This window comes from Apium graveolens, chromosome 2, assembly GCF_009905375.1.
Source record: "Apium graveolens cultivar Ventura chromosome 2, ASM990537v1, whole genome shotgun sequence".
Classification (NCBI taxonomy): Eukaryota; Viridiplantae; Streptophyta; class Magnoliopsida; order Apiales; family Apiaceae; genus Apium; species Apium graveolens.
Window position 1 is genome coordinate 72,857,682 of NC_133648.1, and position 72,089 is coordinate 72,929,770.

Consider the following 72,089-nt stretch of genomic DNA (forward strand, 5'->3'; position numbering starts at 1 on the left):
CCTTGTGCTTTAGCCAGTTGCATGAGAAGATTTGTCTGAGTCTGTTGATTTTGAAGAAGTAGAGCCACTGAATTCTGAATAACTTGAACTCTGGTCTCCAGCTTGGCTATCTTCTTGTCAGAATCTGATTCTCTTCTCAACCTTAGTAATAGATCATGCATGGTACCATATGGCATTATTGAATCCAGCTTCTCAGAGTTGTATGTCTTTAAGTCAGCTATCTCCTTTTTCAATTCATCCACACTGATATTCTGTCTTGAGTGTTGGATCTTCATTAAATGCAAAGAGTCTAGATGAGCTTTAAGAACAACCTTGGTACCAGCATCTGAAGCTTCCTGAAGGGCTTGCTGAATAGCTGTTACTTGTTTTACCAAAGACACCTCAAATTGTCCTGATGTAAATTCCTTTGCCTATGCCCATTCAGGTAAACTTAAAGTAGAACTTGGGCCTTCAGCTCCCCCTAAGTTCATGCTACCATTCAAAGAACTAGAGTCATCATCATCAGAATTTACTCCAAATTCTTCAGATGGCTCTCCAGCTTGAGGAGGCATCCTGTTTACAGCAGCTTTATCTCTTTGAAGAGATTCTGTGGTGTGCACTAAGTGCAAAGTCTGCTCTGCCTCCACATTTCCCTGAGTAGCCTACAGTTGATAGGCTGAAACAGGGTGAGTAAAAGTGTCAGCATCCAAGGAAATGTTATCAATTACAGCTTTGTAATGTTGCTGAAATTGTCTTTCCTTTTCAGCATCATCGACAATCATTGACTCACTAGCAATGGCTGGTTCCATCCTTATTTCTCCAATACCTGCTTTTCTCTCATGTTCTCTCTTTTATTGCATCAGCGTCTCACCCTGGCTCCCCACCCTCACACCCTCACCTTCACCTACTAAGGTGGGACTCCTCTCACTCACTTTTGCCAATCCTGAATGAATGGATTGCTAAGATTCACTCTTTTCCTCTCCTTTTGCCTGGGAGCAACCCAGCCTCTCACTCAATGCACTCTCCTCTCTCAGTCCTAAGAGTGATTGTATTACCACCAAATCTTCTGCACTTGAAATTATTGAAGTTTGAAGTTGTGCAGAGACACTCGACGAATAAGTGATATCCGTCGGGTGAGTGGTAAAGCTATCCGACGGATAACTGCTGTTAAGCTTATCCGTCGGGATACAATCACTACTCGACGGATGAGCAATATCCATCAAGAGAGTGGAAATAAATGAGGTGGGAAGAGAAACTATTGTTGACTCTGTGTTGATTGAAGTTATTTGAGGCACAGATGTCACAATAGAATCAGAAAGAACTGGCAAGTGAGCCAACAAATCATCTAAAAGATGATGCTCACTTGAACTGGATTTTGGCTTCCCCAACAGAGTTAAAGAAGGGGAATCGGGAATTGAAGTGTTTATCATGTCCACTTCCAGTGAGTTGGTTGGTGAGTATTGTGTTTCAGTGGCTTCTATAATGAGAGATTTTGGTTGTGACTCCACATTTATTGGAGCCACATCAATCTGAATTTGAGAAGGTGCAGGGACTGTGTCTTTAGCACCAGTTTGCACTAATTGTGTGCCCTGTGCATCCCCAGTTGTTTTGGATTTCTTCTTTCTAGTGTAAGTTTGGTGTGAGCTTGTGTCCCTAACCCTCCTGGCCTGTGCTCTTGGATGAGAGCTTTGTTCAATAGCCACATCCTTTTGGGAGGATGCAGCTAGAAGTGAGCTTCTGTCCTTTTTAAGCACTGTAGTTTGTTGGGAAACTGCAGTGTGGCTAGGCTGGGATTTACTCATCTCTCCAACCTTATCCTTGGGGTTTCTTTGATGTTCACCCCTTCCCTCACCTATCTTACCCTCCTTCACACTCCCCTCTTTGGCTTTGGTAAATTTTTCAACTGGTACCTTTTGAGAGATACCAGAGGGGGTTTTCTTTGATTTGGATTTGGGAATTGCAGTTGTTTTGGCAGCTCTGGCAGGCAACTGTTTGGTCATTTTCACAGTTGCCATAACTATGCCTGAAGTCAAAGAAATAGAAGAGATTGGAATAGTTGAGGGTATGTATAAACTTACCTTACTTACCTGAGGTGTCAGCATTACAGGAAAATAGAACATTGGCACATCCTTGTGATGGTTGGCTCTGTTCAAGTCTGCAACGATTCTTCTCTCTTGAACCCAAAAGCTAATTTGTTGTTTGGGTTCTCAAGTTCAATCTCTTGACAAAGATGGTTAGCCAAAAGCATAAAAAATCTAGCATAGTAAATATTCTTTCCTCTTTTGGCTAAGTCACCTAATTTAAAACCTAACTCATACACAACAAGGTCACTGAAATTATAATATTTGTCTGTAACTAGCATATATAGCATGTTAAGCATGGAAATGTTCACAGAATCAAAATTACTGATTTTTCCAGAAAAGACTTTATTTACTACATCACACAAGTAACTACATTCCTTCCTAAGACCTAGTCTTCTAATTTCACTTAGTTTTGCAGTAGGAAGTGCATAATGAATGGAATTAAGCATATTGACAATATCAGTGTTAGTGTGTGGTGTAATTACATTATCATCAGGAATCTTGAAACATGCTTTTATTACATCACTATTGATACAGAATCATTACCTTTGATGGTCAGAGTGATGGTTTTGTCAGTAGAGTTGTAGATTGCTGTTGTCCACATTTCCTCAACAACTTCACAATAGATTGTGGGTGATTCCAGCATAGCAAAACTTAACTTGCAGTTCTTCACGAAGTCCATTATCTTATGATAGTCTTCAGATTGCTGAATCCCCTTATTGACCAAGGCAGTGAAGTTGTTCTTCTCATAGATGAACCCAGTCTGTGACATGATCTTTACTACGGGTGCCATTGTTAGAGAAGAAAAGCTTGAAGAGAAAGAGGATTTTTGCTTGAGAGAGAATAAAATAACACAGTTGAATTTGAGAATGATAAAAGAAAATGATTAGAATGAAATAGGCTTTTATACTTTGCTCAGACTCAACGGATGAAAATAATAAAGAGAAGTAAATTACCCAATAGAAATTGCCTAAAACGACCATTTTAAAATAAGCTTTAAAAATTCCACCCATTATCCGTCGTGTAATGCTTATAAACTGTAAGTATACTCGATGGATAATGTTCAGGGAATTAACGGTTCAGATTTAGATACTTCGACGGATGAGGATAAAATGTTATCCGTCGAGCTTTAAAATATTCCAGAAAAGAAATTGATTTTTATTTACAATTTGTATATCGACGGATGACTCAACCCGATGGATAATGGTCATCCGTCGAGATACAAATTTTGACTTAGCAAAAATTTCATCCAAGACTAAAAATCAACTAAATTTCTGGCTTCTTTTCAAATTGCAAGAATAATACAGATAAATTCAAGAGTAATTAAGCATACCTAACTCACTTACTAACCTAGAAAAGGTGGATTCATCCAGTGGCTTGGTAAAAATATCTGCAAGTTGCTTCTCACTTGGAACAAAATGTAACTCTACAGTACCATTCATTACATGTTCCCTTATGAAATGGTACTTGATGTCTATATGCTTTGTCCTTGAATGTTGCACTGGATTTTTAGTGATGGCAATTGCACTTGTGTTGTCACAGAAAATAGGAATCCTTTCAACTTACAAACCATAGTCTAGAAATTGATTTTTCATCCATAAAATCTGTGCACAGCAACTGCCAGCAGCAATATATTCAGCTTCAGCTGTGGAAGTAGAAACTGAATTTTGCTTTTTACTGAACCAGGACACAAGCTTGTCTCCTAAAAATTGACAGGTTCCTGTTGTGCTTTTTCTATCAATTCTGCAACCTGTATAATCTGCATCTGAATAACCAGTTAGATCAAAACCAGAATCTCTAGGATACCAAATGTCAAGGTTTGGTGTTCCTTTGAGATATCTGAAAATTCTTTTAATAGCTATCAAATGAGACTCTCTAGGATCAGCCTGAAATCTAGCACACAAACATGTAGCAAACATTATATCTGGCCTACTGGCTGTTAAGTACAGAAGTGAGCCAACCATGCCTCTATAACTTGAAATGTCCACAGACTTTTCAGTAGTGTTTAGTTCAAGCTTAGTTGCAGTGGCTATGGGAGTTTTTGCAGATGTGCAATCCATTAGATCAAACTTCTTTAAAAGATCAAAAATATATTTAGTTTGACTAATGAATATTCCATCACTAACTTGCTTAACTTGTAAACCAAGAAAGTAAGTTAGTTCTCCCATCATACTCATTTCATACTTGCTTTACATCAGTTTGACAAACTTTTTACAAAGTTTCTCATCTGTAAAGCCAAAAATAATATCATCTACATAAATTTGAACAAGTATGTTAGAGCCATTCACATTTCTGAAAAATAAAGTTTTATCTACAGTACCTCTTGTGAAGTGACTTTCCAAAAGGAACTTTGATAAAGTGTCATACCAGGCTCTAGGTGCTTGCTTCAGTCCATAAAGTGCTTTCAGTAGATAATAGACATACTCTGGGAAATTTGGATCTTCAAAGCCAGGAGGTTGACTTACATACACTTCTTCCTCCAAATCTCCATTCAGAAAGGAACTTTTGACATCCATTTGATAGACTTTGAAATTGGCATGGGCTGCATAGGCTAAGAAGATTCTGATGGCTTCAAGTCTTGCAACAGGAGCAAATGTTTCATCAAAATCTATCCCTTCTTGCTGACAATAGCCTTTAGCAACCAATCTTGCTTTGTTCCTTACTACTATGCCATTTTTATCCATCTTGTTTTTGAATACCCATTTGGTGTCTATTGGATTCTTTCCTTTAGGCTTGGGTACCAGCTTCCATACTTTATTCCTTTCAAATTGGTTTAGCTCCTCTTGCATAGCTAAAATCTAATCAGGATCTAATAAGGCTTCTTCTACCTTCTTTGGTTCTTCCTTAGACAGGAAGCTGCTGTATAGAGATTCTTCTTGAGTTGCTCTCCTGGTTTGAACTCTGGAAGAAACATCACCAATAATCAGTTCAAAGGGGTGATCTTTTGTCCATTTTCTTGGTTGAGGTATATTAGCCCTAGATGAAGAGACCTCAATGTTGTCTTGATGTGTGATTGAGTTTTGATTGCTAGAAATTTGTGGATCTTTGATTTGAGATTGGGGTGCTTTCTATGGGTGATCTGCCTTGACTTCCTGCTCCTTTTGATAACCCGACGGATGGTGAATTTTGAGTACCGACGGATGAGGCAGGTTGTCTTCCGACGGATAATGTAGATTGCCTTCCGACGGATGAAGCATTATGTAACTCGACGGATGTTGAGTTTTGTGCTTCATTTGTAGTAGATTTGTCTGCATTATCCTTAGACACTTTTTCTTGATCACTCTCATCATCACTTTCATCACTGACCATCTCAACATTGTCGAATTTGAGGCTCTCATGGTAATCTCCATCTTTTAGTCCTTCAATATTTTTATCATCAAACACAACATATATAGATTCAAAAACAATGTTGGTTCCTAGATTGTAGACTCTATATGCTTTACCAACAGCATATCCAACAAAAATTCCTTCATCTGCTTTAGCATCAAACTTCCCATTTTGATCAGTTTGATTTCTCAGAATATAGCATTTACAGCCAAAGACATGAAGAAAGTTCAGAGTTGGCTTCTTGTTTTTGAACAATTGATAAGGTGTCTTGCATTTTGCTTGATTAATCAGAGAGATGTTCTGAGTGTAGCATGCAGTATTGACAGCTTCAGCCCAGAAATATGTTGGTAATTTTGATTCTTCAAGCATTGTCCTTGCAGCTTCAATAAGAGATCTATTCTTTCTTTCCACTACTCCATTCTGTTGTGGAGTCCTTGCTGCTGAAAACTCATGCAAGATCCCATTTTCCTCACAGAATGCTCTCATGACATAGTTCTTGAACTCAGTTCCATTATCACTCCTGATTCTTCTAACTTTGAAATCAGGATGATTGTTAACTTGCCTTATGTGATTGATGATGATTTCACTAGCTTCATCTTTGGACTTTAGGAAATAGGTCCATGAGAACTTTGAGAAATCATCTACAATTACTAGGCAAAATCTTTTCTTTGAGATTGACAATACATTGACTGGTCCAAACAAATCCATGTGAAGCAGTTGCAGAGATTCTTCAATTGCTGAATCAAGTTTCTTCCTGAAAGATGCTTTAATTTGCTTCCCTTTTTGGCAGGCATCACACAGTCCATCCTTTGTAAACTCCACCAGAGGAATGCTTCTAACCAGCTCTTTCTTTACCAGCTCATTCATGGTCTTAAAGTTCAAATGGGATAGCTTCTTGTGCCATAGCCAACTTTCATCTTGACTTGCTTTACTGAGAAGACAAGTTACAGATTCTGCTTTAGTTGAGTTGAAGTCAGCTAGATACACATTTCCTCTTCTCACACCAATGAGAACCACTTTGTTGTTTTGATTATTAATCACAACACAGGTTTCTTTGTTGAAGGTTACTGAGTTGCCTTTATCACAAAGCTGGCTGATACTCAACAGATTGTGTTTGAGACCATCCACTAAGGCAACCTCTTCAATGATGACATTATCCTTTGAAATCAAGCCATATCCCACAGTATAACCTTTGCTGTCATCTCCAAAAGTGATACTTGGGCCAGCTCTCTCTTCAAACTCTGTGAGCAGGGTAGAATCACCAGTCATGTGTCTTGAACAACCACTATCCAAGTACCAAAGATTCTTTCTGTTTCCCTGCACACATCAAAATCAAATCAAGTTGATTTTGGTACCCAAGTTTCCTTGGGTCCTGCCTTGTTAGCTTTCTTCTTTTGTTTCTTAGGTCTTAACTCATTTGACTTAGGAATTTCAGATTCTTCCTTAGTCATTTGGGTTGGGCCTTTGAAACCACTAGATGCAACAGAATTATTATGCATGTTATGGCTAACAGGAAATGGCATGATTGGTGCAAACATGTTATTCCAGTAAGGCATGCTAAATGGCATTTAAGGCATATTGTATGCAGCATAATATGGATTAGGTGCAAATGGCATGTTAGCAAACTGTGCATTCATGTTCTGTGTAGGCATAGCATTAACAGGCATAGGAGGCATGGCATTCATGTTAGAGAATTGAGGCTGAACAGACATGGGAGTAGGCATGGCAGATTTGCAATTATCAGACAAATGATTTACACTACCACATTTGACACAGATTTTTCTAGGTGCATATTTGTCAGGTGTGTAGTTGTTATGTTTGTTAATCCCTACTTTACCATTCCTATTGTTTTTCCTTTTAGTCTCTGTTTTTACCTCTATCTTCTCAAGTCTGTCACTCAACTGTTTGACAATCATGTGACCAACATTAGCCTTCTTCCCTTTCTTGGCTTGACTTGACTCCCCTGAAACAAAGTTCTTGGAAACAGACCCATACTTTTCATTTAGCTTGGTTAATTTGGCTTTGCTAATGGGTTTGCTCACAGCCGACGGATTAGAATTTTTATCATTCGACGGATAACACATTTTGTTATCCGACGGATAGTCCTCATCATCCGTCGAGACATCTGTCAGCAATCCATCTACCAAAATAGGTTCTAGTTTCTCCTTATTCTTTTTCCAGGCTTCATCACAAAAGGACTCAATTCCTTGAACCTTGGTGATTTGAGCATGAACATCTCTGTATGTTTTCCATGCTTTAATCACCTCCTGTTCACGATCAAGCTGCTTCTTTAAAATTTCTTCCTTTTTCAAGGACTCAGTTAATTCCTCCTTAGCAATTCTACACTCAATTTTTAGTTTCTGAAACTCAACAAACTGAGACTCAAGCACATTATTCCTCTCACTCAAAAACAAGTTGTTTTCTTTGATTTTAGCATTTTCTTTAGTGAGGGACTTAAGTGTAACACGCAAATGATACAATTCTGTAGACATGTCATTTATTGCATCATTACACTCAGCTTTAGATAAATGTGCAAGGTTTGTAGTAATTACCTGATTGCTTGAGGAACTTGTCTCTGTTTCATCAGATTTGGCCATAAGGGCTAGATTGACATAGCTGACATCCTCATCTTCATCCAAACCATCAGCTGCCCAGTCATTCTCTTGTGTAATAAAAGCCCTTTCCTTTTGTTTGAGTAGATCAAAGTATTTTTGCTTATAATCCACAGACTCAAATCTCTTCTTACTGGAATCTGACTTTCTACACTCATTTGCAAAATGCCCTGCCAAGCCATATTTGAAACACTTGAATTTTGACTTATCCACCATGTTTCTATTTGCCTTGGCAGCTCCAAAGTTCTTCTTGAACTTGAGCTTGGAAAATCTTCTTGAAAGGAATGCTAGGTGCTCATCAATGTCCTCCATGTCATCTTGACTCAAAGAATCTTCACTTTCTGCAGCTAGCCCTTTACCCTTGCTTTCACAGGCCTTTGAAGTTGATTCCACAGCTTCCATCTTCACTTCCTTCTCCTTTTCCAGTTCAGCCACTAGTGCAATTGATCCTCCTTTCTTCTTTCCTCTCTCCATTCTTTCATCCTGCTCTATTTCAAGCTCATAGGTCTTCAGAATGCCATACAGTCTCTCCAAAGTAAACTCCTTATAATCTTGAGAGTTTCTCAATGAGACTGTCATTGGTTTCCATTCCTTTGGAAGAGATCTGAGAAATTTCAGATTGGAATCTTTAGTCTGATAGACTCTTCCATGCAATTTAAGAGCATTTAGTAGCTTTTGGAATCTACTAAAAATGTCAGTGAGTGACTCACTTTCTTCATTGTGAAAATGCTCATATTGCTGAATCAGGAGCTGCATTTTATTTTCTCTTACTTGCTCAGTACCATCACAGATTATTTTGTATTGTGTCCCAAACTTCCTTGGCAGTCTTGCAGTTTATGATGTTATCAAACATATCTACATCAACACCATTGAACCAAATGTTCATGGCCTTTTTATCTTTCCTGACTTGTTCAAGATCAGGTTCAGACCATTCATGCCTTGGCTTTGGAACAGATGGTTCATTTCCTGTTGCAGCTCTCATTGGAACATGAGGGCCTCTTTCTATGCAGTCCACATAGGCCTCATCTTGAGAAAACATATGAAGATGCATCTTTACCTTCCAATGATGGTAATTATCTTTATCAAGAAAAGGAATCTTGACTCCAACATCTTTCTTGTTCATCTTGATGTATTGTTTTGATCTTTAAACTCTTTGTAGATTAAGAGCCTGCTCTGATACCAATTGTTAGTCCCTTAACAATATAGCAAGAATTACAGAAGGGGGGTTGAATGGAATTCTTGAACTTTTTCTTGAAATAAAAATGTTCAACTCGATTATAGATATATTTGTTTTGATTAGCACAATGCGGAATATAAACTTTAATGAATCAAAACAAGAGTAATTAAAAACAAGAGTCTTTAAAAACTTTCTGGTGGATTTAAACAATTCCACCAAAGATATATTTAATATATCGAGAGGACTCTGTGTGCAGAAATGCTCACAGCTGCTTATACAAAATAGAACTACTAAGAACACAGGAAATGCTAAAGATAGTGCTTACAAAGATTTCTCTGTGTTTGTTTCTTAGTTCTCTTAGTTATTTTTCTATTTGCTACTCTCTTGGTTTATATATTACCAAGATTACAAAGTCAAAAGAACTGAATAAATATAAAATCTAACAGTCTTGATCTTTGCTGCTTTTCATCCTCTATTACCCAGTTAATGGGCTTCCACAGTGTGTTTGTATCCAACTCGACGGCTGTGTGTCAGCTTTCACTGTTCAACTGATGTTTGAATCTTGATATGATCATCCGTCGACTTTCAGATCATCCGTCGATGACTTACTTGATCATCCATCGACTGCTATTTTAAACATTCGTTGAAAGTCATTTGATCATCCGTCGAAGCTTTGTTAAGCATCCGTTGATAGCTATTTTGGCACTTGACTTCATTTCACTTATACAGAATTACAAGACATTGCTTATGTACAGTTAATCAACCTATTCTGCATATCTAGTTAAAGTCAACATGACTTATATACTACTACAGATTATATACAAAGGTGCATACAACACTGTGCTACAAACTTATTATTACATAAGCTACTCACTCGATGGATAATAAGTTACTCATCCGTCGGGACTAAAATGAGTTATCCGTCGGGACTATAATTCTTATCCGTCGAGTGCTACATTATTTCACTAAGTAAAATTTACTTAGATGTTTTGTTTAGGTAATCATCAAGTACACAACATATTCATAACAGATATATATTGTCTTCACTCTTTGAAAGATATACAAGAATGTTAAACGAATTAAAGCTACAAGGAAAAGTTTATCCTATACGAGAGTCTAACAGAAAGTTTATGCTGACGCTCCCAGTTCACCTGGAACAAAAGAACACATCAATCAGGGAAATAGCTGATTTTATTACCATGTCTCTGGATGTGATCTATGGAAAGCTAAGAACCCATGAACTGGAGCAAGTGCAGAGAGCCATTATCTATGGACCTGGTTCTATTGACAGTAAGAGTACGGAACTTGCAAAAACCACTGCATTTATAGTTCATGAACCTGAAACCCAAGAAGTCAAGGTTGCACCCTCCTCGACAATCAAGGAAATTGTTGTAGTTGAAATTGCTCACGGTAAGCCAGAAGATGAAAGTGAGTTTTACACTCAGGAAGAACTTGAACAGTTGGAGGACACATTTATGGCATACATGGCTGCAAAATTCAGTCATGTTAGATTCAGAAGGAAACCCAACTATAAACCAAGAGGCTCATCAAGGAGATTTCAGAAAGGAAGCTACTCATCAGGGTCAAGTTCCAGAGGAGGCTACAAGTCAAGTTGGGTAGACAAGAGCAAAACAAGATGTTATAACTACAATGAGTTAGGGCACTTGCATCTGATTGCAGAAAGACCAATGCAGTAAAAGGAAAAGATTCCTATAAAAAGAAGGAAACTTATGAAGATTTGAAGAGGTAGAATGAGAAGCTGAAACAGAAGCTGAACGTTTATGTGGTTAAGGAAAAGGGAAGAGCGTATATTGATTAAGGAAAAAACTAGGATGATACTGATTCGGATGAAGAGGAAGAGTATGTGAATCTAGCTCTTATGGCAGACTCAGCAGAGTAATCACCACAATCATCTCAGGTTCCTGAACTTACCACTATTGATATGTCTGTGTCTGAATACAAATCTACTATGCATGAACTTACTTTAGAATTGTATAATATTCATACAAGCATGCTTCCATATAAACTTGAAAATGATAAGTTAGTTCTTAAAGCTGAGAGTTTAACCTCTAGAAATGAAGAACTAGAATTGCTTGTAGTTGGCTTAGAAGACCTTAAACAAAAGAATGAATATAGAGAATAAGGTTAAGTGCAACGCAGACACATAAGCCATTCTTAGAACCCAAATTGCTGATTTAGAAAAGAAGTTACAAGCGTTTAAGAATGCAGCTTTGACTCAGAAGGAGATAATAGATAGTCAAAGATTTAAATCTAAGACTTTAATAGGACTTGACTATTCTAAGATGAACAGTAAGAAGCATATTGGTGCATCTGAGATAAACATGTTTGTCTCAGAAAAGGTACCATGTGTTATTAAGGATGCTTTATCTCCGTTGTTCACTGAGTCTGTTTCAGAACCTTTGGATGAAGTAAGTTTGCTAATCAGTGAGGAATTGATTGCTGAGGACAGAAGGAAAGCAAAGGTAGAGGAATCCCCTAAGACTCCTAAGGATCCAGCTAGTAAAGCTAAATCTAAAGCTAACCTAGGTAACAAGGTGGATAGGAAAGAACCTGATACACTTAAGAAATCAGACCTAATAGAAAACTCTAAGACTTGTGAGAGTGCTAAATTTAAGGCTAAGAGGAACATAAATGGCAAGGTAGGTGTAAATAAGAAATCTGATTTTGCATCTTCCTTATCTGTATCTAGAAAGTTATGTAATAATTGCAATTCTGCTGCACACCTTACACATGCATGCACAAAAGCTAAAGTAGAATCTGTTGCAACTTCTAGTGTGTCTTCCATGCCTAACATGCCTAGTTTTCATGAGCCCTGTGGCGTTGTATGCCATGTGCATTTTTTATCATGTCTGAATATTTCAAAGTTTTTCATACAACTGCTAACACTTGCACTGACACTAATACAAGCATAAATAATGAGCACACACAGGCCAAGACTGTAGTACCTCATATCTCTAAGTCTGACAACTCTGTTGAGACTAGCACTGAGAAGGAGCCAGTCAAAGTGAAAGCTAATCCTATTAAGGTTTCATTTGTTGATTCTGTTTTTACCCCTAAACCTTCAGGACCCAAGAAAGCTTGGGGTACCAAAGTCTTCTTAATCAATCTGTGTTGGAAGGGTAAGGTAAGAAAGGAAAAGATCATGTAGATTCTGGACAGTAGTTGTTCTAGGAACATGATAGGAAAAAAGTCCCTGCTCACAGGTGTGGTTAAGAAAGCTGGCCCTACAGTTACCTTTGGAGATGACAATAAAGGATTTACTAACGGATATGGCAATTTGGAAATTGGGAATGTCATCATTGAAAACATCTCTCTTGTGGAAGGGTTGAAGCATAATTAATCTTCTGAGCGTCAGTCAGTTTTGTGACAAAGGATACACTATTTATTTTAGGCCAGAAAGATTCTTGATCACTCACGGGAAAAATGAGAAGCTTATTTTACAGGGAGTAAGGAAAGGTAATCTATTCATAGTTGACTTGAATTCTATCTGTGATGGAGTAATGAGATGCTTCTATAGCAAAGCTTCATCATAACAAAGTTGGCTATGGCACAAGAAGCTCTCACACTTGAACTTCAAGACAATGAACTCTCTGGTTAAGAGAGAATTGGTGAGAGGACTACCACAGATGGAATTCTGTCAAGAAGAACTCTGTGAAGCATGTGAAAAAGGGAAATCAAAGATAGCTTCACACAGAAGCAAGGAAATGACAAGTATAACTGAACCTCTTCAGTTAATTCACATGGATCTATTTGGTCCAGTGAATGCGTTGTCACTATCAAGGAAAAGATATGCTTTATTGATAGTCGATGATTACTTCAAGTACACATGGGTGTTGTTCTTGTAATCTAAGGATGAAGCACCACAGTTGATAGTTGATCATATAAAGAAGATTGAGATGGAAGCAAAATAACCTATCAGAAAGTTCAGATCAGACAATGGGACAAAATTAAAGAATGCATTTCTAAATGAATTCTGTACAGAGAAAGGTATTTCGAGATAGTACTTAGCCCAAAGAACTCCACAATAAAATGGAGTAGTAGAAAGGAAGAATCGAACCTTGGTTGAAGCAGCAAGGACTATGCTAAGTGAATCAAGGCTCCCTACCTACTTCTGGGTTGAAGCTGTCAACACAGCGTGTTACACTCAAATCGTACCCTGATTAATAAAAATCATGACAAGACTCCTTATAAGATTATGGCTGAGAAGAAATCAACACTGAAATACTTTCATGTGTTTGGAGCTAAATGTTTTGTGCTGAAAGAAGGAAATGAGCATCTGGGAAAGTTTGATGCTAAAGCGGAAGAAGGCATATTTCTTGGCTATTCTTTGGAATTTAAAGCTTACAGGGTTTATATGATTACTGATCAAAAGGTGATTGAAAGCCTTAATGTAACATTCGACGACACCAAGTTGGAAAGCCTACAAAGAGAAAAGGATTCTGAATCTCTGGAATTTGAAAATCTGTCAGATGATCCTTTAGATATAGTAGAACCTGAGATTGCTAGTGCTATACCTATAGATCATGACAATGTTGATCCTATATCAAGTGGTGTTAATGGTGGAATCGATGATTATGATAATCATGCAAGAACTACTACTCAAAGATCACAATCATCAAGTCATGGTAGCAGCAACTCAGGGGAGCAGGAAGAGGATCTAAAGTTCACACTCAACATCATGCTGAACAAGGGGAAACATCAAGATCTTATCTGCCTCGACAAAAAGTTTGGAACAAAGACCATCCCTTTGAACTTATCATTGGTGATCCTGACACATGAGTGAGAACTAGACATGCCACACATAATGAATGTCACTTTTCAGGATTTCTTACAGAAATGGAACCTAAAAAAGTGGATGAGGCACTTGAAGATCCAGATTGGGTTATTGCTATGCAAGAAGAATTCAATCAGTTGAGAGGAAGAAGGTGTGGAAGCTGGTACCCCGACCAAAGGACAAATCAGTGATAGGCATTAAATGGGTATTCAGAAATAAGTTAGATGAAGATGGCATTGTAACGAGAAACTAGGCCAAACTGGTAGTTAAAGGTTACTCTCAAGAAGAGGGTATAGATTATGATGAAACCTATACACCAGTAGCTAGACTTGAGGCAATCGGGATATTTCTGGCATTCATAGCACATTCAGATTTCAAGGTTTATCAAATGGATGTGAAGAGTGCATTCCTGAATGGGGAGCTAGTAGAAGAAGTGTATGTGGAACAACCTCCAGGTTTTGAAGATCCAAATCTAGATGATTTTGTATACTTTCTATTCAAAGCCCTCTATGGTCTTAAGCAAGCTCCGAGGACATGGTATGATACTCTCTCTGAATTTTTACTTGAAAATGGTTTTACTAGAGGTGTTATAAAACTCTATTTCACAAAATGCATAAATCTGATATGATATTAGTTCAAGTATATGTTGACGATGTTATATTTGGTTCTACTAATAATGTTCTTTGCAAGAGATTTTCTAAACTAATGCAGAGTAAAAATGAAATGAGCATAATGGGAGAGTTGAACTATTTTCTTGGATTAAAAGTGAGTCAAAGGAAATATGGTATATTCATCTGTCAATCCAAGTACATAAGAGAACTTCTCAAGAAGTACAATCTGGTAGATTTAACTCCGGCAAAGACTCCAATGCCAACAGTCACTAAGCTTGATCAGGACAAAACTGGTAAGAAAGTTGACATCACAAGTTACAGAGGTATGATAGGCTCATAAGTTTATCTCATAGCAAGTAGGCCAGATATTGTGTTTGCAACATGCTTATGTGCTAGATTTCAAGCTGACCCTAAAGAGTCTCATCTTATAGATGTTAAAAGGATTTTTAGGTATCTTAAGAGGACTCCAAATCTTGGTATTTGGTACCCTAAAGGTACAGGTTTTAACCTAGTTGGATATACAGATTCAGATTTTGCAGGTTGTAAGATTGACCGAAAAAGTACTTCAGGAAGCTGTCACTTTCTTGGAAGAAGGTTGGTATCCTGGCATAACAAGAAACAACACTTAGTATCCACATCAACTACTGAAGCTGAATATATAGCTGCTAGAAGCTGTTGTGCTCAAATCTTGTGGATGAGGAACCAACTCCGGGATTATGGTCTATTGGTATCTAAGATTCCAATATTCCATGACAATACAAGTGCAATAGCAATCTCAAACAACCCAGTTCAGCAGTCAAGAACAAAGCATATTGATATCAAGTATCACTTCATCAGAGAGCATGTCACTAATGACACTGTGGAATTATATTTTATACCCAATGAGGATCAAATTGTAGACATCTTCACCAAACCACTTGATGAAAACACTTTCTCTAAGTTGGTTATTGAACTTGGGATGTTAAATTTTTCTAATTAATAAATTAGAAGTCAATAACTGTAATTTGTCTTAAATAAATTCACTTGTTATTTAATGTCTATATTTTAAGGATATGTGAATTTATATGCCATTATTTAATTCTCTTAATTCAAATATTTGTGTGCTTGCATCTAGCAGATATATGTTTTGGCACACTTATATTGATAAAAAGTTTGAAAATAAATTAATCATAATTGGTTAAGTTATGAGTAAAACAAAGTAGCATAATTTTATTTTAATTTAATTGAGACTTTATCAATTTAATGATATAAGCTTCAATTTTAATAATCAAAGTTGTGATTTATTAATTTTATTGGACTTTAAATAATTTATTATTTAAAGGGGTTCATTGAAATTAATTTTAAGAAGAGCAGCATAATTTATTTTATAAAGATATAATTTTTATTAAATCAATGATATTAATTACTTAATTATGAACCAAATGTGTATTATCAACAAAATGAATTTTAAATAATTCAATATTTAAAGAATTCATTTTATTGATATTTTAATTTGCAGCACAATATTTGTTCTCTAATTATTAATTACTTTTTGAGAAAAGGGTATTTAATAAATCATTTAACAAATTACTTGTGAAAATCAATACAATTCAAAAACATATTAATAAGCTAGGTTTTAGAAGTTAAAATTATTTCTAACTTATAACTGGCGACCACAAAGGTTACCCTGTAGTCACTAGTTGTGACTTGGAAATTTTCTAAGTACTAACCAGCGACCAGAAGGGACACCCTGTAGTCACTAGTTATAACTTAGATTTATTTTAATTCCTAACCGGCGACCATTAGGCAAGCCCTGTAGTCGCGGGTTATGACTTAAATTTTTTTTTATTTTGTTTGTGACTGTGTGTATAAGTATATATACATGTTTAATTTCACTTCTTTTTCCTTATATACTTACAACAGTCGGGAGAGAAAAAGAGACCTTGAAATTTTAATCGATTGCTACTGTACCAAAACTCTGCCAAAATTAACATTGCTTATATCAAATTGTTACCCACACTGAGATATTTAATTTGACTGTAAAATCTTTGATTTTCACCGGTTGACAAAGGAGATCCAAGATTGTGGTTCAATTCGATTAAAGGAGTCTTTGGCTAATTGGTTAATTTATTATCTTTAGTGCTTGAATTACTAAAGGGTTTTTTAGTATAAATTTTATTCCTCAAATATTTTGAATATTCTTCATTAGTAATTTTCCTTAATTGTTGTGCACATTAAATTTGTTTGTTGATCGAAATTTTATTCTCATTTTTAAAATGGAGAATAATATTCAGATACTTCCAACAAATTATGTCTCGTTATAAAACATGATCCTGCTCAATTTGATGATTTTGAGAAATGGATTTGTTTTCTAAATGAGCACTCAATAGTGCACTATGCTTTAGTTACTAATGTTCCATTAAATGTTGAGCTCCTCGGATATATTCATAGCACAGCTGAAGACATTTCGGATGATAACAAGCTAGGGTTTTCATTTTTCATTGGTAACGAACTAATTCAAATCACTGAAGATGATCTCAATGAATATCTACATCTTCCTCGCAATAATCTTGATCCATTACCACAAAAATGGGAACTGTACAGCTTCTTTAGAGCCATCAAGAGCACCATGTCCAATGACACTCTTCCAAAGCACTTCAACAAGAGTCATCTACCTAAACCCCGGAACTTATTCTTTACTATTCCATCCTTACACCATATTAGCATCAAATCAATGTGAATTCACCTGAATCCTGGATTTATGCCTGAAATGCAAAAATACTAGAAAACACATTACAACCCCAACAACTTGAGTACAAATATACCAATTCAAAGCTTAATGGAGCGTTATAAAGTGTCATAAATGCAACTCAACATACCCCCAAACTTGAATCAATGCTTGTCCTCAAGCATAAACAAACTCAGAGAACAAGAAAAAAATGTGTGACAACTAAATGAATGCAATGATCCCCATAGAATAATTAAACCAATCAACAAGCAACATCTCCACAAATACAGTTATTCGCATAAAGATCAATCAAACCCCACAAATCAACCTACAAACCGGAGACGTGCGTGTGTGCAGCTGCTTACAGATATACTATCGCGACTAGATCAATAATCATGACTCACTACTTATCAAACCAATCACAAGGTTATAGATAAAATAAAATCTAGACTCAAAATAAATTGTTATTCCCAGTGGACTAACAATGAGATTTACAGAAGGGGGGTTGAATGTAAATCTCAAAACTTTTTCAAGTTTTGAGTAGTTTCTAAGGCTAAGTGTTTTAGTGAGCAAATGTGTGTGAATGGCTTGAAGCTAATACATACAGATATATATTCAAACACAAATGTAAAGAACACAAAGAACTTAAAAACTTTTCCGGTGGATTTGTTGTTCCACCAAAGATGTGTTATTTCAGAAAATTTGTAATTCAAAGAATTAAATCACAGCTGCTTCCTAGTACAAACTAGATGATTTTCTCTCTGGATTTTTCTAAACAGCTCTGGAAAAATTCACATCTAATTACTAGCTGCTACTTGGTTTATATATCACAAAGTTTACAAGTGAAGACAAAACTGTAAAATACAATTAAAAAGGCTCTTCACATGTTTCTTCTTCATTTCTCTATCCAATGCAATTTAGGCTTAGCTGTTAATCTTTGAATACTTCCTTGTTTGCACCAGAATGGAAATGCTGCATTTTCTTGATTCCTCCTAGAGGCTTCCACATTCCAGTTTGTCTCTGTCAACCCATGTGCCTCTGTCAGCTTATGAATTATCACTATCAACTGCTAATGAACTAAGCATCCGTTGAAGCTTTCATCCGTTGATGCCTTATCCGTTGAGGCTTTATCCGTTGAAGCTTTATTCGTTGATGCATTATCAGTTGAAGTCTTTATCCGTTGAAGCACTTATCCGTTGATGGATATTATCCGTTGAAGCTTTAGAGACATCCGGTTAAGCTTTGTTTCTTATCCGTTGAAGGTCTTCAATATCAGTTGATACTTCTTCACTTATACAAAATTACAAGGCATGAAATATTTACAATTAGCCCTCTTATTTGAATATCCACTAGTAGTCAACATGACTGATAATTTCCTACAACATCTAAGAATTACAACTTGAATCCAGAGAATGAAATGTGCTATAATACTAAACTTATTGCTAAGTAAAGCTACTCCTTCAATGGATAGCCAAGATGGTCTTATCCGTTGAGGCTACAAATACTAGATTTCTACTTAAGTGTTTTGTTTAACTTATCATCAAACTAATACACATATTCCTAACAATCTCCCCCTATTTATGTCTACTAGAACTGTAGGCATAAATTTGGGTTTAGCTTGATGATAACAAAATACTTGACAAATATATTAACTGTAATAAAGCAGAAATTCAAAAGTGCTGCAAAAATATGTATGCTGAGATGGAATTGAAGAATTACATTGTTTCCAAGGGTGCTCCTTTAGCCTGAGCAGATTAATTTCTTTTCCTTTGATCCCTTGCTTTCTTTCCTAGCCTCCTGTCATTCTCCTCTATTTGAAGTTGAAGTTGTCTGTAGAACTCAGCTTCATCTTCTTCATTGATGTCCAACTTAGATTGCATATCCTTGAGAGTTTCATTACTGGCAATCTTGAGCTGATCTTCAAGTCTGAAAAATCTTCTGACTCCTTTGTTGTCTCTGAACTCCATCAACCAATGAGGTGATTTGTGAACTGTAATTCCTCTTTCTTGAATGAGTAATGTTCTAGGCAAGGCATTGGGCTCCCACCAAGTTTTCCTTATGTTGGCAATCTTGTTGAGAATCTCAGTCTTGGCAGTCCTGGTAAAGCCAGAATCCCTTTGTATGGCTGAGTAGACTCTAACCAAGGTAGAGTAGCCTTCATTCAGAATCCTGTAGAGAGGCCAAGTTCTTTCCCCACTTCCTTTGTATTTGAACACTAGTCTTTCTGGTAGCTGTCTGTAGGCAGATATTCCCCTTACTTCCTCCAGCTCATCCAGATAGAGTTCAATGTCTGAAAATTCTTTTATGTCACAAATGTGAACATAATTATCCTTAGAGGCTTGTGGCTTAGGCTTAGGCTTCTGAGTGAATTTGATTGAGGTTTTAGAAGGTGTTGATTTGATTCTTCTTTTCTGCTTCTTTGATGGTGGAGAAGAGGTTAAGAAGGTGGGCAATTTGATGGTGTCCCAATCAATTGGTTCCTCCTTAGGAATGATTATTTCACCATGAATGTTTATGAAGGGGTCAGGCACAATGGGTTCAGGAATAGAAGGTAGTGGTTTGGATTTTGATTGGGTTTCTTCAGTCTCATCTACCATCTTTCTCTTTGCATTGGCCTTCTTTCTGTTCCCTTTCTGCCATTACTCTCTTTCCTTACTTCTTTCTTCCATATCATTATCAACCATGTCCCCCATACCTTCATCTTCACTTTTGTCTTCAATTTCTTTCTTTTCTTCAGCTTGACTTGACTTTAGCTATTTTTTAAGCTTTGCTTGTGCTCTTTTGTCAGCCTTTAGCTTTTTGGCTTCTTCCTTCAACCTTCTGGCTTCTTCCCTCTTGGCTATTGGGAATTTGGGATGTCCTTGCATCACAAAAATGCTCTTTCCCTCTCTAAAGATAATAGCCATGTTCCTCCTTTCAGCCACATCCATGGTCTCTTTGTGCTTTATGATACTTCCACCCAAAACCTTGTCTTCATCAGGCTTTGGAAGAGGAAAATCTACTTCTTTCATCTGAGCAAGGCTTAGAGGATTCTTTGTAAAGTCCTTATTAGATCTGTTGTTGGGCTTGAGAACCATAGGTTTCAGATTCTTGGAAGAAGTCTCTCCAACCTTATTCCTCCTTACTGGCTTGAGCTCCATAATAATTGGTTCCACCTTTGTGCTATGCTTCACAGATTGTGATTTAGAAGTTGTAGAACCAAAAATTTGTTGCATCTTTTCATCAATTTTCCTCCTTTGCTCTTTGACTTACAATTCAGCTGTTGCTATCTGGATTAGATCAATTCCATCAAGTTTTCCTTTGATTTGAATAGTTGGAGAAGTGGTGATGGCAGGAACTAGCACTTGAGATATTTGAACTGTTGTTGATGGCTCTCCTTCCCCTTCCCCTTTATTCTCCCCCTTTTTGTTATCATCAAGGGTAGGGGTCAAGCCTTGTGCTTTTGCCAGCTGCATTAGTAGATTTGTCTGAGTTTGTTGATTCTGAAGAATGGTGACCATAGAGTCTTCAATGATCTGAACTCTGTCTTCCAACCTGGCCAGCCTCTTGTCAGTATCAGATGCTTTCCTCAGTCTCCCCAACAAATCTTGCATAGTACCATAAGGCATGACTGAATCCAACTTCTCAGCATTGTAGGATTTCAGATCAGCAATGTCCTGCTAGAGTTCATCCACACTTAGATTCTGTTTGAAATGCTGCAACTGCAAGAGATGCAAAGAGTCCAGATGAGCTTGAAGAATTGCCTTGGTACCAGCATCTGTAGTCTCCTGAAGGGCCTTCTGAATAGTCATTACTTGCCTGACCAAAGTTACACCAAACTCTCCTGGTGTAGATGCCTTTGCCTATGCCCAATCAGGGAGATCTGGAACAGAACTTGGGCCTGCTTCTCCCCCTAAGTTCATGCTCTCATCCAAAGAATTAGAGTCATCATCATTAGAATTTACTCCAAATTCTTCAGATGGCTCACCAGCTTGAGAAGGCAGCCTGTTAACAGCAGCTTTGTCTCTGAGAAGAGATTCTGAAGTGTGTACAATGTTTAAAATCTGTTCTTCCTCCACATTGCCCTGAGCAGCCAATAATTGATAGGCTGGAACAGGGTGAGTAAAAGTGTCAGCATCCAAGGAAATGTTATCAATTACAGCTTTGTAATGTTGCTGAAATTGTCTTCCCTTGTCTGCATCATCCACAATCATTGACTCACTAGCAATGGCTGGATCCACCCTTATAGCTTCTGTACCTGCCTTTCTCTCATTTTCTCTATTTTCTTGCATCAGGGGCTCCCCCTGGCTCACACACACCCTCACACCCTCACCCTCACCTTCTAAGGTGGCACTCCCCTCACTCACTTTTGCCATGCTGGAAGAAATAGCATGCATATGGTGACTCTCAACCTCTCCTTTTGCCTGGGAGCAACCCAGCCTCTCACTCAAATTATCACTCCCTTCCCTCAAACCTAAAAGTGATTGTACAGTAACCATGTCCTCTACAGTTGGAATTGTTTCTGTTATATATGTAGAGACCATCAACGGATAGGGAGTATCTGTTGAAGTGGAAACTGATGGTATCAACGGATAACTGCTGTTAAGCTTATCCGTCGAAGAACAACCACTTGTCAATGGATCAGAGATATCCGTTGAAGAAGGAAAAGATGTAGATATAGAAAGTGACATAATTGTTGAATCTGTGTGAATTGATTTTAAGTGAGGTGACACAGATTCTTCAACTATATCTGAAAGAATTGGCTGATGATCCAACAAATCATCTAAAAGATGATGATCATCAGGTTTTGAGTGGGGCTCCTCCCTGAGTTTTAATGAGGGAGAATCAGGAAGTGATGTGAATATCATATCCACATCCAGAGAGGGTGATGGAGAGTTTGATGATGGATGTGTTTCTATTATGAGAGAATGGGGCTGTGACTCCACATTTGCTGGAGTCACATCAAGCTGAATTTGACCTTGAAAAGGCTTTGATTGGTGAATTTGTGGCTTCAGTGTCCCTCCCTCTTTTGTTCTGTGTGCCTGGTTGGGGACTATTTTCAATAGTTGCACCCATTTGGGAGGATGCAACTAGGGATGTGTTTGACTCCTTTTGAACCACCATAGTCTTTTGAGGGACTGTGGCTTGGCTGGCTGGGGTACCACTCACCTCTCCCACCTTATCCTGGGGGGTTTCTTGATGTTCACCCCTCCCCTCACCACTCACACCCTGTTCACTCCCTTCAGGGTTTATGGTAGTTGTTACAACTGTCGTCTTTTGAGAGACAACAGAGGTGGTTTTCTTTGGCTTGTGTTTTGAAATTTTAGTTTTGGTGGCTTTGGTAGGAACCTGTTTGGACAAAGACACAGATTCCATTTCCACACTGGAAGGCAAAGAAACAATGGGGTTGGAAACAGTAGGAGTTATAGAAGTGTTTACCTCACTTACCTGTGGTGCATTCATGATTGGCAAATATACCAATGGCACCTGGCTGTTGAGGTTCATTCTCAAAAGGTCTGCAAGGACCTTTTTCTCTTATGCCCAGCATTTGAGTTTATTATTCTCATTAGATATAACCAATCCTTCAGCAATATGGTTAGCCAATAACATAAAGAATCTAGCATAGTAGATGTTATGTGGTCTATTAGCTTTGTTACCTAATCTGGAACCTAATTCTAGCATGACACAGTTGCTAAAATTAAAGTACCTATCAGAAACTAGCATATAGAGCTTATTAACTAGAGATGAAGTTATGGCATCAAAATTGCTAATCTTCCCAGAGAAAACCTTGATAAAGGCATCTCCAAGAAAACTCCATTCTTTCCTAAGGCCCTCCCTTCTAATACTACCTAAACTAGTAGAATCAAAAGCATAGCCTATGGAATCTAACATAGCAGATACATCTTTATCAGTGTGTGGTGTCATGGCATTATTCTCAGGCAACTTAAAGCAAGACTGTATATCATCACAGTTAATGCAATAATCCTTACCTTTGAGAGAGAAGGCAATAGTCATATCTGTGGAGTTGAACTCTGCAGTTGTCCAAATCTCCTCAATCACCTCACAGTAGATGGTTGGGGCTTCCAGCATTGCATAGCTTCGTTTGCAGTTTTTGATGAAGTCCATCATCTTGTGATAATCAGAATGGGCTTCATTCTTTTCAACCAAGGCTACGAAATTATTCTTTTCATAAACAAATCCAGATTGAGACATAATTTTGACTACTGGTGCCATTGTTGTGAGTAGAGGTTGCAGAGAAAAACTTGAGAGTTTTGGGAGAGAAGAAGAATAAAAATTGCAAGAAAGCGTAAAGTGAAAATAAGAATTCAATGGGCTTTTATACTTTCTTGAATTAAAACGTAAATAAAATGATTAAATGATACTTTTAAACAAATTACAGCCATTTAAGAATAAAGAAAACTGTAGAAATTCTGAAAACTGCCTTTAATACAAATACATACAACAGTGTATATCTGTATCAACGGTTAAGGAAAAAAATCAACGGCTGTGACTCACTTAAAGTAACTGATGTGACACTTCAACGGATAAGATAAATAGTTATCCGTTGATGATCAACACTATTTTATCCGTTGAGGGATAAAATTACCAGAAATAAATTTGTCTTTCGACGGATAATGAACATCTGTTGATAGAACAATTTTGGCTTTCAACGGATAGGGAATATCCGTTGATAGAATAAGTCTTACTTAAAGCCAACTTTGTTCTTGCAGCAAATTCATTTCAGGCTTAAAGGCAGATTATATAGAGGATATAAATTTATGAATAATTAAGCATACCTAGCTCACTTACTAATCTTGTGAATGTTGATTCATCAAGTGGCTTGGTAAATATGTCTGCAATCTGCTTTTCACTTGGAACAAAATGAAGTTCCACTGTACCTTTCATCATATGTTCCCTAATGAAGTGGTACTTGATGTCAATGTGCTTGGTTCTTGAGTGCTGCACTGGATTTTCAGTAATGGCAATGGCACTTGTGTTGTCACAGAATATAGGAATTTTGTCAACAGTTAGTCCATAGTCAAATAGTTGATTCCTCATCCATAGTATCTGTGCACAGTAACTACCAGCAGCAATGTACTCAGCTTCAGCTGTTGATGTAGAAACATAATTTTGCTTCTTGCTGAACCATGACACAAGCTTGTTCCCTAGAAATTGACAGGTGCCAGTTGTGCTTTTCCTGTCTATTTTGCAGCCTGCATAATCTGCATCTGAGTAGCCAATTAGATCAAAACCAGACTCTCTAGGGTACCAAATTCCTAGATTTGGAGTCCCTTTGAGATATCTGAAGATTCTTTTAATATCCACTAAGTGAGACTCTTTAGGGTCAGCTTGAAATCTAGCACAGAGACATGTAGAAAACATTATATCAGGTCTACTAGAAGTTAAATATAAAAGTGAGCCAACCATGCCTCTATAACTTGAAATGTCCACAGACTTTTCAGCCTTATTTAATTCAAGCTTGGTGGCAGTGGCCATGGGAGTTTTTGCAGATGAACAGTCCATTAAGTCAAACTTCTTTAAAAGATCATAAATATATTTAGTTTGACTAATGAAAATTCCACCACTAACTTGTTTAACTTGTAAACCAAGAAAATAAGTTAGCTCTCCCATCATGCTCATTTCATATTTACTTTGCATTAACTTAGCAAACTTTTTACAAAGCTTATCATCTGTAGATCCAAATATAATATCATCTACATAAATTTGAACAAGTATAGTAGAGCCATTAACATTTCTAAAGAAAAGAGTTTTGTCAACAGTACCTCTTGTGAAGTGATTATCTAGAAGAAATTTTGACAAAGTCTCATACCAGGCTCTAGGTGCTTGCTTTAGTCCATAGAGTGCTTTCAACAGATAATACACATAGTCTGGAAAGTTTGGATCTTCAAATCCTGGAGGTTGGCTTACATAAACTTCTTCCTCCAATTCCCCATTTAGAAATACACTCTTGACATCCATTTGATAGACTTTGAAATTGGCATGGGCTGCATAGGCTAGAAAGATTTTGATGGCTTCAAGTCTGGCAACTGGAGCAAATGTTTCATCAAAATTTATTCCCTCTTGTTGAGAATAGCCTTTAGCAACCAATCTGGCTTTATTCCTTATGACAATGCCATTTTCATCCATCTTGTTTCTGAATACCCATTTTGTATCAATAGAACTCTTGTTCTTTGGCTTGGGTACCAGCTTCCATACTTTGTTCCTCTCAATTGGTTTAGCTCCTCTTGCATTGCTAAAATCCAATCTAGATCCAATAGAGCTTCTTCCACTCTCTTAGGTTCCTCCTGTGATAGAAAGCTACTATACAGACATTCATCTTGAGTAGCCCTTCTAGTTTGCACTTTAGATGTAGCATCACCAATGATCAGTTCAAAAGGGTGATTCTTGGTCCATTTCCTTTGAGGTGGTAGATTAGCTCTAGATGAGGTTGCCTCAGTATTGTCATGATGTGAGATAGAATGTTGATTGGTTAAAACTCCCCCTGAGTTGCTGATCCTTTGAAAGGAATTGGGAGCTCTATCAACTGATGAAGTGAATTGATTATCCATTGACAGACTGTGATCAACGGATGCTTCATTATGAACTTCAACGATGATGCACTTTGTCTTTCAACGGATGCTGCATTGCTTCTTTCAATGGAAGCTGAATTATGACTTTCAACGGATGCAGCATTCTGTGCATTATCCAAAGGCAGATTTTGAATTCTTCTTGAGATGCCTTCTTCATCATTCTCATCTTCACTATCATCACAATATATCTCAATATTATCAAATTTGAGTCCTTCATGATGTCCCTCATCTGTTAGTCCATCAATCTTTTTATCATCAAACACAACATGCACAGATTCCATGACAATGTTGGTTCTTAGATTGTAGACCCTATATGATTTTCCAGCAGAATAACCAACAAATATTCCTTCATCAGCCTTTGCATCAAACTTCCCTTTGTGATCAGATTGATTCCTTAAGATGTAACATTTGCAACCAAAGACATGCAGAAAGTTTAAAGTTGGTTTTCTTCTCTTGAATAATTGATAGGGAGTCATGCCTTTTGCCTGATTGATTAGAGAAATATTCTGAGTGTAATATGCACAGTTAACAGCCTCAGCCCAAAAGTAAGTTGGGAGTTTTGACTCTTCAAGCATTGTCCTTGCAGCTTCAATTAGTGATCTGTTCTTCCTTTCCACCACACCATTTTGTTGTGAAGTCCTTGGAGCTGAGAACTCATGCATGATCCCATTTTCTTCACAGAACAAGTTCATGGTTGAATTCTTGAACTCAGTTCCATTGTCACTCCTAATATTCCTTACTTTGAAATCAGGATGATTGTTGACTTGCTTGATATGATTGATAATGATTTCACTAGCTTCATCCTTTGATCCAAGAAAATAAACCCATGAAAACTTTGAGAAATCATCTACAATCACTAGGCAATATCTTTTCCTTGAAATTGACAATACATTGACTGGTCCAAAGAGATCCATGTGTAGCAGTTGTAATGGTTCATCAATTGCAGATTCAAGCTTCTTACTGAATGATACTTTCTTTTGCTTTCCTTTCTGACAAGCATCACACAGTCCATCCCTTGTGAATTATACTAGAGGCATTCCTCTAACTAAGTCCTTTTTGACTAGATCATTCATTGTCTTGAAATTCAAATGGGACAGCTTCTTGTGTCATAGCCAACTTTCAACTGAGCTTGCTTTGCTGAGAAGACAAGTAATAGATTCTGCATCTGTAGAGTTGAAGTCAGCTAAGTACACATTCCCTTTTCTAACTCCAGTTAGAACCACTTTATTGTCCTTCTTACTTGTGACAATACAGGCTTCAGAATTGAAGGAAACAGTATTCCCTGTGTCACATTGTTGACTGATGCTCAATAAGTTGTGTTTGAGACCATCAACCAATGCAACTTCATCAATGATGACATTTTCTTTTAAAATCAAGCCATATCCCATAGTGAATCCTTTGCTGTCATCTCCAAAGGTTATGCTAGGGCCAGCTCTCTCCTTAAACTCTGTGAGCAGGGTGAAATCTCCTGTCATATTTCTTGAACAACCACTGTCCAAGTACCATAGATTCCTTCTTTTTCCCTGCACACAACAAAATCAATCAAGTTAATTTTAGTACCCAAGTTTCCTTGGGTCCAGCCTTGTTAGTCTTTTTCCTAGACTTCATTCCTCCTGCATCTTTTGACTTAGGTAACTTTGGGTCAACCTTGATCTCAGATGTGGTTGGTTGAAGTGTAGGGTTAGTCACAGAATCATTTAGCACATTTTATAGAATTTGATAAGGCATAGATTGTGCAAACATGTTATTCCACATAGGCATATTGTATGGCATTTGAGGCATACTAAATGCAGTAAAATAAGGATTATTAATATATGGCATGTTTGCAAAATGTGCATAGGGATTCTGATGAGACATACTAGGCATAGCATGCAGAGGTGACATAGACATGTTAGGCATGGAGGGATTTGAAGGCATGTGAGCATTTTTAACAGATTTGCAATTATCAGATAGGTGATTAAAACTTTTACAATGCACACAGCTTTTTCTAGGAGCATACCTATCAGGTGTGTAATTGTTATGTTTATTAATCCCTATCTTCCCATTTCTTTTAGATTTTCTTTTAGTTTCCTTCTTATCCTCAACCAACTTAAGCCTATTTTTCAGCTGATCTAAAGTCATGTGTCTTATATTCACCTTACTGGCATCTTTGGATGTGCTAGCTCCTTCTTTGACAAAGTTCTTGAGAGTTGAACCATCCTTCTTATTGAGAATATTATTTTTGTAATTACTTGCCTGTTTTAATTGATGAGCCTTCAATGGATGCTCCTTTTCTTCCTTCAATGGATAACTTTCATCATCCGTTGATTCCACATCCGTTGACAATCCATCAATTAATTCCAACTCCTTTTTGTTTTTCTTCTAGGCATCCTCACAGAATGATTCAATTCCCTGAACCTTGGCAATCTGAACACTAACATCCCTAGATGTTTTCCAGGCCTTGATTACCTCTTGCTCACTTTTTAACTGTTTAGAAAGAATTTCTACTTTCTTAACAGCTTCTTCTAGTTCACTCTCAACAGTCAAGCATTTAAGTTTAATCTTTTCAAACTCAATTACCTGATCCTCTAACACAGCATTCCTATCACTTAAAAACACATTATTCTCTTTGATCCTAGTGTTTTCTTTAGCTAGTGATTTAAGGGAAACACACAAATGATATAATTCATTGGACATATCATTTATGGCTTCATTGCATTCATTTTTAGAAAGCGGAGAGAGATCAGTAGTAATTACCCGGTTGCTTGATGAACTAGTTTTATTTTCATCAGAATTAGCCATCAGGGCTAGGTTGACATATTCCATATCATCATCTTCATTGACTTCATCTGCTGCCCAATCATCTTGAGTGAGAAAAGCTCTTTCCTTTTGTTTGAGCAAATCAAAATACTTCTTTTTGTAATCAACTTGCTCAAATTTCTTCTTATTAGAGGTTGGCTTCCTACACTCACTTGCAAAGTGTCCACTAATGCCACAGTTATAACATTTGAACTTGGATTTGTCCACCATATTTTTGTTTGGCTTAGTGAATTTTGTATTTTTCCTGAATTTCATCTTTGCAAACCTCCTGGACAGAAAAGCCATATGTTCATCAACATCATCAGAGTCATCCTGACTGGAATTGTTTTCATCCTCAGCTACTTTCTCTTTACCCTTGCTTGATTCTGACTTGCTTGTGCCAATTTTGAGACTTGGCATTGTCTTCTCCTCATTCCTGTCTCCAACCTTCTCACTGTCAATAAGTGCAACTGATCCTCCTTTTCTCTTTCCCTTTTCCAATAGCTCATCTTGCTCCATCTCAAGTTCATATGTCTTCAAAATTCCATATAATCTTTCAAGTGTGAAGTCCTTATAATCTTGAGAATTTCTTAGAGAAACAGTCATAGGCTTCCATTCCTTTGGTAGAGACCTTAGAAATTTTAAATTGGAGTCCTTGACTTGGTACATTCTGCCATACAGCTTCAATCCATTCAACAGTTTCTGAAATCTGTTGAAGGTATCATTCAATGATTCTCCTTCTTCAAAATGAAAATATTCATACTGTTGAATGACAAGCTGCATTTTGTTTTCTCTAACTTGCTCAGTGCCTTCACAGATAAGCTGCACAGTATCCCAAATTTCCTTAGCAGTTTGGCTGTTAATGACATTGTCAAACATATCTTGATCTAGGCCATTAAACAGAATGTTCATGGCTTTCTTGTCCTTGTGAACCTCTTCAATATCTTCAACAGTCCATTCTGCTTTTGGCTTGGGAATAGACTGTCTAACAGCAACTGTTGCAGTAGCAGCTGTGGCCACCTTGTCAGGGATGTGAGGACCATTTTCAATGCAGTTGATGTAGCTTTTATCCTGAGAGAGAAGATGTAAATGCATCTTCACTTTCCAGTGATGATAGTTATCTCTTTCCAAGATTGGAATCTTTACACCAATATCCTTCTTACTGATGATGTTAGCAGAATAGATCTTTAAACTCTTTATATGTTAAAAGCCTGCTCTTATACCAATTGTTATTCCCAGTGGACTAACAATGAGATTTACAGAAGGGGGTTGAATGTAAATCTCAAAACTTTTTCAAGTTTTGAGTAGTTTCTAAGGCTAAGTGTTTTAGTGAGCAAATGTGTGTGAATGGCTTGAAGCTAATACAGACAGATATATATTCAAACACAAATGTAAAGAACATAAAGAACTTAAAAACTTTTCTGGTGGATTTGTTGTTCCACTAGAGATGTGTTATTTCAGAAAATCTATGATTCAAAGAATTAAATCACAGTTGCTTCCTAGTACAAACTAGATGATTTTCTCTCTGGATTTTTCTAAACAGCTCTGGAAAAATTCACATCTAATTACTAGCTGCTACTTTGTTTATATATCACCAAGTTTACAAGTGAAGACAAAACTGTAAAATACAATTAAAAAGGCTCTTCACATGTTTCTTCTTCATTTCTCTATCCAATGCAATTTAGGCTTAGCTGTTAATCTTTGAATACTTCCTTGTTTGCACCAGAATGGAAATACTGCATTTTATTGATTCCTCCTAGAGGCTTCCACATTCCAGTTTGTCTCTGTCAACCCATGTGCCTCTGTCAGCTTATGAATTGTCACTATCAACTGCTAATGAACTAAGCATCCTTTGAAGCTTTCATCCGTTGATGCCTTATCCGTTAAGGCTTTATCCGTTGAAGCTTTATCCGTTGATGCATTATCAGTTGAAGTCTTTATCCATTGAAGCACTTATCCATTGATGGATATTATCCGTTGAAGCTTTAGAGACATCCGTTGAAGCATTGTTTCTTATCCATTGAAGGTCTTCAATATCAGTTGATACTTCTTCACTTATACAAAATTTCAAGGCATGAAATATTTACAATTAGCCCTCCTATTTGCATATCCACTAGTAGTCAACATGACTGATAATTTCCTACAACATCTAAGAATTACAACTTGAATCCAGAGAATGAAATGTGCTACAATACTAAACTTATTGCTAAGTAAAGCTACTCCTTCAACGGATAGCCAAGATGGTCTTATCCGTTGAGGCTACAAACACTAGATTTCTACTTAAGTGTTTTGTTTAACTTATCATCAAACTAATACACATATTCCTAACAACTTATAACAGTTCAATTCTTATATTGGAGTTTTATACGGATTCATGCTTTTATTCACAACAAAGCAGCACAAGTATGCTTATTTGACCGTGCAATGAGTGAGGTCCACAAAAGACTTATACAATAGTGCCCATGTAGCGAGCGTTAGGTTAGTAGATCCCAGACTATAAAAACCTTAGGTCACTTGGCACAAAGTCCCCTAAGAACTTAATAACTCGATTACTAAAGAGCCCACTCGTGATCAATTATACATAACACTTATTTTTTTTCTTTTTCTTTCTTTTTCTTTTCTTTTTTTTTTCTCTTTTCACAAATTTCTGAACGAGTGTGTTTTGCTCCATCTCGTTCAACCCTAGACTACTCATATAAAATATGAGCCAACTACCGGCCATTTGACACCGAGCCACAACAACTAGCAATGAAATCCAATTTCTCCAAATTTTAAAAATCCATGTTATTTTCTCATTAAGAGAATATCCTAAATTTTAAATATAAAAAAGCGATTAAACCTCGACAAACAACAAACCATGATCATGATCTAGCACTCAAGCAACCTATAAGACTTAGTGAAATATAATTATCTCTAGCATGCAAATCAATTCAACAAGACTTAACATCACTAAATATGACATCATTACACTAGCATCAATATCACAAATCAATCGGAAAAAATCATCTAAGGGATCATGTTATTATGCAAATGCATGAAACTATATGAACAAACTATCATAAAAACTACTATAAAAAATAAAAAAAACTACTACATGAAAAAATATGCAACTATATGCGCTAAACTATCATGAATATGCAACTATATGCAACTCACACTCACACAAAACATATATCTTCAACTACTACCCCCAAACTTAAAATATTCACTGTCCTCAGTGAAGGTAATAGTAAGGAATCAGGCATACCTACTCCGAATCAGGATCCTCACCCCCAATGGGTGGAGTGTCAGGAGTGTCTGGAGGTGGATACACGGAGTCCTCACCAAATACTGGCCACTGGATATCAACACCTGTGTCTCTAAATGCAGTCCCTAGTGCCTGGGTGAGATTACGTGCAAACTGACTATGGATGTCATGCATCAGATCCATCCTCCTTGCTAAATGCATGTACTGCGTCATGCTCAAACCAACTCCAACATCCGCTCCTGCTTCCTCCTGCTCCTGCTGCGATGGACCAGCCTCTTCACCCAACTGAGACTTCCAAGCGGCTCTACTCGACTGAGTTGACCCATCAGCTGGCGTCCCACCAGGCAGATGGTCAAAAAAATAACCAAGTCCCTTGAAATCAGGCTTGCCTCCATCCCATTCTTGCATCATTTCCAGAGTGGTACTATCAATCCGAGCACTCGGAATCTGGAGCTGCTCGTGTGCTGGCCAATGAACACTAACTGCCACACACAGCTTCGTCACCACAGACGCATAGGGTATAGAACCCGTAGTACTCCCTCTCAAGAATCTCAGAATACCCTGGTCAATCACCATCCCAAGGTCCACATAATCACCCTGAAGAATCCCCCACAACAGTCGTGCATGCTCCATAGTCACATCATGCACATGAGAAGATGGCATGATGTTAGCACAAATAAATGCATTCCATGCACGAGAAAACCTGTTCATGCTCGAAGTAGGGAACGTGGAATAATCAGTCGTTCCCCTCTTGAACTTCCAATGAGTCTCAGGCACACACAGAGTAGCAACTATCATATCCAAATCAAAGTCCTCCGGAGTCTTATCATTCCAGGTGTCCGGACCGGGCTTCCTCGCGGGCTACTCAATCACCCTCCTTATTGCCTCAACACTATACTCCATCTTCATCCCCTAACCACAGTGAAACCATTCTCCCCCGCCTTCGTATTAACATAGAATTCTCGAACAATACTCATGGGCACAGCAGCGGGTGCTTCACAAAAAGCAACCCAGCCCATCTCCAAGATTATTTCCAATAACTTACCATCCTTCCCCGATGGCAGAAAACCTCGCTCCTTTTCTATAGGCTTCGAGAGAAGCCGCATATACTTCGCTTCAGCCTCGGGAGTCGAAAACCTCGGCCTTACACCACCTGCACTTGAAGAATCAATGGTGCTGCTACTGACTTGAGTTCTTTGTCTCTTGGGTGCCATTGGGATTGAATAAGAGATAATAAAAGATAAGTGTTTAAGAGAGAACTGTGTTTGAGAATTTGAAATCTGGTGGAGAAGTTTGTATATAAGTATATGTATATATAGGAGGTGAGAAGAGAATTAGATATGGAATAGAAGTGGGAATTTATTATGGGAATAGTGGGAATAATGGGTTTGATTTGGAGAGGGAAATTTGGGATGTGGAAGAGTAAAATTCGGGTAGAAATTGATTTTTAAAAGAAGTCCCCGATTTTCTCTCCATAAATTGTCTTTTTTTCTGAATTGGGACCCCAGCGCGGGCGCGCTCACCTTCTGCCAAATCGTTGCGGGCGCGCGCTAGATCAGCGCGGGCGTACCTGGTTTCCGGAATTCCAGCGCAACCACGCGCTAGATCAGTGCGGGCGCGCTCAGCCTCTGAAGTTGGCCTTGAAATTTTTTGTATTTCTGATTTTTTTTTGTTTTTCTCTTTTCTTCTTGCTTCCTCTACCTACTACTGTACAACAAACTTGGGTTGCCTCCCAAAAAGCACTTGCTTTACGTCGTTAGCTTGACGTAGAAATGCGAGATCAAACAGACAACAAGAAAAATGTCCACCGGTTTGCCGTGTTACCATAGTAATGCTTCAACCTCTGACCATTCACCTTGAATGCTTGGCCTGGATCATTCTCAAAAATCTCCACCACTCCATGTGGAAACATAGTTTTGAAAACAAACGGCCCTGACCACCTTGACTTCAACTTTCCAGGAAAAAGACGGACATGAGATTTGAACAAGAGAACTTGTTACCCCGGCACAAATGATTTGAGCACTAGACCCCTGTCGTGCCACTTCTTGACTTTCTTCTTATATATTTTGTTATTTTCATATGCTTGAAGTCGAAACTCATCGAGTTCATTCAATTAAAGCAACCTCTTATTTTCAGCTGCATCCAAATCAAGATTCAACTTCTTCAAAGCCCAATACGCTTTATGCTCGAGCTCCACCGATAAATGACACCCCTTACCATAAACCAACTGAAGTGACGACATTCCCAATGGAGTCTTGTATGCTGTTCTATACGCCCAAACAGCTTCGTCAAGCTTCAAAGACCAATCTTTTCTCGATGGACACACAACCTTCTCTAAAATGTACTTAATCTCTCTGTTAGATACCTCAGCTTGACCATTCGTCTGAGGATGATAAGCCGTAGCAATGCGACGATTCACATTATATATTTGCATCATAGTAGTGAACTTGCGATTGCAAGAATGCGACCCCTCATCACTGATTATGACTCTTGGCATTCCAAATCTTGTGAATATCTGCTTGTGAAGAAAATTGAGCACTACTTTCGCATCATTCGTTGGAAACGCCTTAACTTCAACCCATTTCGACATATAAACAATCGCTAACAAGATATACTGATTATTACAAGATGAGACAAATGGCCCCATGAAGTCAATTCCCTGAAAATCGAAGACTTCAACCTCGAGAAGCACATTAAGAGGTATCTCATCCCTCTTGGACATATTACCCACACGTTGACATCGATCACTTTTCAAAACGAACTGATGAGCATCTTTAAAAAAGGTCGTCCAAAAGAAACCTGCTTGAAGAATATGAGCTGCTGTCTTTTCTCCACCATAGTGTCCTTCATAAGCCGTTGAGTGGAAATCTCGCAAGATACCCCCGTTTCGCTGTAAGGAATATATGTCCTGATGATTTGGTCAGCTCCTTGTCATAAAAGAAACAGCTCATCCCATATATACCACTTCACTTTATGCAGAAACTTCTTCCTTTAAGCGTATGTCAAGTCGGGAGGCATGATATTACTCACAAGGTAGTTCACAATGTCTACAAACCATAGTTCTTCTTATTGCACTCCAAACAGCTGCTCATCGGGAAACGACTCATTGATCAAAGCCTTATCTTGTGAAGTAGCAATTGGATCCTCTAAACGCGAGAGATGATCAGCGACTTGATTTTCATTCCCTTTTCTGTCCTTGATCTCTAACTCAAATTCTTGAAGCAAAAGAACCCATCTGATCAATCTAGGCTTCGAGTCCTTCTTTGAGATGAGATATCGAATTATAGCGTGATTAGTGAAAACTGTCACCTTCGTCCCAAGCAGATAAGTTCGAAATTTCTCAAAACCATAGACAATATCCAAAAGTTCTTTTTCCGTAGTAGTATAATTCAGTTGAGCACCATTTAGGGTCTTACTTGAAAGGAATATATCCTAAGTCCAATCATGTATTAGGATTTAGGAATAACTTTTTATATAATCTGTTTTGATTTTAATAAAAGACTTGTTTTGTTTTTATTACGGGCTCTATATATTTAAGTGTTTAAATAAGATATACCATAGTTTAGAGTAAAACTTTTTATGGATTATGATGAGATCATAATAGTGAGACCTAAAAAGATGATAACTCTAAACTTAAATAGTTCCTAGTTGTAGGATTACTAACTGGTAATTAATAATCCGCAGAGATCGGTACATACTATGCTTGCTTCATTATGAAGGATGTCTGTTCTCATAGACATTTGTATGGTGACACTATAGCTAGTATGTAGGTGCTTATTATGGAATAAGTTCACTGAACATGACTCGCACAGCTGAACAACTGATGGAGTTCACTCACGTGTCAGCAGTTGTTCACATAGTGATAGTTGTACAAGTATCCTTAGACTTGAGGTCATCATAGTCATCTTGTGTACACTGAACTATGCTTTGGTTTAGTTCTTAGTCTCCACAGACAATTATTAGGGCTCTTCTGGGTATAGGAATTTGTACACAAAGATAGTGTATGATCAATAAAGGATCTACCCCTTCCAGTGAAGGAAGCGAATGTTCAAGGCTGATCCACTTATGCTAGTTCAGGAATCTCTGGCCAGAGTGAATGAAATTAGAAAGGAGTTTCTAATTTGTATAGAACTACGCATAGTAAATGGTAAGCAAGTGATTGAATTAGATAGGCTTGACACGAGATCCATGCCTTGTATTTAATCGGGACATTGTAGGGTAGAAGGAGTTTATTGTACGGTAACTATTCACTGAATAGGTTCTTGGTATTCTAAGCAGTGAATTCATATTATCCGGATAGTCGCGATATGTTGAGAAGTATCCCTCATGATGTAGAATAAATGTGATTAATTAATTAATTATATTTAATAAATTAGAGAATTTATATAAATAATGATAAAATAGTTTTATTATTATTTATTTCTACTACCGGCTTAATATTGAACCTACAGGGTCACACCATAAAAAAAGAATGATTTAATGGTGGAGGAATTAATTAATAATGGCTAATAATTATTTATTTGTGAAATAAATAATTAATTGGCAAATTTAATAATTGATTAAATGAGATTTAATTAATTATAAATTTATTAAGAAAAGTTCTTAATATTATTAATTAAGGATTTAATTTTTGGAAATAAAATCAAGAGAGAGAATTATTTCTAAAGTATTTAGAAAAAAGGATTAATAATTAAAAGGTGTTTTAATTATTAATGAGAATAATAAATGGGATAATAATATTATTATTTATAGGAAAATTTCAGCTGAAAATTTTGCCTATAAATACACTATTATAGACCCTAATTTTATTCCAACCCCATCGAAACCCGAAAACCCAAAAAGTTTGGAAAACCCAATTCTCTCCACCTCCTTCCTCCTCCTTAACATCATTTTCTTGGTGGATACCGGTGGAGTGCTTCACACTTGAGGAGCAACTGCTAAGGATCTCTGATCGTTGTCTCCGAATTATTTTAAAAGGTTAGATTCGATCCCTCGAATTTTTATTCATGATCTGTATGCTTTTATTTGGATTTTGTATATGTAAAAGTGTTTTGCCATGCCTCCGCTGCGTTTAAAATCCAACAATGGTATCAGAGCATAGGTTGTATGCATATAGATCTGTGGTAAAAATTTCAGAATTTTATGTGCTTGTATGAATTAATTATGATTTTTACAAGTTATATCATGGATTAATTTTGTCTAATGAGAAATCGTTTCTCAGAATAATTTTGAATGTTGATCTGGGTTCTACAAGTGTTGTAGATCGTCTGGGTATTTTTTTCATAATTTGATGATGTATAGATTTTTTATTATGAATTTTTGAAGTTCTTACAATTAAATTCATAATTAAATAATCATATATATATATATATATATTAATTGTTAGTAAGTATATATATAAATCTGCTGTACTTCTGATGTTGCTGTCTGTGCTGCACGGGGAAAAGACAGAGGGAACAGGTCTGGCGGCACGGAATTCCATGGGCGGCGGCGACGGCTGCTGAAAAAGGAAAAAGGAAAAAAAAAATTAAGGGTGTCGCACATTCCGGGAATGCGTTACACCCCTGTGGCGCATTCACGGAATGCGTTACACCTTTGTAACGCATCACAGGAATGCGTTACAGGGCTTGTAACGCGTTCCTGTAATGTGTTACAGCCCGACTGTCCACATTAATTTTGATTTTCTGGGAGTTTCGTAACTCCGTTTTGGGCGTGCAATATACCGTTGGATTCGTTTTTCCGAGACGGATCTAATGGAGTGATCAATTTTAGTTTATATAAAAGTTTTGAACTGATTATATTCCAGGAAGTGTTTTAAAGTTGTTTTTAACTATTTCAACTGCTTTTAAATGCTTCATGTGATACATAGAGATGTATAATGCTTAGACCAATATGCTAGATGATATAACATGCCTACCTTGATGTTTATTCATGTTGATATATGTGATGTATGCTTAGTTTATCATGCGATAATAGATTTAGGTGAACTTAAATGAACATAAGGCGTTTGTTAGACAACCTAGTATAGTGAAATTGTTTCATAACCTTAATAACAATATTATGAATACAATCATGAGATTCTTGTGTTTGTGAAACACGTAATTGAATATGAATTTTCGATATGAGAGAAAGGATGATTCTGTCAACAACAGATTTCTATCTGTAAGAAAGGGTTATTAAGTGACGCCTCTTGACAATGCTCCACCCGATCTGGGAATCATCTAATTATTGATTATTGATTTGAAATATTTAATTTAAAAGGAAGAATCTCTTTATAATATGATTATGATTGTAACGTAATATAATCTCTCTAAAATTAAATAATATCAAGTAGTAATTGGCCAATGACACAACGGGCTTGTGTCGGTCATAGCCTTCCAACATGGTAGAAACTAGTTCTTATTTTTGAATCATTGTCGTTTCGTGCCACAGCCGAGGGCTTTGATTTCGAAATAAGAAATACTTGTCTATTACATAGAGATGTGTACATTGAATAAGAATCTAAAGGTCGTTACGTGCCATAGCCGTGGGCCTTTGGGGACTGATTCAATTGTACGGAATGTTGGGTTAGACTTGACTTAGAATATTGAGTTTGTCGTGCCACAGCCGTGACTCAATTATTCAAGAGGCTAAAGTTTGATTAGGGAATAACATAAGATGTAATTGACAAGAGTTGTCTGCCTATTGAACATTACATGGCGTTTCGTGCCACAACCAGGGTTGTGTAATGGAATGTAGGATCCCTATTCCCACTAGCATTATGAATGCTTAATTTTTCATGTAGGGGGTTGAATAAATTAGGAAAACTAGTGGGAGCCACTTATGAATAAAGACCCGATTCATATAGTGTTTTAAAATGAAATCGAATATTTACTAAGTGTTGTTATATGTTTATCATTTACAGATTTACTTTGTACGTTATGTCTTCTACACTATCACTCAGGAGCATACTAGATGCTCACAAATTGAATGGTCCTAATTATGCCGACTGGCTTCGAAACTTGAGAATTGTTCTCAGGATTGAGAAGTTGGAATACGTGATTGACTCACCTAAGCCTACTGAACCTGCTAATGATGCACATAATGATGAACATATTGTGTATCGTAAGTGGATAGATGATGCAAATGTTGCTCAATGCATCATGCTAGCTTCCATGAACATTGAGCTACAGAAGCAACATGAGCATATGGATGCTCACACTATCCTCGTGCATCTACAAGAGTTGTATGATGTGGCAGGGAGGACAGCTCGATATGAGATATCGAAGGAGTTGTTCGGTTGTAGGATGTCTGAGGGATCATCAGTGAATGACCATGTACTTAAGATGATCAATTTGATTGAACGTCTTGGACAACTTGGTTTGCCATGGATGGGGAGCTGGGCCAAGACGTGGTCTTGCAATCGCTTCCGAGTTCGTTCTCACAGTTTGTTGTGAACTTTCACATGAATAAGTTGGATGTCAGCCTGCCTGAACTTCACAACATGTTGAAGACTGCGAAATCGAATTTTCCCCCTAAGAAGAGTTATGTTCTTCTAATTGGTGAAGGTTCCAATCCTAAGAAAAGGAAGAGGAACTCTTCCAAGAAGAAGAAAGTAGGTGAGAAAACGCCGGTTCCACCAAAAGTTAAAGACCCCAAGAGCAAAGTTGTTTGCTTTTACTGTAACAAGGTGGGGCACTGGAAGAGGAACTGCAAGGTTTACCTTGCAGAAATGAAGAAGAAGAAGGGTAGTGAGACTATCGCTTCTGATTCAGGTATGTTCATGAAAGAAGTGAATATGTCATTAAATCAAATTTCTACTTGGGTATTAGATACCGCCTGTGGTTCTCAAATCTGCAATTTGTTGCAGGGACCAAGGAGAAGTAGGACTCTTGAGGAAGAGGAGGTGATTCTACTGATGGAAATGGAGCAAGAGTTGCTGCTGTAGATGTAGAATCATTTCATTTACATAGGCCTACAGGCAAGACTATTGTTTTTAAAATAATTGTTATTTTGTTTCCTCGATTGTGAGGAATATTATTCCCATGTTAGACTTGGCTGGATTTTCATTTATTATTGAGAATAATGAATGTTCTATTCTTAGAGATAATATTCTTTATGGACGTGGTGCTTTAAATAATGGTCTGTATATATGTGACATAATTTACTTCAGATTGAACAAACTAATAAAAGAAAAGGGATGATGAAAATCTCACTTCATTGTGGCACTGCAGTCTCCATTTAGTAGACATGGAGAGAGGGCTGCAGATTTGCTAGGAATGGTACACACAGTTGTATGTGAACCAATGTCTACGCAAGCCATGGGTGGATTTTCATACTTCATTACTTTCATAGATGATAGATCTAGATTCTGATATGTGTTTGATGAAACACAAGTCTGAAGCCTTTGAAAAGTTCAAAGAGTATAAGTATGAAGTGGAGAAATAAACCAAACATAGTATTATAATTCTTCGATTAGATCGAGGTGGTGAATACTTTAATGGAGTGTTTCTAGATTATCTCAAAGTAAATGGTATAGTCTTCCAGTGGACTCCTCCAGATTGGTATCTGAAAGGAGAAATTGAACTTTGTTAGACATAGTTCGGTCCATGATGAGCTATGCAAATCTTCCAGTATTCCTATGGGGTTATGCATTGGAAACCTCAGCATATTTACTGAATAAGGTGCTTTCCAAATCTGTTCCTCAAACTTCGTATGAGATATGGAAAGAAAGGAAACCGAGTCTTAAACACGTTAAGATTTGGGGATGTCCAGCTTATGTCAAGAAAGTTGACCCAGATAAGCTGGAATATCGATCCGGAAAATGTAGTTTTGTGGGATATCCTAAAGAGACTTTAGGGTATTACTTTTGCACCGATCATCGGGTGTTTGTCTCCAGACATGCTACCTTCTTGGAAAAGGAGTTTATCCTTGAAGGAAACAGTGGGAGCAAAATTGAACTTGATGAAGTTCAAGAAGCACAAACTACTACGGATCAAGTAGAAACACCTGTTCTGACTGAACAACCTTTTGTGGAACAGCCCATTCATAGATCAGGGAGAGTGTCTCGCCAATCTGAGAGGTATTATGGCCTTGTCATTGAGAATGACAATGAGTTGTCGATCATTGATGATGATGACCCTGTGACCTATAATGAGGCTATGAGTAGTGTTGACTCAGAGAAATGGCATAGTGCCATGAAATCCAGAATGGAATCTATGTATACGGTATACAAAAGATAGATTATAGCAGATGGCCAGGTGGAGACCTATAAGTCCAGGCTTGTGGAAAAAGGATTCAAACAAAGGCAATGGATTGACTTTGATGAAACTTTTTACCTGTAGCCCTGTTAAAATCAGTTCGGATTTTGCTTGCGATTGGTGCTTACTACGACTATGAAATCTGGCAATTAGCCAGATGGTTCTCTTTCCAAGGGAAATGAAAACCTAGTGTGTAAGCTGCTGCGAACCATATGTGGTTTAAAGCAAGCTTCTCGTAGATGGAACATCCGTTTTGATGAGACAATCAAAGAGTTTGGTTTTATCAAAGACGTAGATGGACCATGTGTCTACAAAAGGTTAGTGAGAGCGCGGTAACATTTCTTGTATTGTATTGAAATAGAGTTGACACACATGATAACATAGCAGACCCACTCACAAAGCTACTATCTGAAAGTCACTTTGATCGTCATAAAGACAAGATGGGTATTAGATACCAGAGTGATTGGCTTTAGTACAAGTGGGAGATTGAAAGGAATATGTCCTAAGTCCAATCATGTATTAGGATTTAGGAATAACTTTTTATATAATCTGTTTTGATTTCATTAATTTTAATAAAAGACTTGTTTTGTTTTTATCACGGGCTCTATCTATTTAAGTGTTTAAATAAGATATACTATAGTTTAGAGTAAAGCTTTTTATGGATTATGGTGAGATCATAATAGTGAGACCTAAAAAGATGAAAACTCTAAACTTAAATAGTTCCTGGTCGTAGGATTACTAACTGGTAATTAATAATCCGCAGAGATCGGTACATACTATGCTTGCTTCATTATGAAGGATGTCTGTTCTCATAGACATTTGTGTGGTGACACTATAGCTAGTATGTAGGTGCTTATTATGGAATAAGTTCACTGAACATGACTCGCACAGCTGAACAACTGATGGAGTTCACTCACGTGTCAGCAGTTGTTCATATAGTGATAGTTGTACAAGTATCCTTAGACTTGAGGTCATCATAGTCATCTTGTGTACACTGAACTATGCTTTGGTTTAGTTCTTAGTCTCCAGGGACAATTATTAGGGCTCTTCTGGGTATAGGAATTTGTACACAAAGATAGTGTATGATCAATAAAGGATCTACCCCTTCCAGTGAAGGAAGCGAATGTTCAAGGCTAATCCACTTATATTAGTTCAGGAATCTCTGGCCAGAGTGAATGAAATTAGAAAGGAGTTTCTAATTTGCATAGAACTACGCATGGTAAATGGTAAGCAAGTGATTGAATTAGATAGGCTTGACACGAGATCCATGCCTTGTATTTAATCGGGACATTGTAGGGTAGAAGGAGTTTATTGTACGGTAACTATTCACTGAATAGGTTCTTGGTATTCTAAGCAGTGAATTCATATTATCCGGATAGTCGCGATATACTGAGAAGTATCCCTCACGATGTAGAATAAATGTGATTAATTAATTAATCATATTTAATAAATTAGAGAATTTATATAAATAATGATAAAATAGTTTTATTATTATTTATTTCTACTACCGGCTTAATATTGAACCTACAGGGTCACACCATAAAAAGAGAATGATTTAATGGTGGAGGAATTAATTAATAATGGCTAATAATTATTTATTTGTGAAATAAATAATTAATTGGCAAATTTAATAATTGATTAAATGAGATTTAATTGATTATAAATTTATTAAGAAAAGTTCTTAATATTATTAATTAAGGATTTAATTTTTGGAAATTAAATCAAGAGAGAGAATTATTTCTAAAGTGTTTAGAAAAAGGATTAATAATTAAAAGGTGTTTTAATTATTAATCAGAATAATAAATGGGATAATAATAATATTATTTATGGGAAAATTTCAGCTGAAAATTTTGCCTATAAATACACTATTATAGACCCTAATTTTATTCCAACCCCATCGAAACCCGAAAACCCAAAAAGTTTGGAAAACCCAATTCTCTCCACCTCCTTCCTCCTCCTTAACATCGTTTTCTTGGTGGATACCGGTGGAGTGCTTCACACTTGAGGAGCAACTGCTAAGGATCTCTGATCGTTGTCTCCGAATTATTTTAAAAGGTTAGATTCGATCCCTCAAATTTTTATTCATGATCTGTATGCTTTTATTTGGATTTTGTATGTGTAAAAGTGTTTTGCCATGCCCCCGCTGCGTTTAAAATCCAACATTACTAGCATAGTAGACCACATGAAATATGTTGTTCTTTCTCTGCCCAAGAACTGCTCCAACTGCATAGTCACTTGCATCGCACATCATCTCAAAAGGTTCACTCCAATCGGGTGTAGTTATGATAGAAATTGGTGGGGAAGATTTTAGATGACCCTCACTTTGGCTTTGTCCACCTCAAGACCCTTGCTAGAGACCTTGTGCCCAAGAATAATGCCCTGTCACACCATAAAATGACATTTCTCCCAATTGAGAACCAGATTGGTCTCAACACACCTCTTGAGAACGTCGCCTAGATTCTGCAAGCACTCATCAAATAAATTGTCAAACACAGAGTAATCATCCATGAACACCTCCACATTCTGACCAATCATATCAGAGAAGATAGCCATCATGCATCTCTGAAATATGGCCGGTGCTCCATATAACCCAAAAGAAACGCTTCGAAAGGAGAAAGTACCAAATGGACAATTGAAAGTAGTATTCTCCTGATCTTCAGGAGCAATGTAAATTCGATTATAGCTAGAATAACCATACAGAAGATAGTAGTACTCATGCCCAGCCAATCTGTCAAGCATCCGATCAATCAACGGCAGAGGGAAGTGATCTTTTCTTGTGGCCTTGTTCAGCTTCCTGTAATCCATGCAAACTCTCCACCCCATGACTGTTCGAGTAGGAATGAACTCATTCTTCTCATTAGCAACGACTGTGATACCTCCTTTCTTTCGTACTCACTGAACTGGACTCACCCAAGAACTATCAGAAATGGGATTGATGATCCTTGCATCCAGCCACTTAAGAATTTCCTTCTTCACGACTTCCTTCATGAGAGGGTTTAACCTTCTTTGTTGCTCAACAGTAGGCTTGCTACCTTCCTCTAGCAGAATTTTATGCATATAATAAGAAGGGATGATTCTCTTAATATCTGCTATAGTCCAACCAATTGTCGATTTGAATTCTCAAAAGCTTCTCCTCGTCGCTACCTGAAAGGTCAGATGCAATAATAACAGGCAGAGTAGATGCATCATCTAAAAATGCATACCTCAAATGTTCAGATAAAGGCTTAAGCTCAAGAGTAGGGGCTTCCTCAATAGATGGATTTAGGCGCTTAGGAGCTTTGTTCAACTCCTCCATTCCCAGAGATTCAAAAGGCATATCAATCTTCCTCTTCCAGGGAGAAGCATTCAGAAATTGCAACTGCTCATCCCCTTCATCATCTTCACTATCGGAATTCCCCAACAAGGCCTTCTCTAAGGCATCAAACATTAGCAATTGATCAAGTTCTGAAGTAACCATAGAATCAATCAACTCCACTTTAAGCACTTCACATTTTCCGTAGGGAACTTCATGGCATTGAACACATTAAAAGTTATATCCTGATCCATCACTCGCATGTGAGCTCACCTTTCTACACATCTATCAAGGTTCGGCCAGTAGCCAAGAAAGGTCTTCCCAAGATTATGTGAATCTTCTTATCCTCCTTGAAATTAAGAATTACAAAATCAGCAGGGAAGATGAGTTTATCCACCTTGACCAAGACATCCTCCACAATACCTCGCAGATATGTAATAGAACGATCGGCTAAATGCAAAGTCATATAAGTAGGCTTTGGATCAGGCAAGTCCAACTTCTTGAAGATTGACAAAGGCATCAGATTAATGCTAGCTCCCAAGTCACATAGACACTTGTCAAATGACACATTTCCAATGGTGCAAGGAATAGTGAAGCTTCCAGGATCTTTAAGCTTCGAAGGTAATTTCTGCGCACAACACTGCATTCCTCCGTGAGAGCAACGGTCTCTAAGTCATCAAGCTTAACCTTCCTAGAGAGAATACCTTTCATGAACTTCGCGTAACTAGGCATTTGCTCAAGAGTTTCAGCGAAAGGTATGTTGATGTGAAGTTTCTTGAACACCTCCAAAAACTTCTCAAACTGCTTATCCAGCTTTTTCTTCTGCAGCTTCTTAGGAAAAGGAGGTGGAGGATAGATCTGTTTCTCCCCTGTATTACCCTCAGGAGGACTGTGCTCAACAGTAGTCTTCCTTGGTTCCTCTTTTTCTTCCTTCTGCACTTCTTCTTCTTTAGCCTCAACTTTAGATTCTAGAGTCTTAGCTTTTTCAGAATTTGCAACCTTACCAAACCTCAATGTAATTGCCTCAACATGCTCCTTAGCTTCCTTCTTGCCTGGAACTTCAATATCGCTCGAAAGTGTGCTAAGTTAATGATTCAGTAATGCATTAGCAATTTGCCCAATCTGATTCTCCAAGGTCTTGATAGACACAGCTTGGTTCTTACACATGAGCCTCAATTCCTCCAATTAAGATTTTTCATTAGCTTGCGGTAACTGCTGAAGTTGAAGTTGAAGTTGTTGCCTAGGGGCATATTACGGTTGTTGAAAACCAGGAGGGTTATACTGCTTTGCTATGTATGGCTAATAAGATTGTTGTACCACATTCTGATTGTTACTCCAGCTGAAGTTAGGATGATTTCGGTTATTTTGATGATAAGTGGCTGGAGCTTGTTGATGTGATCTCTGAAAGTTGCTCACAAATTGAGCTAATTCGCTAGAAATAGCACACTGCTCAGTTTCATGTGCCCCCACACAAAGCTCACAAACACTAGTGATTTGATTAACTCCATAATTATTCAAAGAGTCCACTTTTATCGTCAAAGCTTGAAGTTAAGCAGCTATAGCAGTAGCTGTTTCCACTTCCATAATTCTTGCGACCTTTCCTTGCAACATTCTTTGCGTAGGATTCTGGTATTCATTAGTTGTCATGAGCTTAATCAACTCATAAGATTCATTATAGCTTTTGGCCCATAAGGCACCACCAGATGCTGTATCGATTATAGGTCTAGACTGAGCACCTAAACCATTATAGAAACAGTTTATAATCATCCAATCAGGCATGCCATGGTGTGGGCACTTCCTCAGTATCTCCTTATATCGATCCCAAGCCTCACACAGAGATTCTCCAGTTTACTAATCAAACTGAGAAAGTGCATTCCTGATTGCATAAGTCTTTGCCATAAAAAAGAATTTAGTGAGAAAATTTTGAGCAAGATCCTCCTATTTGATGATAACCCTGGTGGTAGAGAATGTAACCAGCACTTTGCTTTAAGCCTCAGAGAGAATGGGAAGATTCGCAGCTTGATAGCATCTTCAATCACCCCATTGAACTTGAAAGAGTCGCAGATTTCGATGAAATCCCTGATGTGCATGTTGGGGTCTTCTGTAGGAGAACCCCCAAACTGAATTGAGTTCTGTATCATCTGAATCTTGCTCGACTTGATCTCAAAATTGTTAGCCGAGATGGATGGTCTGATGATGCTCGACTGAATATCATTGATCTTAGGCTGAGAATAGTCCATCAGAGCCTTAGGATTTTCCGCTTGATCTCCCATCACTACTAAAGCTGGTTCCTCGACTCTCTCTTCTTCCTCTACTTTCTCTTCGTCCTCAAAAATTTTCCTTTGAATCACTACATCTTCTTCCTCGACTTGATCCAGAGTTCTCTTACGAGCCCGCGAACGCGTATGCATACACGATTGCTAGAGTATCTGAAACATGACAAGGAAAAGAGTAGGTAAGTAACAATGTCCGAGTCAATGAACTTTAACGATCACTGATGACAAACACATAAACTAAAAGTTAACACCATGTCCCCGACAGCGGTGTCAAAAACTAGTTAGTCGTTAAGCACGCGCTAATAATTCATATACACGATCGCAAGTAATATAGAATTCTTTCTAGTTCATTCCCACAAAGACTGGTTTAGGTAACTTTATGATTTATACACTTATGCAACAATGATATGGCTATTATTCAATGCCAAGATGAATAACAAATTGGGTTGTTTATACTAAGATTACTATTGAGAATTATACTGAAAAACATAAACTAAGATATTATAGAGAATTGAATAATATATGACACAAACATGGGATTCTAACTTCATCAAGTTCTTCATTTAATAGCCTTTTCGTTCTCAACCTTAGCATGTAATGGTGATGACAATAATCAGATAACACGAAACTGATAAATGCCAACTTTCGTTGTACGAATACCATACTACCAGACATCCACTAAAGAGATAGAAGCTGAATAGACACCAATTATATTGAGACCCTATATGTCTCTAGAATTTGACAACATAATAGTTTAATGCACAATTTATCCATCGTGATTATATAGGGCAAGTAAGATGGTTAAAATTACCTACGAATCATGCATAACAATAACACATGAACCTATGCTAGCATGGCAAGTTCTAAATCCTTAAATTCACTTTCGCTTCATTAAGAATTAACATGCTATATTATAAGTTCGCGACGCTCATAAGACGAATAAGCACAACCAATACTAGGATATCATACAATCACCACACACTAAGGCATCGAAACAAATCAACTAAAGAAATCCATAAATAAATCCGCTAGAACCCCACGATAACGATTAGCCCATAATCGAACTCATCATCAACGTGGGTTCCAATGAAAGCATGGTATAATAAACGTAGTCTTAATAAACAAATAATAAACAAAGTACGTAATCCAGAGTATTAGGTTCAAAAAAAAAGAAACGAGCATCCAAGATTACAACTTAGAACAAAGATTCATAAGAATAATCTAGATCTTCTTCGCCTTCATTGAATTGTGCTATAGGTCTTCTTGTCGTCTTCTCCTTAAGCTCCGTTATAAAAAACGTCTTTTTATTATCTTTAAATAGCTCCCCAATTAATCCAAAAGCCCGGAAAATAGTCTTCTAATTGAAAAAGGAAACTAAATTTCTGAACTTGTGTGGCTGCGCGCTTTACTAACTGTAGTCGTCAGCTCCCGTGAGAATAGGAGTTTTCAAATCAGTCTTTCCAAGAAATAAGTCAGCCATTTAATCGATATTTCTCCTGTTACGGAAATGTTAGTATACCAAAACTCTGATACCAAGTAAAATTCTATACCTTGAGGGGGTGAATAGGTGTTATGGCTAACTAAAACTGATTGTAAATTATTACCGGATATTTATCAAACTGTCAGACAACTTGCTATAAATTTTGAATTTATATTGTCACCAAGCTGAAACTCAATATGCAATGCAAAAAATTAATAACAGCAAGTCAATCATACATAGAGTTTTAGCCATGTTCGACCCCTATGCCTAATGGTTTACATCCTGATCCCTTACCAACTTGGTAAGAGAATATGTTATTAATCACTGAAATGATACGATTACAAGATTCAATAATATATCTCCCTTTATCCCTTATTCCTGATAGCAGCTTGCTGATAACACTTGTTCCCTTGAGTGAATTGTCTCAATTTGAAGAAGTGAGAAAAGACCTTGTCTTGCTTCTCAATTGGACCAAATTTCTTCTTGATGTTTTCATAAAGCTTCCTCCATTTTACATCCAGCTCTTGCTCAACTTCTACAACATCAATATTTTTAGATTTCTCATTTGATTCCAGTTTTGCTGCTTCTAAATTGATTAGATCAATGCTATCCATAACCAGTGGCTTAGTGAAGGCAATTGTTGGCACAATCACTTTACTGACTTGAATTTTAAGAATTTTCTCCCCCTCACTTGTTGACTCCCCTGGTTAACTGGGATGATATAGTCTTTCTCCCCCTTTTTGTTAGCATCAAGTTGAGTAGAGGTAGGGAGTTGTACAGTCACCAACTGTTAAAGCAGACTAGTTTGACCTTCCTGATTTTCAAGTATTTTGGCCATTGACTTCTCCACATTTGTAAGTCTAGAGTCCATGGCCACAACCTTTCTGTTCAAATCAGCTTCCTTTCTGAGCTTTTGAGCTATGTCAGTCATGGGGGTGCCTGGAAGCCTAGCATCCAACCTTGCTACAAGGTCTTATTTGACTTCAGAAATTTCTTGCTTAACTGCATCCACATTCTGACTTTGTTGGAGAGCTTGAATCTTGTGCAATTGTAGAGATTCCAGGTGGGCTGAAAGTAGTCTTTTGGTGCTAGCATTAGTGGATGCTTGAATTGCTGTTTGGGTGTCATGAATAAGCTTAAATAGTATGAATTGGAGATGTGGATATGAGCATTCCTTGTGTAGCATCCATGATGGAGTTTCTGCATCTCCCCCTATGTTCATGTTGTCATCCTCACCATCATCCCCAAATGAGTCTTCAGTCAATTCAAAGTCATTACCAGTTGTGGAGGGCATGGCAGTTATAGCATCTTTTGCTCTTTGCATAGAAGCCGTAGTGTGCACCAGGTTCAAAGTCTTTTCAGCATCCTCAATGCCCTGTCCAGCTAGAATTTGATATATTGGAACAAGATGAGTAAATGTCTCAGCACCCAAAGAGATAGAATCTATTACAGCTTGATATTCTTGCTAAAATAGTCTCTCTTTTTTTGCATCGCTGACATTCATTAACTCACTAGCAATGGTTTCCATCCTTATCTCTCTTGTACCTGCTTTTCTCCCATAATCTCTCTGTTTTTGCATCAAGGGCTCCCCTTAGCTTCCCACCATCACAACCTCATCTTCACCTACTAAGGTGGAACTCCCTTCACTCACTTTTGCCAAGCTGGAAGAAATAGCTTGCATGTGTTCACTCTTTTCCTCTCCTTTTACCTAAGAGAAACTTAGCCTCTCACTCAATTCACTCCATTCCCTCAGTTCTAAGAGAGATTGTACAACTACTAAATCATCTGCACTTGTAACATTTGTTAAAGTTTAAAGTGGTGCAGTGATATTCAACGGATGAGGAACATCCGTCGAAATAGTAGTTGAGATTTTTAACGGATGACTGCTGTTAAGCACATCCGTCGAGATACAATCACTAGTCGACGGATGAAAAATATCCGCCGAGATAGAATAAATGATAGAGTTTGGAGTAGAGACTACTGTAGAATCTGTGGTGATTGATTTGAGATTGGGCACAATATTCTCAATAGACACTGAAAGAAATGGCAAGTGAGCCAACAAATCATCTAAAAGATGATGCTCACTTGCTTGGATTTTTGGCTCCTCCATGAGAGTTAAAGATGGAGAATCAGGAATTGATGTATGAATCATATTTACATTCAGTGAATGTGTGAGTGAGTTTGGTGTGTTTGGTTGTTGCCCAGTGAAGATATAATTATTTAAGGGGGGTTGGATACAATTGTATAAATATTTTAAACAAGTAATAAAATATAACAGCTTTTTATATTTCTGATAAAAACTGTTACAAAATCCTCTCAAGAAATACTGATGTTCTTGAGAGCTGCTAGGTCGAATCATACTCGAGATCAATACACTAAGTGATGACCTAAACTATGTTTATATACTACACAACTACAACAAATCAATCTAAGATATGCATTATCAAAAGCTAAGTGAAACTGATACTGAACAGATAAAGTCCTATAACTCAGACGTAAAAGATATCTGCTCCACATTACAAGGAACAGAATAAATCATTTAAGCAGACTGGCTTCAAATACTGATGACATCCAAATGCTGATGATGTATCAAATTCTGATGATACATCAGATACTGAAGACACCCGAACAACCAGATCCTGAGCTTCTTCTGATCATTAAGAATTCAATATGTAACAATCTCTCCCAATTTATGCTTAATATAATGAAGCATAAATTCCATTCTCAATTATGCCAAAACCAATCTACAAAATGTACAAGGAGTAAAGCTTACTTTAGTATCTTCAGATAACTGACAGTTGTTTTTAGAAAGTTTTTCAATCTTTCTTCCTCCTTGTCTCGAAGGACTTTAACAAGATTTTTCTTCAACTCTCTCTTTTCTTCAGTGTCTTCTCCAAGCTGATAAATGGCTGATCTCAACTTAGAAATTGAGCTTTTGCTTATCTCAAGATCACCAATCAACATGAAGCTCAAACTGACATCTTCATGATCAGGACTGAAGGATAACTGATGATTGTTGAGAAAAACTTGTAGAACTGCAGCTCCCTTTTTCATCTTCATTTCTTGACTAGTATAAGTTCTGTACTCAAGAACATAATCACCATTGTATTTATCATCTTTTGTCATGACTCTTCTTCTGATGTATTTTAATTAGTCACAGTCTTCATTAAGAGTTGCTGCAATGTAAAGCTCTTTACTTTACCATCCCTGAAAAAGTACAGAATCTCTTCTCTGACATCATTATCATTTATCTTTCTAAAGACGATCTTCACAGCTTCAACTTTCTCAAGATGTGAAGGAGAAACTTTTTCACCAAGATTCTCGGTCAGAGTATTTGTATCCAGCAGATCAGATCTTAGAATCTCCATATCAGAATGACCAATCCCTCCTCTGGTTCAAGATTTGACAAGTTTTAGTTTTTTATTGTATTCCACCCAAGAAGGTTTTTTGATGGACTTATCAACACCTTTCTATTCTGGAATAGAATCTTTTAACCCTGCTGACACAAATTTAACATGCTTGAACCCTTTAGGATAGTCAAATGTATAAATATCTTTCCATCTTCTATCCTTCTTGCTGAGAGGAGCATAACCTTTAGACAGATCATTAATCTTCCCTTTTGTTTTATGTCATAGCTCTCTCTTTGATTTTAAAACTCTCTGCAAATATTCTTTGCATGCTTGATCAGCTTTCCTCCTATCAACCTTTTCTTTTTCATCAACCTCTGAAGTATGAGGAGTGAGTATTGGAGTAAAGGCTGAATCATTTAATGCTTCGATCACCTTTTCATCAGAGTAAAAATCAGTTATCATGTTCATAGCATCAGGATCTGCTTTTACCTCAGGATTTGTGTCTACATCAGGAGTTACATTCTGATTTGCTATATCAGCTTGATCAATGTCAGTGGCTGATCTTTTCTTCCTTGGTATAATTAACTCTTCTGGCTTCTGAACTTCTTCATCTTCTGCATGTCCTTCATGTCCTTGTACATGAATGTACCCTTCTCTGGATAGAAAATTCAGAAAAGTAGAGTTAAATGCATTCACTTGACTTGATTTAGAAGTTCTTCCTCCTCTTCCTTTTCCTCTAGCTCTTGTAGATCTACCACCTCTTTTTCCTCTTTCCTTAGAAGTGTTAGCTTCAGCTTCCATCTGAGCCATTAGCTCCTTTTGTTGCATAACCGCTTCTTCAGGTGTCAGATCAGGAAATTCTTTAGTTATATACCCAAGAGCACTCCTAGCATTCTTTTGCTCAAACTTCTTGTCTTTGTAGTATAAAACAATCTCTTCACTTGTTTCCTTATGCCTGTAAGGAAAGAATAATCCCTTAGCATCTGCTAAATTAGAGATTGTAACATCATCATCCTCAGGAGCACCAACAGTAGTCTTGTGCTTGGCTTTGTGAGTACTAGTAGACTTCCTTTATCCTGAAGAATGAGTCTTCTTGGAATATTGAGGTTGTTGAGCAGTAGAAGCAATTTGAACATCTGTAACTGGATTATTCTTATCACCATCATCATCAATATATTTATCCTTTGTCTGGATAGAATCTGGTGTACATTTTGTAGCAACTATCTTATCCCCCTTTTTGGCATCAGTATTTGAAAGAAGAGAAAACAGAGCATCCAGTTTATCACCTATAGAAGAGACCTTTTCTTCTAAGGAGGAAATTCTAGAAGTCATGCTGTGTTGAGATTCAACGACATCTATGATTGTATTTTTCACACTTTTGAATTCAGCTGAAGTAGGTGTGTGAAGTAAAAATCCATCAATTTTCTCTTTGACAGCAGCATGAGACTTCTTCATTTCATCAAGGTTAGAGTTAATTCCTTTAACAGAAATAGTTGAGGCCTTAAGATGCAACTTCAGATCAAGAGTTTGAATTTCATCATAGGCATGATGAATATGTTGCAGGCCAACAGCAGACGAGATAGAATAATTTGCAAGTCTCCATTTATAATTCCATTTTGTATATCTGAAATGCTCAGCATCAGCATTGTAATAAGAAGGATTTTCATTGAAGTGAAGAATAATCAACATTGGACTTCTTAGATGCATCAATTACAGACTTAAGCTGAGCTGAATCAGAATCATCTTCATCACTGTCTTTATTAGAATCAGACAAGCCACCAGAAGAATTTGCAGAATCAGGCAGAATTGCTTGCCTTTATCCAGATTCTTTGCAAGAGATGCCTGTAGCTAATGAGATCCTGAAACAGAAACCTGGTAACACCTAAATCTCTCTGTTCTTTTCAAGTGATCTCATCACTTCTCGCACAATGTATTACTTTTAAGAGTAATATTATTCTCACATAAGAAACTTTATAAGTAAAGAAAAATGCATAAGATTCTTGACTCAAAGTTACCTCTCATTTTGCCAGTACAGGAGACTACCACTCAAAAAAAATGTTTTTTATCTGATATTTTCACACAGTCTCATAGAAAGGCTCAATCACACATTTAGCAAAGAAATAAGAGATGGCTGAGAAGAGTTGTGTTAGTCCCTAACAATGCAACAAGAATTACAGAAGGGGGTTGAATGAAATTCTTGAAACTTTTTCTTGGTTTTAAAAGTATTCTGACTTAAAATATATATCTGTGTTAATTGATTTGCAAAGTACGGAATAATAACTTGGAATGAATCAAAACACAAGTAATTAAAAACACAAGTCTTTAAAAACTTTCTGGTGGATTTGAATGTATCCACCGGAGATATATATTATATCAAGAGAACTCTATGTAGCAATATTTGCTCACAGCTGCTTACAAATATGAACAACTAAGTTTGCAGAGAAATGCTAAAAATATTGCTTACAAATGTTTCTCTGAGAATTTCTTGCTTAGTGTTCTTATTGTTCTATTTGCTACTTTTTGGTTTATATATCACCAAGATTACAAAGTAATAAGACAAGATAATAAAACAAAAACCTATCAAGTCTAATACTATGCTGATTCATTACTCTATTCCAGCATCTTTGAATATCTTCATAATAGCATTAAAATGGCAATGCTTCTTTGTTCTCTAAAACCCAGTTGAATAGGCATCCACATTCCTTTTGCATACACTCGACGCATGTGACTGTGTTGTCACTGTCAACTGATGTTTGAATTGATTATCCGTCAGGTACATGATCATCCATCGGGTTGCCTAGTTGATCATCCGTCGAGTGGCATTGTTGTTTATCCATCGGGTATCAATCTGGCACTTGACTTCATTTCATTTATACAGAATTACAAGACATCTTCTATGTACAATTAATCAACCTATTCTGCATATCTAATTAAAGTCAACATGACTTGAGAGCAACTACAGAATCTAAACAAGGTGTATGCAGAAATGTGCTACAGACTCATTATTACATAAGCAACTCACTCGATGGATAATTGATTATCATCCATCGGGACTATATTGAGTCATCTGTTGGGACTATATTCCTTATCCGTCGAGTGCTACATTTTTCACTAAGTAAAATCTACTAAGGTGTTTTGTTAATGAAATCATCAAGTACACAACATATTCACAATAATCTCCCCCAATTTATGTCTACTGGAATTGTAGCCATAAATTAAGAGAAACTTGATGATAACAAAACACCCTAAAAATACAACTTTAAAAGTAAGTAGATTAAACTGTAAAGTGCTTCAAATAACAAAATGTGCAAAGATTAGCTCACAGTCTTTTTCAAGATGCTCCTTTAGCCTGAGCAGATTTATCTAGTTCCTTGAAGGTCTGGATCTCTTTCCAAGCTTTCTGTTGTTTTCTTCTATCTGATTTTGGAGCTGTCTGTGGAATTCCAGTTCATCAGATTCTGAGAGATTTAGCTTTTCTTGCATCTCCAAAAGAGTCTCATTGCTAGAGATGCTCAATTGGTCTTCTAATCTAAATAATCTTCTAACTCCTTTGTCATCCATAAACTCCATCAGCCAGTAGGGCCTTAGATGAACTCTACTTCCTGTGTAAGGAATAGTTAGAGTCTTTAGGAGTGCATCTTTAGCTCTAATACTCATCAGTTCTTCAATCTTATTTGGAACCAGTCTTTTTACAGTTACATTGAAACCAAAGTTCTTCTTGAAAGATGAATAAACTTTTATCAGCACAGATTCGCTTTCTTGAAGGATCCTGTGAAGTGGCCATTGAATCTCCTTTCCTCCCTTGTACTTGAAAACTAACCTTTCAGGTAGATTCCTGTAGGCATCAATCCCTTTAACTTCTTCCAGTTCATCTAGATAGAGGTTTAGGTCAGAGAATTCCTTGATGTCACATAAGTACAAGTAATCTCCCTTGTTGACTTTAGATTGAGCTTTGACTAGAGATTGGATTTGAGAGGTGACAGCTTCACTTTCTTGACTGCTCTTGACTTTGTTCTCTTTGGCTTGTTAAGGATTGGCAAATTGAAGTTAGGAATTGGTAGACTCTCCCAGTCTATTGGTTCATCCTTAGGCACAATAGGTTCACCATGAATGTTCCTGTAAGGATCCACCACCTTAATGTCTTCAAATATCACTGAGGGTTTTGGTGCTTGAGTTGTAGTTGGAGTGGATTCCTTGGGAAACTGATCCTCCAATTCCTTACCAAAAAAGTTCAATTTCCTTTTGGTTCTTTTGGCCAATTCCTTGTATCTTTGAGATTTCTTCTGTTGTGGTTCAACTTGCTTTTTTGGATCTTGAGATTCAGTGATGTCAGATGGCTGAGTAGGAATTTGTTGTGTTGGTTTCACAGCTTGTAGCTTGGCCAAGATAGCAACCTGCTCTTTCTTTTCTTTAGCCTTTTTAGCATCTAGAGCAGCTTGCTTCTTTTCTTGCTTCAATCTTGCCTTTTCTTCTCTCTTTGCTTCAGCAAATTGAGGATGTCCATCCACCACACAAATTTCTTTGCCATTCCTGAAAATTTTAGCAATTCTCCTTTTTAAAGTTGAATCAGCTGGATCCTTGTAGAAGGTAATGGATCTTGACAACAGTTTATTCTCATGAGGCTTAGCTGTCTCATACACTGTGTCCAAAGGATTCTTTATTTAGGTTCTTGGATAATTCACCCTTGGCTTCAAAAGTACTACAGCCTTTGGAGATTTGAGGCAGGATGGCTGTCCTCTTTCCAGATAGTTCATGCTCATTTCATTCACAGAGATTTGCCTGACTTGAGAGTAATAAATGGCTGACTTTTCTGGCTTCTTTGCTAGCCCAAACTTCTTCTGAATGTCCTCATCAATCTTCTCCCAGTTAATTGGCTTCAACTGCTCCTTTTCAGTTGCTCTTATATTGTCTGCTGCTTCATTTATCAGATCAAAGCTATCTTTGGCTGATGGCTTGGTGAAAGTAATTGAAGGCACGATTACTTTGCTAACTCCAATATTGAGCACTTTTTGCTCCCCCTCACTCTTAGAATTCTCTTTTCCCCCCTTTTTGTTATCAGCAAGTTGAGCAGAAGAGGTCTGTGCAGCCACCAGTTTCTGAAGCAAGTCTGTCTGTTGTGCTTGGTGTAGATGAATTATTATTAGAGATGCTTCTATTGCTGACATTCTTGTATCTAAGGCATCTATTTTTGAGGTAAGATCAGAATTTTTCCTGAGTTGTCTCTTGATGTCAAGCATTGTAGCTTCTGGAAGTTTAGAGTCCATCTTATCAGAAATGGCCTTTTTCATCTCATCAATATCACCTTTGATAGTGTTGACATCTCGAGCATGTTGAAAACCTTGAATTTGTTGTAGTTGCAGAGAAGCAAGATGTGCTTGAAGGAGATTTTTGGTATTGGCATTTGTGGTGGTTTGAAGAGCAAAATTTGTCTGATTAATGAGTTGGATCAGGGTTGTCTTGAAGTAATGTTCATCACAATGCTTTGAAAATGCCCAAGATGGCATGCCTGATCTTGAACTAGAGCCTATTTCTCCCCCTATGTCCAATGGCTCTTATCCACTATCTCCACCTTCACCTCCAAAAAAATCTTCTTAACCGCCGGTCTCATAATCAACATCACCAGCTGTAGAGGGCAAAGCTGTGATGGCATCTTTAGCCCTTAGCATTGACTGCGTGGTGTGCACCAAGTTAAGCATCATTTCTGCATTGTCATTGCCCTGTTCAGCTAGAAGTTGATATGCTGGAACAAGGTGAGTAAATGTCTCAGCATCAAGGGAGGTGGAATCTATAACAGCTTGAGGTTGCTGAGATAGTCCCTCCCTGTCTGCATTCTGGACATTCATTAACTCACTTGCAATGACATCCATCCTTATGGCTCATGTACTTGCATTTCTCTCATTATCTCTCTTTTGTTGCATCAAGGTCTCACCTTGGCTCCCCACCCTCACACCCTCACCTTCACCATCTAAGGTGGGACTCCACACACTCTCTTTTTCTAATCCTGAAGAACTAGATTGCATATTTTCACTCTTTTCCTCTCCTTTTTTCCTGGGAGCAACCCAGACTCTCACTCTGTTATTCCCAGTGGACTAACAATGAGATTTACAGAAGGGGGTTGAATGTAAATCTCAAAACTTTTTCAAGTTTTGAGCAGTTTCTAAGGCTAAGTGTTTGAGTGATCAAATGTGTGTGAATTGCTTGAAGCTGATGCAGACAGATATATATTCAAACACAAATGTAATGAGCACAAAGAACTTAAAAACTTTTCTGGTGGATTTGTTGTTCCACCAGAGATGTGTTATTTCAGAAAATCTGTGATTCAAAGAATTAAATCACAGCTGCTTCCTAGTACAAACTAGATGATTTTCTCTTTTGATATTTCTAAACAGCTCAGGAAAATTCATATCTAATTACTAGCTGCTACTTGGTTTATATATCACCAAGTTTACAAGTGAAGACAAACTGTAAAATACAATTGAAAAGATTCTTCACATGTTTCTTCTTCATTTCTCTATCCAATGCAATCTAGGATAATCTGTAAATCTTTGAATACTTCCTTGTTTGCATCAGAATGGAAATGCTGCATTTTCTTGATTCCTCCTAAAGGCTTCCACATTCCAGTATGTCTCTGTCAACCCATGTGCCTCTGTCAGCTTGTGAATTGTCACTATCAACTGTTAATGAACTAAGCATCTGTTGAAGCTTTCATCCGTTGATGCCTTATCCATTGAGGCTTTATCCGTTGAAGCTTTATCCGTTGATGCATTATCAGTTGAAGTCTTTATCCGTTGAAGCACTTATCCGTTGAAGCATCAGAGACATCCGTTGAAGCTTTGTTTCTTATCCGTTGAAGGTCTTCAATATCCGTTGACACTTCTTCACTTATACAAAATTACAAGGCATGAAATATTTACAATTAGCCCTCCTATTTGTACATCCATTAATAGTCAACATGACTGATTATTTCCTAACAACATCTACGAATTACAGCTTGAAACCAGAGAGTGAAATGTGCTACAATACTAAACTTATTGCTAAGTAAAGCTACTCCTTCAACGGATAGCCAAGATGGTCTTATCCGTTGAGGCTACAAACACTAGATTTCTACTTAAGTGTTTTGCTTAACTTATCATCAAACTAATACACATATTCCTAACAATCTCCCCCTATTTATGTCTACTAGAACTGTAGGCATAAATTTGGGTTTAGCTTGATGATAACAAAACACTTGACAAATATATTAACTGTAATAAAGCAGAAATTCAAAAGTGCTACAAAAATGTATATGCTGAGATGGAATTGAAGAATTACATTGTTTCCAAGGGTGCTCCTTTAGCCTGAGCAAATTACTTTCTTTTCCTTTGATCCCTGGTTTTCTTTCCTAGCCTCCTGTCATTCTCCTCTATTTGAAGTTGAAGTTGTCTGTAAAATTCAGCTTCATCTTCTTCATTGATATCTAACTTAGATTGCATATCCTTGAGAGATTCATTACTGGCAATCTTTAGCTGATCTTCAATTCTGAGAAATCTTCTGACTCCTTTGTTATCTCTGAACTCCATCAACCAATGAGGTGATTTGTGAATTGTAATTCCTCTTTCTTGAATGAGTAAAGTTCTAGGCAAAACATTGGGCTCCCTCCAAGTTTTCCTTATGTTGGCAATCTTGTTGAGAATCTCAGTCTTGGCAGTCCTGGTAAAGCCAGAATCCCTTTGTATGGCTGAGTAGACTCTAATCAAGGTAGAGTAGCCTTCATTCAGAATTCTGTGAAAAGGCCATGTTCTTTCCCCAGCTCCTTTGTATTTGAACACTAGTCTTTCTGGTAGCTGTCTGTAGGCAGCTATTCCCCTTACTTCCTCCAGCTCATCCAGATAGAGTTCAATGTCTGAAAATTCTTTTATATCACAGATGTGAACATAATCATCTTTAGAGGTTTGAGGTTTAGGCTTAGGCTTCTGTGTGAATTTGATTGAGGCTTTAGAGGGTGTTCATTTGATTCTTCTTTTCTGCTTCTTTGATGGTGGAGAAGAGGTTAGGAAGGTGGGCAATTTGATGGTGTCCCAATCAATTGGTTCCTCCTTGGGAATGATTGTTTCACCATGAATGTTTATGAAGGGGTCAGGTACAATGGGTTCAGGAATAGAGGGTAGTGGTTTGGATATTGATTAGGTTTCTTCAGTCTTATCTACCTTCTTTCTCTTTGCATTGACCTTCTTTCTTTCTGCCATTCTTCCTTACTTATTTCCTCCATCTCAGTACCAACCATGTCCCCCATAGCTTCATCTTCATATTTGTCTTCAATTTCTTTTTGTTCTTCATCCTGACTTGACTTTAGCTATTTTTCAAGCTTTGCTTGTGCTCTTTTGTCAGCCTTTAGCTGTTTGGCTTCTTCCTTCAACCTTTTGGTTTCTTCCCTCTTGGCTATTGAGAATTTGGGATGTCCTTGCATCACACATATGCTCTTTCCCTCTCTGAAGATAATAGCCATGTTTCTCCTTACAGCCTTATCCATGGTCTCTTTGAGATATGCAATACTTCTACCTAAAAGCTTGTCCTCATCAGCTTTTGGAAGAGGAAAATCCACCTCTTTTAGAGGATTCTTTGTAAAGTCCTTATTGGATCTGTTGTTGGGCTTGAGAACTATAGGTTGCAGATCTTTGGAAGAAGTTTCTCCATCCTTATGCCTCCCTACTGGCTTGAGTTCCATAATAATTGATTCCACTTTTGTGCTATGCTTCACAGATTGTGATTGAGAAGTTGTAGAACCAAATATTAGTTGCATCTTTTCATCAATATTCTTCCTTTGCTCTTTGACTTGCAATTCAGCTGCTGCTATCTGGATTAGATCAATTCCATCTAGCTTTCCTTTGACTTGAATAGTTGGAGAAGTTGTGATGACAGGAACTAGCACTTGAGAAATCTGAACTGTTGTAGATGGCTCTCCTTCCCTTTTCCCTTTATTCTCCCCCTTTTTGTTATCATCAAGGGTAGGGGTCAAGCCTTGTGCTTTTTCCAGCTGCATGAGTAGATTTGTTTGAGTTTGTTGATTCTGAAGAATGGTGACCATAAAGTCTTCAATGATTTGAACCCTATCTTCCAATCTGGCCAGCCTCTTGTCAGCATCAGATGCTTTCCTCAGTCTCCCCAACAAATCTTGCATAGTACCATAGGGTATAACTGAATCCAATTTCTCAGCATTGTAGGATTTCAGATCAGCAATGTCCTGCTTGAGCTCATCCACACTGAGATTTTGCTGGTAATGCTGCAACTGCAAGAGATGCAGAAATTCCAGATGAGCTTGAAGAATTGCCTTGGTACCAGCATCTTGAGTCTCATGAAGGGCCTTCTGAATTGTCATGACTTGTCTGACCAAAGTGACACCAAACTCTCCTGGTGTTGATGGTTTTGCCCATGCCCATTCAGGAAGATCAGGAACAGAACTTGGGCCTGCTACTCCCCCTAAGTTCATGCTCTCATTCAAAGAATTAGAGTCATCATCATTAGAATTTACTCCAAATTCTTCAGATGGCTCACCAGCTTGAGAAGGCAGCCTGTTGACAGCAGCTTTATCTCTGAGAAGAGATTCTGAAGTGTGTACAATGTGTAGTGTCTGTTCTGCCTCCACATTGCCCTGTGCAGCCAATAATTGATAGGCTGAAATAGGGTGAGTAAAAGTGTTAGCATCCAAGGAAATGTTATCAATGACAGCTTTGTAATGTTGCTGAAATTGTCTTTCCTTTTTTGCATCATCCACTTTCATTAACTCACTAGCAATGGCTGGATCCACCCTTATAGCTTCTGTACCTGCCTTTCTCTCAATTTCTCTCTGTTCTTGCATCAGGGGCTCCCCCTGGCTCACACACACCCTCACACCCTCACCCTCACCTTCTAAGGTGGCACTCCTCTCACTCACTTTTGCCATGCTGGAAGAAATAACATGCATATGGTGACTCTCAACCTCTCCTTTTGCCTGGGAGCAACCCAGCCTCTCACTCAAAAGATCACTCCCTTCCCTCAAACCTAAAAGTGATTGTACAGTTGCCATGTCCTCTACAGTTGGAATTGTTTCTGTTAAGTGTGTAGAGACCATCAACGGATAGGGAATATCCGTTGAAGTGGAAACTGATGGTATCAACGGATAACTGCTGTTAAGCTTATCTGTTGAAGAACAACCACTTATCAACGAATGAGAGATATCCGTTGAAGAAGGAAAAGATATAGATATAGAAAATGACATAATTGTTGAATCTGTGTGGATTGATTTTAAGTGTGGTGACACAGATTCTGCAACTACATCTGAAAGAATTGGCTGATGATCCAATAAATCATCTAAAAGATGATGATCACCAGGTTTTGAGTGGGGCTCCTCCCTGAGTTTTAATGAGGGAGAATCAGGAATTGATGTGAATATCATATCCACATCCAGAGAGGGTGTTGGAAAGTTTGATGAATGGTGTGTTTCTATATTGAGAGAATGGGGATGTGATTCCACATTTGCTGGAATCACATCAAGCTGAATTTGAGAAGGCACAGATACAGGTGGATGTATCTGTGCTGTGTGTGTCCCTTGTGTGGAAACTAGGGTCTTGGCCTTCTTCTTCCTTGAAAAGGCTTTAAATGGTGAATGTGTGGCTTCAGTGTCCCTCCCTCTTTTGTTCTGTGTCCCTGGTTAGGGACTATTTTCAATAGTTACAACCTTTTGGGAGGATGCAACTAGGGATGTTTTGGACTCCTTTTGAACCACCACAGTCTTTTGAGAGACTGTGGCTTGGCTGGTTTGGGTACCACTCACCTCTCCCACCTTATCCTGGGGGGCTTTTTGATGTTCACCCCTCCCCTCACCACTCACACCCTGTTCACTCCCTTCAGGGTTTATGGTAGTTGTTACAACTGTTGTCTTTTGAGAAACAACAGAGGTAGGTTTCTTTGACTTGACTTTGGAAACTTTAGATTTGGTGGCTTTGGTAGGAGCCTGTTTGGACAAAGACACAGGTTTCATAGCCACACTAGAAGGCAAAGAAACATTGGGGTTGGAAATAGTAGGAGTTATAGAAGTATTTACCTCACTTACCTGTGGTGCATTCATGATTGGCAAGTATACCAATGGCACCTGGCTGTTGAGGTTCATTCTCAAAAGGTCTGCAAGGACCCTTTTCTCTTGTGCCCAACATTTGAGTTTATTATTCTCATTGGATATAACCAAACCTTCAGCAACATGGTTAGCCAATAACATAAAGAATCTAGCATAGTAGATGTTATGTGGTCTATTAGCTTTGTTACCTAATCTGGAACCTAATTCTAGCATAACACAGTTGCTAAAATTAAAGTACCTATCAGAAACTAGCATATAGAGCATATTAACAAGAGATGAAGTGATGGCATCAAAATTGCTAATCTTCCCAGAGAAAACCTTAATAAAGGCATCTCTAAGAAAACTCCATTCTTTCCTAAGGCCTTTCCTTCTAATACTACCTAAACTAGCAGAATCAAAAGCATAGCCTATGGAATCTAGCATAGCAGAGACATTTTTATCAGTGTGTGGTGTCATGGTATTATTCTCAGGCAACTTAAAGCAAGATTGTATATCATCACAATTAATGCAATAGTCCTTACCTTTGAGAGAGAAGGCAATAGTCATATCTGTGGTGTTGAACTCTGCAGTTGTCCAAATCTCCTCAATCACCTCACAGTTGATGGTTGGGGCTTCCAGCATTGCATAGCTTAGTCTGCAGTTTTTGATGAAGTCCATCATCTTGTGATAATCAGAATGGGCTTCATTCTTTTCAACCAAGGCTATGAAATTATTCTTTTCATAAACAAATCATGTTTGAGACATAATTTTGACTACTGGTGCCATTGTTGTGAGTAGAGGTTGCAGAGAAAAACTTGAGAATTTAGAGAGAAAGAGAGTAAGAATTGCAAGAAAGCGTAAAGTGAGAATAAGAGTTCAATTGGGCTTTTATACTTTCTTGAATTAAAACGTAAATAAAATGATTAAATGATACTTTTAAGTAAGTTACAGCCGTTCAAGAATAAATAAAACTGTAGAAATTCTGAAAACTACCTTAAATACAAATACATACAACACTGTATATCTGTATCAACGGTTGAGTAAAAGAATCAACGGATGTGACTCACTTATAGTAACTGACGTGACACTTTAACGGATAAGGGAAATAGTTATCCGTTGATGAACAACACCATTTTATCCGTTGAAGGATAAAATTACCAGAAATGTATTTTTCTTTCAACGGATAATGAACATCCGTTGATAGAACAATTTTGGCTTTCAATGGATAGAGAATATCCGTTGATAGGATAAGTCTTAATTAAAGCCAGCTTTGTTCTTGCAGCAAATTCATTTCAGGCTTCAAGACAGATTATATAGATGACATAGATTATGAATAATTAAGCGTACCTAACTCACTTACTAATCTTGTGAATGTTGATTCATCAAGAGGCTTGGTAAATATGTCTGCAATCTGCTTTTCACTTGGAACAAAATGAAGTTCCACTATACCTTTCATCACTTGTTCCCTAATGAAGTGGTACTTGATATCAATGTGCTTGGTTCTTGAGTGCTGGACTGGATTTTCAGTAATGGCAATGGCACTTGTGTTGTCACAGAATATTGGAATTTTGTCAACAATCAGACCATAGTCAAATAGTTGATTCCTCATGCATAGTATCTGTGCACAGCAACTACCAGCAGCAATGTACTCAGCTTCAGCTGTTGACGTGGAAACAGAATTCTGCTTCTTGTTGAACCATGATACAAGCTTGTTCCCTAGAAATTGACAGGTGCCTGTTGTGCTTTTCCTGTCTATTTTGCAACCTGCATAATCTGCATCTGAGTAGCCAATTAGATCAAAACCAGACTCTCTAGGGTACCAAATTCCTAGATTTGGAGTCCCCTTGAGATATCTGAAAATTCTTTTAATAGCCACTAAGTGAGATTCTTTAGGGTCAGCTTGAAATCTAGCACAGAGACATGTAGAAAATATTATATCAGGTCTACTAGCAGTTAAATATAAAAGTGAGCCAACCATGCCTCTATAACTTGTAATATCCACAGACTTTTCAGCCTTGTTTAATTCAAGCTTAGTGGCAGTGGCCATGGGAGTTTTTGCAGGTGAACAATCCATTAAGTCAAACTTCTTTAAAAGATCATAAATATATTTAGTTTGACTAATGAAAATTCCACCACTAACTTGTTTAACTTATAAACCAAGAAAGTAAGTTAGCTCTCCCATCATGCTCATTTCATATTTACTTTGCATTAATTTAGCAAACTTTTTACAAAGCTTATCATCTGTAGATCCAAATATAATATCATCTACATAAATTTGTACAAGTATCTTAGAGCCATTAACATTTCTAAAGAAGAGAGTTTTGTCAACAGTACCTCTTGTGAAGTGATAATCTAGAAGGAACTTTGACAAAGTCTCATACCAGGCTCTAGGTGCTTGCTTTAGTCCATAGAGTGCTTTTAACAGATAATACACATAGTCTGGAAAATTTGGATCTTCAAAACCTGGAGGTTGGCTTACATAAACTTCTTCCTCCAATTCCCCATTTAGAAATGCACTCTTGACATCCATTTGATAGACTTTGAAATTGGCATTAGCTGCATAGGCTAGAAAGATTCTGATGGCTTCAAGTCTGGAAACTGGAGCAAATGTTTCATCAAAATCTATTCCCTCTTGTTGAGAATAGCCTTTAGCAACCAATCTGGCTTTATTCCTTATGACAATGCCATTTTCATCCATCTTGTTTCTGAATACCCATTTTGTGTCAATAGAACTCTTGTTCTTTGGCTTGGGTACCAGCTTCCATACTTTGTTCCTCTTAAATTGGTTTAGCTCCTCTTGCATTGCTAAAATCCAATCTGGATCCAATAGAGCTTCTTCCACTCTCTTAGGTTCCTCCTGTGATAAAAAGCTACTATACAGACATTCATCTTGAGTAGCCCTTCTAGTTTGTACTTTTGATGTAGCATCACCAATGATCAGTTCAAAAGGGTGATTCTTGGTCCATTTCCTTTGAGGTGGTAGATTATCCCTAGATGAGGTTGCCTCAGTATTGTCATGATGTGAGATAGAATGTTGATTTGTTGAAACTCCCCCTGAGTTGCTGATCCTTTGAAAGGAATTGGGAGCTCTATCAACTGATGAAGTGAATTGATTATCCGTTGACAGACTGTGATCAACGGATGCTTCATTATGAACTTCAACAGATGATGCACTTTGTCTTTCAACGGATGCTGCATTGCTTCTTTCAACGGAAGCTGAATTATGACTTTCAACGGATGCAGCATTATGTGCATTATCCAAAGGCAGATTCTGAATTCTTCTTGAGATGCCTTCTTCATCATTCTCATCTTCACTATCATCACAGTATATCTCAATGTTGTCAAATTTGAGTCCTTCATGATGTCCCTCATCTGTTAGTCCATCAATCTTTTTATCATCAAACACAACATGTACAGATTCCATGACAATGTTGGTTCTTAGATTGTAGACCCTATATGATTTTCGAGCAGAATAACCAACAAATATTCCTTCATCAGCCTTTGCATCAAACTTCCCTTTGTGATCATATTGATTCCTTAAGATGTAGCATTTACAACCAAAGACATGTAGAAAGTTTAAAGTTGGTTTTCTTCTCTTGAATAATTGATAGGGAGTCATGCATTTTGCCTGATTGATTAGAGAAATATTCTGAGTGTAACATGCACAGTTAACAGCCTCAGCCCAAAAATAAGTTGGGAGTTTTGACTCTTCAAGCATTGTCCTTGCAGCTTCAATTACTGATCTGTTCTTCCTTTCCACCACACCATTTTTTTGTGGAGTTCTTGGAGCTGAGAACTCATGCATGATCCCACTTTCTTCACAGAACAACTTCATGGTTGAATTCTTGAACTCAGTTCCATTGTCACTCCTAATATTCCTTACTTTGAAATCAGGATGATTGTTGACTTGCTTGATATAATTGATGATGATTTCACTAGCTACATCCTTTGATCCAAGAAAATAAACCCATGAAAACTTTGAGAAATCATCTACAAACACTAGGCAGTATCTTTTCCTTGAAATTGACAATACATTGACTTGTCCAAAAAGATCCATGTGTAGAAGTTGTAGTGGTTCATCAATTACAGATTCAAGCTTCTTACTGAATGATACTTTCTTTTGCTTTCCTTTCTGACAAGCATCACACAGTCCATCCCTTGTGAATTCCACTAGAGGCATTCCTCTAACTAAGTCCTTTTTGACTAGATCATTCATTGTCTTGAAATTCAAATGGGGTAGCTTCTTGTGCCATAGCCAACTTTCAACTGGACTTGCTTTGCTGAGAAGACAAGTAATGGATTCTGCATCTGTAGAGTTGAAATCAGCTAAGTACACATTCCCTTTTCTAACTCCAGTTAGAACCACTTTATTGTCCTTTTTACTTGTGACAATACAGGCTTCAGAATTGAAGGAAACAGTATTCCCTCTGTCACATAGTTGACTGATGCTCTATAAATTATGTTTGAGACCATCAACCAATGCAACTTCATCAATGATGACATTTTCTTTTGAAATCAAGCCATATCCCATAGTGAATCCTTTGCTGTCATCTCCAAAGGTTATGCTAGGGCCAGCTCTCTCCTTAAACTCTGTGAGCAGGGTGAAATCTCCTGTCATGTGTCTTGAACAACCACTGTCCAAGTACCATAGATTCCTTCTTTGTCCCTGCACACAACAAAATCAATCAAGTTGATTTTGGTACCCAAGTTTCCTTGGGTCCAGCCTTGTTAGTCTTTTTCCTAGACTTCATTCCTCCTGCATCTTTTGACTTAGGTAACTTTGGGTCAACCTTGGTCTCAGATGTGGTTGGTTGAAGTGTAAGGTTAGTCATAGAATCATTTAACACATTTGATTGAATTTGATAAGGCATAGGTTGTGCAAACATGTTATTCCACATAGGCATATTGTATGGCATTTGAGGCATACTAAATGTAGTAAAATAAGGATTGTTAATATATGGCATGTTTGCAAAATGTGCATGGGGATTCTGGTGAGACATAACAGGCATAGCATGCAGAGGTGACATAGACATGTTAGGCATGAAGGGATTTGAAGGCATGGGAGCATTTTTAACAGATTTGCAATTATCATATAGGTGATTAACACTTTTACAATGCACACAGCCTTTTCTAGGAGCATACCTATCAGGTGTGTAATTGTTATGTTTATTAATCCCTACCTTCCCATTTCTTTTAGATTTTCTTTTAGTTTCCTTCTTATCCTCAACCAACTTAAGCCTATCTTTTAGCTGATCTAAAGTCATGTGTCCTATATTCACCTTACTGACATCTCTGGATGTGCTAGCTCCTTCTTTGACAAAGTTCTTGAGAGTTGAATCATTCTTTTTATTGAGATTTTTATTTTTAAAAGAACTTGCCTGTTTTAATTGATGAGCCTTCAACGGATGCTCATTTTCTTCCTTCAACGGATAACTTTCATCATCCGTTGATTCCACATCTGTTGACAATCCATCAATTAATTCTAACTCCTTTTTATTTTTCTTCTAGGCATCCTCACAGAATGATTCAATTCCCTAAACCTTTGCAATCTGAACACTAACATCCCTAGATGTTTTCCAGGCCTTGATTACCTCTTGCTCACTTTCTAACTGTTTAGAAAGAATTTCTACTTTCTTAACAGCTTCTGCTAGTTCACTCTCAACAGTCAAGCATTTAAGTTTTATCTTTTCAAGCTCAATTACCTGATCCTCTAACACAGCATTCCTATCACTTAAAAACACATTATTCTCCTTGATCCTAGTGTTTTATTTTGCTAGTGATTTAAGGGAAACACGCAAATGATATAATTCATTGGTCATATCATTTATGGCTTCATCGCATTCATGTTTAGAAAGCTGAGAGAGATCAGTAGTAATTACCTGGTTGCTTGATGAACTAGTTTCATTTTCATCAGAATTAGCCATCAGGGCTAGGTTGACATATTCCACATCATCATCTTCATTTACCCCATCTGCTGCCCAATCATCTTGAGTGAGAAAAGCTCTTTCCTTTTGTTTGAGCAAATCAAAATACTTCTTTTTGTAATCAACTTGCTCAAATCTCTTTTTCTCATAATTTGGCTTCCTACACTCACTTGCAAAGTGTCCACTAATGCCACAGTTGTAACATTTGAACTTTGATTTGTCCACCATATTTTTGTTTAGCTTAGTGAACTTTGTGTTTTTCCTGAACTTCATTTTTGCAAACCTCCTGGACAGAAAGGCCAAATGTTCTTCAATATCATCAGATTCATCCTGACTGGAATTGTCTTCATCCTCGACAACTTGCTCTTTACCCTTGCTTGATTCTGATTTGCTTGTGCCAATTTTGAGACTTGGCATTGTCTTCTCCTCATTCCTGGCTTCCATCTTCTCACTGTCAGCTACAAGAGCAACTGTTCCTCCTTTTCTCTTTCCCTTTTCCAACAGCTCATCTTGCTCCATTTCAAGTTCATAAGTCTTCAGAATTCCATATAATCTTTCAAGTGTGAAGTTCTTATAATCTTGAGAATTTCTCAAAGAGACAGTCATGGGTTTCCATTCCTTTGGCAGAGACCTAAGAAATTTTAAGTTGGAATCCTTGACTTGGTACACTCTACCATACAGCTTCAATCCATTCAACAGTTTCTGAAACCTGTTGAAGGTATCATTTAATGATTCACCTTCTTTAAAGTGAAAATATTCATACTGGTGAATAAGAAGCTGCATCTTGTTCTCTCTGACCTGCTCAGTACCTTCACAGATGATTTGTACAGTATCCCAAACTTCCTTTACAGTTTGGCTATTGATGACATTGTCAAACATATCTTGATCTAAGCCATTAAACAAAATGTTCATGGCTCTCTTATCCTTGCGGATTTCTTCCATGTCTTCAATAGTCCATTTTGCTTTTGGCTTGGGAATGGACTGTCCAACAGCAACTGTTGCAGTAGCAGCTGTGGCTACTTTGTGAGGGATGTGAGGACCATTTTCAATACAGTTGATGTAGCTTTCATCTTGAGAAAGAAGATGTAAATGCATCTTCACTTTCCAGTGATGATAATTATCTTTTTCCAGGACTGGGATCTTTACACCAATATCCTTCCTACTCATGATGGTAGCAGGAGGATTCTTCTGTGCACTCATGATGTTAGCAGAATAGATCTTTAAACTCTTTGTATGTTAAGAGCTTGCTCTGATACCAATTGTTATTCCCAGTGGACTAACAATGAGATTTACAGAAGGGGGGTTGAATGTAAATCTCAAAACTTTTTCAAGTTTTGAGCAGTTTCTAAGGCTAAGTGTTTGAGTGATCAAATGTGTGTGAATTGCTTGAAGCTGATGCAGACACATATATATTCAAACACAAATGTAATGAGCACAAAGAACTTAAAAACTTTTTTGGTGGATTTATTGTTCCACCAGAGATGTGTTATTTTAGAAAATCTGTGATTCAAAGAATTAAATCACAGCTGCTTCCTAGTACAAACTAGATGATTTTCTTTTTTGATATTTCTAAACAGCTCAGGAAAATTCATATCTAATTACTAGCTGCTACTTGGTTTATATATCACCAAGTTTACAAGTGAAGACAAACTGTAAAATATAATTGAAAAGATTCTTCACATGTTTCTTCTTCATTTCTCTATCCAATGCAATCTAGGATAATCTGTAAATCTTTGAATACTTCCTTGTTTGCATCAGAATGGAAATGCTATATTTTCTTGATTCCTCCTAGAAGCTTCCACATTCCAGTATGTCTCTGTCAACCCATGTGCCTCTTACAGCTTGTGAATTGTCACTATCAACTGTTAATGAACTAAGCATCCGTTGAAGCTTTCATCCGTTGATGCCTTATCTGTTGAGGCTTTATCCGTTGAAGCTTTATCCGTTGATGCATTATCAGTTGAAGTCTTTATCCGTTGAAGCACTTATCCATTGATGGATATTATCCGTTGAAGCATTAGAGACATCCGTTGAAGCTTTGTTTCTTATCCGTTGAAGGTCTTCAATATCCGTTGACACTTCTTCACTTATACAAAATTACAAGGCATGAAATATTTACAATTAGCCCTCCTATTTGTACATCCATTAGTAGTCAACATGACTGATTATTTCCTAACAACATCTACGAATTACAGCTTGAAACGAGAGAGTGAAATGTGCTACAATACTAAACTTATTGCTAAGTAAAGCTACTCCTTCAACGGATAGCCAAGATGGTCTTATCCGTTGAGGCTACAAACACTAGATTTCTACTTAAGTGTTTTGCTTAACTTATCATCAAACTAATACACATATTCCTAACACACTCATAACACTCTCCTCCATCAATCCTATGAGTGATTGTACTACCACTAAGTCTTCTGCACTTGAAATAATTGATGAAATTTGAAGCTGTGCAGAGACACTCGACGGATAAGGGATATCCGTCGGGTTAGCAGTTTGACTATCCGATGGATAACTGCTATTAAGCTTATCCGTCGGGATACAATCACTACTCAACGGATGAACAATATCCATTGAGAGGGTAGGAATAAATGAGTTAGGATTGGAAACTATTGTGGACTCTGTGCAGATTGATGAAAATTTTGGCACAGATGTCTCAACAGTTCCTGAAAGAATTGGCAAGAGAGCCAACAAATCATCCAAAAGATGATGCTCACTTGCACTAGATTTTGGCTTCCCCAACAGAGTCAACGAAGGGGAATCAGGAATTGATGTGTTGATCATATCCACATCCAGAGAGTTTGTGGGAGAATTTGGAGTTTGAGGTGCTTCTATAACTAAAGATTTTGGCTGTGACTCCACATTTATTGGAGCCACGTGAAGCTGACTTTGAGAAGGTGCAGTGATTGTGTCTTTAGCACCAGTTTGTACAGTGTGTGAACCCTGTGCATCCCCAAGGGTTTTTGGTTTCTTCTTTCTAGTATAGGTTTGGGGTGAGCTTGTGTCCCTTACCCTTTTGTCCTGTGCTCTTGGCTGAGAGCTTTGTTCAATAATCACATCCTTTTGGGAGGATGCAACTAGCAATAAGCTAATTTCCTTATTAAGCACTACAGTCTGTTGGGAAACTGTAGTATGGCTAGGCTGGGAAACACTCACCTTTCCAACCTTATCATTAGGGTTTCTTTTATGTTCACCCTGTCCCTCACCTACCTTACCCACCTTCACACTCCTCTCTTTAGATTTGGTGGATTTTGCAACTGGCATCTTTTGAGAGATACCAGAGGGGACTTTCTTTGATTTGGATTTAGAAATTTTTGATGGTTTGGTAGCTTGGGTAGGCAACTATTGGGTCATTGACACGGTTGCCATAGCTACACTAGAATGCAAAGAAATTTGTGAGGTTGGAATAGTAGAGACAGGTGAACTTACCTTACTTACCTGAGGTGCTTCCATTACAGGGAAATAGAAGAGTAGCACCTCTCTGTGATGGTTTGCCCTGTTCAAATCTGCAATAATTCTTCTTTCTTGAACCCAACAATCTAATTTGTTGGTTGGGTTCTCAAGCACAATTCC

The 72,089-nt window shown here is 37.5% G+C and overlaps 1 non-coding gene across 1 annotated transcript; it reads left to right on the top strand.

The window, feature by feature from the left end:
- The first annotated feature begins 46,192 nt into the window (after positions 1-46,192).
- Positions 46,193-46,299, top strand: LOC141710120 (small nucleolar RNA R71). The gene has a single exon (XR_012570657.1). It is a non-coding gene; the product is annotated as a small nucleolar RNA R71 (small nucleolar RNA).
- The last annotated feature ends 25,790 nt before the right edge of the window (positions 46,300-72,089 follow it).